The sequence below is a fragment of the Chamaea fasciata genome, unplaced genomic scaffold (genome assembly GCF_029207755.1).
Source record: "Chamaea fasciata isolate MVZ Bird 193981 ecotype frontalis unplaced genomic scaffold, bChaFas1.0.hap1 SCAF_9, whole genome shotgun sequence".
Taxonomy (NCBI): domain Eukaryota; kingdom Metazoa; phylum Chordata; class Aves; order Passeriformes; family Sylviidae; genus Chamaea; species Chamaea fasciata.
The window spans coordinates 26,441,170-26,502,117 of record NW_027094094.1 but is presented as its reverse complement, the minus strand read 5'-3'; the positions used below and the strand labels follow the sequence as shown (position 1 = coordinate 26,502,117).

The following is a 60,948-nucleotide window of genomic DNA, read 5'->3' as shown; positions in this document are numbered from 1 at the left end:
GAAAGGGCAGTCATTGCTTCCCTCCAGCTCCTGGCTGTGCTTCAGTTGGCACAGCCCAGCATGCTGTTGCCTTTCCCTGCTGCCTTACATTTAACCTGCCCAAAGCAAGGAGCTGTGTGAAACTGGGACTGACTTTTCTGTCCCTCAGACATCCAGCAGCACATCTCCTTTACCACGGCAAGTTTATTCACGGAAGTCAGGGATATTACAGAAGCTTATAGCACACAGAGCCAAGGTTTCAGAAAGCAAAGGGAACAGAAGTAACCCATGTGAAATTCCTCATGCAAACTTTTCTGCAGGAGGTGTCAGAAGTAATTAAAATACTTCTCTTATGTAGGACTGGGGAGTGAGAAAAGCTGGATAAATTATTTCTTGACAAAAAAGGGGATTAAAAAAGGGTTTTAGCAGGTATTTGAAATGTCTACCTAGGAACCCCCCCAAAGCCTCTCTCTTGAAAACTGACTGAATAGTTTGTTGCAGCTGTTTGGTCTGGACTCTAAAGCTTTTAGGTCTCAGATTTAAATGTTTGACAAACATAATGACCGGAGTCCAGTGTGACATCCATGTTAGGGTCAAAGTGAGAGCAGGTTTTACAGTTTCCAAATTGCCTTGCTTTGAGAAGAGATGATGCTTTAGATTTGAACCTCTATTAGTTTGTGTTCTGTGTGTGTAATAAACACATCGGGAAATAAAGGCAAATGGAATTTCTGGCTTGGCTTAAAGAGAACTTACGGTCAACATTGTCTCTAGTGGAATTACATTACCCACAACGAAGAGTTGCCAAAAATACATAAATGTATCTATCTCAGGAGGGGAAGCTATTAATGAGATTGTCCTTCTATGAGTAATCCTGTACTCAGACCACCTCCTATGAGATTACCCTTTGAAAAAACAAGCCACTGAGAAGTCGTGCTGTGTTGCAGAGAGTTGTGTGGAGCAGTTAACCACAGGAACTCACAGCTGATTGCAAGTGGCTGCTGATGTGCCAAGGAAAACCCTCATACCAAACCCAAGACCAGGGCAAGCATTAGAGGGGTGTGCAGCACCATACCCTGGAACAAACACATTGTGTCCTCAGTGGGCAGCACAGTGAGTTTCCAAAAGCAGCTGGGTTCTAGGTTTGCTAAAACATGCTTTGGGTTGTTTAAATAGGTTGGATCTAGTTTTGTTAACTCATGCCTGAGTTAAGACAGAAATGAGGCAGAAATAAGTAAGCAAACCTGTTAGATTCACACTGGTCTGCTACAGGACGTAAGGATAGATATAAAAATAAATAATGGTGAGGCAGTGTGTCTTTCAGCACAGCAGGCAATTTCACCTCTGACAGCACAGGGGTGCTGTTGTGACTATCCTGTGCTGTACATTTTATCCGGTACAAAACTTTCTAACACATAACACTTCCTCACTGTGGAGCTGGCACAAGAACCATGCAAAGCAAGCTGGCACACAGGACTCTATGTGTGCTAGGAATTGCAGTTTTTTCCAAAGTTTTCATTCGGCTGATGGATTTCCATTCCAGCCAATTTCAAAGTGTTGTGGTTTAGCAGGAAGCAAAGCCAGTGTGTGGATCTCTCTTTGGTTGGCCCGGAGGGAGAGGTAAGTACACACGTGAACACATAAATGGGCAGGTAAATGTGAATTGTAAATGGAAATTGTAAGAACCGAAACAGGAATTGTGAGCAAATTGTCCATCATGGACTCACTGCAGAGCAGATGGATGAGTGGCAGGCAGGTGCTGCTCAGGGGTGCAGACTGGTGACAAAGTGACACCAGAAGCCAGCTGCAGTAAGGCAATAGCTCAGTACACCAAAAGCTGCTGGGGCAGGCTGGTGGCACAATCAAGTCACAATAAATATTGGACAATTTGGGAGCTGCTCCAAATCCCAATAAACCAGAATCTTGCTGTTTCAAGCACAAAAATTCCCATTGTGTGAAGCATTAAAAACAAACAAACAAACAAACAAACAAAACCCCCTAACATAAATGTGAAACTGGGCAAAGGCTTTTGGGAACAACATAAGTACTTGAAACATACTGTAATATCTTAGTGTCTATCCAAGCAGATTTGATTTATCCTGTTGACTGCAATGGTATTCACAGTCAGATTTGGCATGTGGGTTTCCCTCTAAAGTGGAAGGGAGGTCTGCTTGTCCTCACTATAATTTTTAATTGAATTTATGTTCAATCAGCATAACATGATTGCACTAAAGATGGCTTCTGTCTGCCCATAATGAGGTTAAGACTCAATTAGTAGTTGCAGCATCTAACAATGTTTCACCACTTGCCAGAAGGCTCTCGCAGCATCTGGCCAGCTGCAGGTCCCAGTTCAGCACCCATTTCCCTTAGCAGGGCTGCTGGGCCGCCCTCCCCGGGAGCGCTGAGTGAGGGATGGGCCGTCCTGGGGCTCTCTGTGCCCCATCCCTGCTCCGTCTGTTCCCTGCACTAAACACTGTGGCACAAAAACATCAACACTTCATTCACACCCCCCTCTGCAGGCCCCTGAAGGTGCGCAGCTGCTAGGAAAACTGCTGAGATGATAATAAGGTTGTTGATGTATTTATGTGAGGATTAAGGGGTCTTTTCATCTTGAAGAAATTAATTTTGCTCTAATCAACAACTGTATCAACCAGTAAGCCTCAAGAAAATCTGAGTGACCGTTAGGTGACAAAACTCCAGATGAAGCCTGTTGTGTTCCTTCCTAAGGTTTTTCCATTTCCGCCCACTTGACTTTGATAAACTCATTTTTGCACTGTATCCTTAGCACAAAGCAAAATTTAGCTCTTTCTCTCTTCTTTCCTTTTAAGCTGTGTCCAGTTTCCCCATCAATCTTATTACTTACCCAGAAAGTTACCAAACATTGGAATGTATGTGATGGTGTCAATAGTTACCTGAAATACCAATTTTACCATATATATATATGTATATATAAATTTCTGATTTATGAGAGAAAATGGACAGACATGTAATTTGAAGGCAACCAGGAGAAAAGAGAACATGAAAGATGTAAATAAAAATTCTACCAGCAAAGGAACACTTGACATTGTATTGTCTTGCATTTTATATTTGGTCACATACGTCAGATACTACCTTTTTGTCAAGACCTACTACGTTCAGTCTGTGTAAAGATTTTGGAGAGCAAACGTTCGTGGGACACTTTGTATTCCCGTCTTCTTTCCGTCAAACTTCTCCTGCACAGGAGCCGTGCGAGCAACTTGTCCATCGGACGGGTTTCCGGAGGCGTTCCGTGTCACCGGCGCTCACCGGCGCCGTGCTCTCGCCTGTGCTTACACGTGTGGTGACAGCTGAGGCGCGGGAGCAGCAAAGCGCGCTCTGCGCTCTCCGACCCCGACCGCCGCCGGGGCCGGGGGGATGTCCCGGGCCGCGTCCCGAGGGGCGGGGACGTGTCCCGGGGTGTGTCCCGTGTCCCGGGGCGGTGATGCCGGGGTGTGTCCCGTGTCCCGGAGAGTGTCCCGTGTCCCGGGGTGTGTCCCGTGTCCCGGGGCGTGTCCCGTGTCCCGGGGTGTGTCCCGGGGCGGTGATGCCGGGGTGTGTCCCGTGTCCCGGGGCGTGTCCCGTGTCCCGGGGTGTGTCCCGGGGCGGTGATGCCGGGATGTGTCCCGTGTCCCGGGATGTGTCCCGTGTCCCGGGGCGTGTCCCGTGTCCCGGGGTGTGTCCCGGGGCGGTGATGCCGGGATGTGTCCCGTGTCCCGGGGCGTGTCCCGTGTCCCGGGGTGTGTCCCGGGGCGGTGATGCCGGGATGTGTCCCGTGTCCCGGGGCGTGTCCCGTGTCCCGGGGTGTGTCCCGGGGCGGTGATGCCGGGATGTGTCCCGTGTCCCGGGGCGTGTCCCGTGTCCCGGGGTGTGTCCCGGGGCGGTGATGCCGGGATGTGTCCCGTGTCCCGGGGCGTGTCCCGTGTCCCGGGGTGTGTCCCGGGGCGGTGATGCCGGTGCAGCGCCCGCGGCCCCGCCCCGCCGTGACCTCAGCGCGCTCGCCTCACGTGATGCAGGTGCGGCCCCCGCCCGGCGCTCCCTCCCTTCCCTCCCTTCCCTCCGCGCCCTCCCTGCCGCGCTCCGCGGATGCGCTGGAGCCTCCGCGCCCCCGCAGGTCTGTCCGCGCCGGTGAGGGGCGGGGGGCGGCGGGGCCAGGCCGGGCCCGGCCGCGGTGCAGGGCCCGTCCCCCGCGCAGGCCCCCGGCGCGGCCGGGCCTCTCGCCGTGCGGCCGAGGGGGTCGCGCCGCAGGCCGGGCCGGGCCCCGCGGCGCGGGGTGAGCGGGGCCGCCCGTCCTGGCCCGGGCTCCGGTGGTGCCTCAGCCCTGTGGCAGCCGGGAGCGCCTGGACGGCCCGGCGGGCTCCGGCTCCCGGTGGCCGGGGTGACCGGGACGCCGCGTCCTGGCGTTACGGGGAGGGGCCGGCCAACAAACCCGGCCCTCTCAGATCCTCCCCTCGGCTCTCTTGGTAGCCTGGAGTCAGTGGTGGTGTCGTCCCTTTGGTACTGTGGTGATGTGACCCCTCTGGTACCCGCTGAAGGCGTTTTTTCAGGGTAGGGTAATAAATCCGTTAAGTTTTATAGCACCGAGACGTTTTTATTGCCCAGCACTCGCGCCGTGCGCCTTGAGGCGAATGCGCCGCTGGAAAACGTCCTGCAGGTCAACTTTCTGTGTGGAGAATTAGCATTCTCCGTACAGCATGGCATCTCTGTGCTGGGGGAAAAGAAACAGTAAGGGCATGGAGGTACCCCTGAAGTACCCTTATTTAATAAGGAGATTCCCTGGATCTCTGATTTAAATTATCTATGATAATCTTTTGGAGAAATTTTATCCGTTTTTTTCACTGTCAGCCTTGTGTTATTTGAATTACTCAGTCATAAAAAGAACTTTAAGAGTAAGCTGTGTGGGGAATATTGGGGGAAATTACCATGATAGTGGATGAAGAACTATTTTTATGAAATATGGACCAGACTTTAACCACCGCTTCTGCAGAGCATAAAGAACATTTGTTAACATTGGCAGCAGGGCTTCACGTGTGTTAAGAACCTCAGTAAGGTCACTGGCAATACCAGGAGGATATTGATTCATGTGTGCAGTGTATTTATACTGAAAGTCATCTTGGAAAGAGCTGCATAAAGGCTTTGTTATCAGAAGTGTCTGCTGTCTGTTTTCCACATGCTTCTATGACCCTCTAGAAACTTGGTTAGAATAATTCCCAAGACTGTCTGTGACATTAGGGCACTTCTAGAGGTGGAAGTGGCAAGGTGAAAGCTAGGTTGTTGTTTGAGACAGAACAGCTGTAGGAATTTTCAGCTGCTTAGGGCTTTCATTTACTTCCACCATTTTGAGGGTGCTGTGGTGCATTAAATATCAGGTTTTTCTTGTGGTTCACTGCTTCTTTCTTATTTTTGACCTCCGGTAGAGATTTAATTAATACCATTCCTTAGGTTGCTCTTAGCTCAGCTTGATCCCTTTCCAATCACTGTTTTCATTTCAGGGTTGGTTTGGGAAACACAGTGAAGTGGAACAGTTCTAGCTCTTCCTGACTCCTGTGTGCTGTCCTGGGTGCCGATTTCTGACTGACAGTCTCAAGGCTGAGTGGGCTGGGATGGTCTATGATCACGCTGGTGGTCTCTGGTTTGTTTAGCTGCTGACAGCTGACATCTGTGCTGAAGAGCAATGTGTGCAGAAGGAAAAACTAGGAAGAAGTCAGGGGTTTTGAGTCTTATTAATCTGTAACTGGAATCTGGCCGGAATGACATAGCTCCTATATACTTTGATAGATTGCATATTCAGTAGTTACTGCTTGAAGTATGGCTCTGACCCCAGTTTGAAATTTAAATAGAACTGGAGGGAAGTGATTGGTACCACTTACAAGCTCTTTGTTTCTGTTATATATTATGTCATTTGCACCCATTTTCCAGTCTCCCTGGCAAATTTTTCTTATTCTGTTACGTGTTCTTTACTAACTTCTAGAAGAAAGAGCTACACATTCTTCAGGCAGACATATTATGAAGAAAAAATGTAAAATGACCTGTGCTTAAGAAGCTTGCTGCTGCAGTATGATAAACTGAGAAAAATGTTCCTCTCTTTCCCTTCTCTCTCAAGCCTTTACAAAGCACTTTAAGTGAGAGTAGGTAATCTGTTAGGAATGAGTGTATGTGTGCAAAGGTTTTGTGGCAGAGGGTGAGATTTGCATGCAGTAAGGTAGGTGCAATAATAATTTCTATGATAATGGGCACAGATACAAAGCTGTAAGTGCCGTGGTGACCTCTCTGTTCCTACCGTTACAACATGCTGAAGTCTCACCCAGTTTTGCAAAATGACATCATGCATACTTGCTGTTAAGTCTTACAGAGAATTATGTATGCAGACAGTATACAAGAGCTCTGACAGTGCTCTTGCAGGACTTAATCTGCCTCCAAAATGGTGCTGATGGTGTTGTGTTCCTCCAGTTGCCTGGGAGCCCTGGTAAGAGATGGCTGTTGACACAGGTGTTGTAATAAACTTTGAATCTGTGAAGTGGGAAATGCCAAGGGAATACATGCAGGGAGGAAATACACACGTGAGTAGGGAGTCTTCATACCAGTAGCCCAACTGTTGCCCGTTTGCTGCAAATGCCAGGTGGAGAGAGAAGAGTGTGTGGTTTTGAGGAGCTCATAGGTTTAAATGAGGACTGGGTGCAAGTTTCAGTGCTGCTGCCTTGGAAGAGCACTTTCCACGTGTCTGGGCACTTGGAGAAAGTGGACAGGTGCTGTTTAGAGCATCCAGTAAGTGGGTGATGGCTGCTGCTCTAAGGATGAGAGAGCAAAGGCTGCAGAAGTCTTGAAAGAGTAGACAAGGGAATGTGGGATGATCAACAGTTCACTGCTGGGATGATACAGTTAAAGGCAGTGACTAAGAAAAGGATCTAGTCATCAGCTTTTAAAATAGATGTTGAGCTGAAAATGTGATGCCAGAGAAGAACGAGCAGTAATACTGTTCTTTTTTTTTTTTTTTTTAAGGATCAGTATTAACTTTTAAATTGAATGATGAAAAATATAACTATTCCTACCCCTTAGAAAGTTAGGCATTTTATAACAATGTGTTTTGTTTTTGAAAGGATTCTGTAAGAGGAGAAATGGTGAGAAAATAATTTAATGGGATTTATATAGAGAAAGTGTTTATGAATTTTTTTATGGTATCTATTTTTGAATTAGAGATAAAGAAATCTTAAGGTGTAATAGGTAACATTAATTTTTTTTCTATGACTCATAATAACAGTGTTGTTTTTGAAAAAACTTTAAAATTCATTTGGTAGCTCAGTACTTCTGTTTTTAGCAATTGTTCAGCCGCACCAAGCAACAAAAGACTTTGGATTTTACCTTGGGCCAAATAAATTATTTCTCCAGATGGACAGCTAAAGAAATGCGAGGCACTTTGGAGTTAAATCTGAATTTTACTTCTTCTAAATTAATACTTTATCCTTCATGTAATGGTAGTTTTCTGAATACTTTTTAAATGAAAACAAAATGAATAATTTCTTTTCACATTTTTGCTCCTTTTTTGCAGTTTCAGCAAATTCAGCATTAAGATTATATTATTTTGGGACTAATTTTCAGGTGCACTTGTTCTTTTTTATTTTGAAGGTGAGCTCTGATTCCCTTTGCTAGCACTGGAGCTGATGGTGTTCAGCATTCAGAAGATTCAACCCTTATTGTGGGAAATTGATTTGGAAAATCGAATTTCTCAATTCTAAATTGCATGGAATTTGCTGTCCTTGTTACAAAGCTTATAAGAGATCATTGGAAGCACAAGATAAACGTTGCCAGTTAGGAAAACAAATTAAAGTGAGCCTTTTCTCAGTGTTTCACTGTCTGGTTGAAGGCTAATGTCAATATGAACACTTATCTAACACTTCCAGTTATTTAGTCAGCTCCATTAGTGGCAGAAATTTGAGGCAGCAGCTTTTTGTTTTCCACAGCACCTGTGGCTGACCCTGTTTGCTGACCCCAGCCCAGTGTGACTGGGTAAAAGGGCAGAGCTCTCCAAACACAGAGAGAACAGTTGGGGTTGCCAGGAGCTCCAGAGAGGTCGGTGATTAGCAGTCCCATTTGTTCCCGGCCCGGGGGCACAAATGGTGATTACTTCAGGGAGCAGAATGGTTACCAGGTACAGGAGCTGGCTGATGTGGGGATGGCCAGCAGCAGCCACGCCACTGCTCTGGCTGTAACTGAAGGGAGCTCCTTGCCTAGGCCTGAGCTTTGTACTAGAGCACTGTAGCCAGAAACCTCAGTTCTCGCTGTGAGGCTGAAATGTGTCTGCAATTCATTGGCACTTTTTCTGATTAAGTTTGGTTTTCTTTTATTAATAGACTTGGATTGTCTGGCTAATAAACAAACATGAGTCATCGGAAGTTGTTTGCAGCTATGCTGAAGACGCACGGCTTTAAACTTCTGGAAAAACAGGATCTAGCCAGAAGGACATTTTTACATGGCCAACGGTATGTTTCATCAGGAACCTCAGAGCCATTCCCTAGTGGGAGTAATTCCAATTACGTGGAGGAAATGTACTATGCGTGGCTTGAAAACCCGAAAAGCGTACATAAGGTAAGTCTAAAACTTGACTGTAATGCTGGGTTAGGATTGGGATAGGTTTCCTTTACTTTTTCACTTGCTTTTTTAATAAAAAGTTCAGGAAAAGGTCTTGTGTGAAATGAAAAACGTGAAATTAATTTCCCACCTATTGATTGGTGTAAGATGTGATATTGCAACTATAAAAGTTCAGAGGAGACACAGGCATGGTGAGCAGAGTGGAAAGAATGAGAAGTCCAGACCAGAAATAGAAAGCTGCTCTGAAACTTTATTCCTCCATGGAAATGCTGGTCAAGCAGTCAGTTCAGTAATTTGTTACATTCAGAGGAAGACCCAAGAATAAACTATGATTTTTTGGTTTATAGTAAGGCTATCAGAGGATATGTTATATTTAAATAATATGTGTTGATGTTGGTGCTTCTAAACTGTCTTAAGAAGATAAATGTTCAGTTGCCTTTGGATTAAACTGTGGAAGTTGTAACCTTAAAACTGAATCAGATATTGTCAGGATATTCTTCTGAAGTGTCTTGAAAAATGTTTTGGTTTGTGTCTCTCCTTCTCTCTCCAGGCAAAAGACATTTCTTTGCTTTTCTTTTAGAAAAACTCTATTACCCAAATCCTTTCTCATGGGCAAAATACATAGGCTTATTTTTTAACAAGCTTTCTGCTGACAAAGAGAGCTCTGTTATGGTGATACATGTACAGTAACTTAAGAAGCCGATGAGAAGTCTGATCAATTATAAGTCAGACAAGTCATTTTCCAGGAAGTAATGTGAATTGTGCCCAAAATGTTTACCAAATTGGTCCTGTTCCCTTGTTCTCGAGGCACGTATATCAAAATGTCACTTAGAAGTTGTTGTTCTGAGTTTGATAATCTGTCTAGTGTGTGAGGAAGTGACGCATGCTGAGGGCAGAAACAAAAAAGGAAACCAAAAAGGGTGGGTTTGTAGCTGGTTTTTTTCTTTGGATGTTGTGAATGAACTTAGTCTTGTTAAAAGGTGACATATGCAGTGCCTGCTCTGAAGACTGACTGTTATTCACATAGCAGATAGATCCTAGGTCTTTTATGTTACACCTGAACTTGGCACGGAAACCTTCTCCATGAGTGGCTCTTTCTCATCTGACTTGGAGCCCTTGTCCGGTAGCTGCCAGCTGAGCTCCACTGCTGTGGGGTGGGGTAGCACATTGTGTGGGTGCACTGAATTTCTGCAAAGCCCTCATGATGTGTCAAGGCTGTAGATCGATATCAACCCTTTTATACTGGGGATGCTGAAGGGATGAGCTCATGCGTAAGGAGCGTGTGGTGACATCAAGGTGACATCTTGTTTTTTATTGTATTTTCGTTATATTGGCTTCTGGCTAACTTCTTTCCTTTTAGCGGAATGAAGTTCCCGGTTCAGCCCCTTTGCAGTGGGGTGCATTTCGCTGCTGGGAAGGCCTGCAGGGGTGTCTGTGGGTGGGAGGTTCCCCTGGGGCGGGCAGGGCCGCGCAGAGCCCGCAGCCGGGAGCGGCAGCGCCGGAGCGCGGGGCCGTCGCCGCCCGGAGCTGGCCAGGGTGCTGAACCAAGGCGGCCGGGAGATGCGCGCTGCAAGTTACGGACTGCTGCTCGGGGTGGGCAGAAATGCTGAAAATCCTGCCGAAAGGCCATCCAACTCATCTGGCAGTTCAAGCGCAGTCTGATCGTGGATCCTGTTGAAGTGGTGCAGGTTGTGGGTTGAACAGCAAGCAATAGATCAGCACAAGTGAGTTGACAGAAGAATGTAGGGTGTGGCCTAGGGAGTGGATCCCAGGTGATTCAAGATGCATTTTTGTCATGGTTTAACCCCATCTGGCAACCACGCAGCCACTTGTGCTTTCTCTCTCACATATACATGAATGAGGGAAAGAATCAGCAGGGTTGAAGTGAGAAAACTTGTGGATGAAGACAACCACAGTTTAATAGGGAAAGCAAAAGCTGCATGCACAAGCAAAGCAAAACAAAACAAGGAGTTCATTCACCAATTCCCATGGGCAGGCAAGTGTTCAGCCATCCGCAGGACAGCAGGACTCCAACACATGTAATGGTGACTTGGGAAGACAAACACCATCACTCTGAATGTCCCCTCTTCCTTCTGCTTTCCCCATTCTGAGCATGATGTGGTTTGGAATATTTGGTCAGTTGGGGTCAGCTGTCCTGGCTCTGTCCTTGTGCACCCTCAGCCTCCTCACTGGTGGGGTGAGGAGCAGAAAAGCCTTAACACTGTGTAAGCTCTGCTCAGCAACAACAAAACCATCTCTGTATTGCCTACGCCCTTTTGAAATCCAAACCAGTTACTCTGCAATGAACTGCCCCAGCCCAAACCAGCAGGATTATAAAACTGTGTGAATTCTTTTCTAGGTTAACTGTGTTTAATAAACTTGCGACAGTGACAAACTGAAGTAAACTCACTGTGTCCCTGATTTATGTAGCTTGAAAAAAATATGATGGATGGAAATAATGGATTACGGCTATTCTTGCCTAAATTATTAGTTTTTTCACAGCCTCTGAAAAAAGGAGAGGTGAAGAAGCATGCCAATTAATTCTACTGTGTTTCATCAACAAAATTAATTTTTGGTTTTTTGAAAACTATCTCATTTCATTGGCTGAAAGCTGCAAATACCTTCCCAAGATTTTTGTTGACAGAAATTATTCAATTTGAGTTTTCATAAAACAAGTTTAAAATGTTAAGGGTTGAAATCACCCTGTTTTCTTTAAAATACAGAAAAAAATCATGCTGTGATTTTGACTGTAAAGTTGTGCATTTATCATTCGGGTTTGGAAAGGAGAGGAAGTGTTGGAAAGACACCATGTGGTGTTGATTATGGTTTTGTTAATGATTTGGCTCTTTGCAGGTCACTCGTTTTCATTGTTTTATTCAGTATGTCCAGCATGGTTTAGAGAACCAGCTTGTGCATGTAGACATTACCTTCTCTTTCTTAATTTTCCTTTTTATACCCTATTTCTTCTCATCTTTCCTCTTAGACAACCCTTTTTCAGAGGGGATATGCCCCCTCATTGATTAGATGGAAAAGCTTGATTTTTCCTGGGCTTTAAAAGTCACACTCTATTCACTTGTACTTAGAAACTCCAATTAACCAGGGCTCCTGAACTGATTTCCCTCTCAGAAGATTTGACTGGACATGTCTTCCCATGTATGCTTATTTACAGCTGTTTGAAATATGGCTGTCACATTCCAATGAGCACATGCAGTATTTCCAATGTTTCTAAGAATTTCTCCTTTCTATGTATATCATGGCTGTGTATCAAGGAATTTGCATATATATATATGAGCTTTTATTCTTTGTACAAACCCATTTCAGATGATGCTTTTCCCCTGCTTTTTCTTGCCTTTTGAATTTCCTATCATCAGAGTGGCCAAAACAACAATCAGAATAAAATGACGTGGGCTCTGAAAAAGGCATCATTATTTCTCCTTGAAGCTTGGTGTCAGGGCCATAGATCATAAGAGAGAAGCTTGACAAGGCTCAGTTATTACTATCACAAGATTAATTACAAAACTACATGGTTGGCGATGGAGTACATAATGCCTGCCATGTTATCCTGTGTGCAGCCTCTCTGCTGCAAGTGTGTAATCACCTCCTTGGTTTATGGACTAGGAAAAAATGTGGGGGTTTGTTTTGCTTTGACTTCATTTTATTTTCTTTTTTAAATGAGATAGTGATGCTCAATGTGTGTCTTTTAAGGCTTTACTGTCCTCGCTGTGGTTGATGAATATTGTGATGGCCCGAGTGAAAAATACCCCAAACCATCAAGATAAAGCATATGTTACTTGTTATTCTAATTGCAATACAGTTTATCATATGACAGTAACATGTTGCCACTGAATCACTTGAATTGTGTTATATTACTTGAGAAAATAATGGTTAACTACAATATAGATTTGCTGGCAGAAGGAAAGAAAATGTATCATCTATCACTATAGTAGTTTGGTTTTTTTTGGGTGAATGTATTTTTGTATTATATATCTCCTCTACCATTTTCTTGAAGAACTTTATACTAATTTAGTTGAGAAACTGCAGGTTTGCTGTGAGAGTAAGCTGGTCTTCTATCTGTTCAGTCACATGGTAAATGCTGTTCCAAAGACTGACATTGATACACAGAACTTGAAGACTATGATCTGGTATCAGTCTTGAAAGACACTATAGAAATTTGTAAAGGCTGTGATGGATGTGTATCTAGTGAAAACTAATTTTCTGTAGCCAAATGATGTATCTTCCCTCCCCTCTGATTAAATGTCAAGCCTGTCCAACAAATCAATAAGTTCAAAAATGTGATAGGAAAAAATAGTCTGGGTCCATTCTGTCTCAGCTGGCTGCATCTTCAGATGGGAACATTTTCCTCATATTTGTGATTCTGCATGAAGAAAGAGCCCTGTACTGATTCTCCTTAACCAGATCACTTGTTGGGCAAGTCTATTTGGAGTTTGTTAACAACACTCTCAGCAGAGCATTTGTCTAAAAACACATTCAGTTGTTTGTGGGACTGTGCTGTGATAACTTTTACATTTAAATGAAAGGTTTTACTCAACAAATAAATAGTTATGTTATTATCATCATTGTATGTGTATCATGGAGTTAGAAAAAGTAAGGAAGAAACCTGAACATAAGCAAAGCAAATTCTTTATTAAAACTTCGAATGTGAGAGGTGTCATGGATCCAAATGTGTGTTTGGAATTTTCTTATTTAATGTTCAGTGAAAATTTATATTGTGTATTGCCCAAATAATTTCTCCAGCCTAAGTAACTTCAGTAATTTAAGAAGGGATTGTGACTGTTTTTCACTGTCAGGGGTCTCCAGACTCTCAGACTGGGTGCTGTGCAGGTGTGGAATAACAGCACTCTTCTTAACACAGACCCAGAAGGTGTATAGAGAGAATTCCAGCTGAAATACAGTCACACTAATAGGCTCTTGTAGACCACTTATAGCATGTAAATTCAGACTTCTAATCTCAGTGTGGCTGCCAAGAAGTCAAGGTAAGAGGAATATAGGAAACAGGCATAAATAAGAGAAGGGAGGAGGAATGAATTCTTCATCAGTGTGTCTGGAACTGGCCACCACACATGATCTGTCTGCCTTAATTTGTCAGGACATCTAAAAGTCAGGCTATGTTTAGATAAGCCTGTGCAGGAGCAGGGTGATAAATTAAGTTTACTGTATTTCTATCAGTGCAGCTTTGTATGAATAAAGAAGTAAGAGGGGTGCATTAAAACAGTGTTTCTTGGGCAATGGCCTCATGCCAATGATGAGATTCCCACCCACAGGTTCAATGAATCCCCCCATTTCCACAACTTGAACTTGGAAGGTTGGGTGATATTTAGTTCCTTTATGCTGCCCCTCTCATGGTGTTTCTGAACACCTTAGAGCTTTTAGAAATTTCAGTGTGAAGACTTTGTTAATGAAAACAAAAAGGATTTTGTAAATATTTTTCTGTCCTGCCATGCTTGTATTACATGATTTTGATTCTTTTGTGGGTTCTGTAATGCATATATTAAGTAATCTTCTAAAAAGAATTGCTTTGGATTATTTTTTATTTTTTCCAGCACTTGTTTCTTTGAAATGTAATGGAAATCTGCAAGGCTCGCATCCTTGCAGAAATTTCTCTCTTGCAGTTCTTCTGTTCCAGTCACAAAGATGTGTCAGTTTTTAAATAGCTTCCTTTTTGTTTTCTGAAGTTAGCCAGCTGAGGGAAGTGTTTTACACAGACTTCCTTCTTTGCTGGGTATAAGTGTCTCACATGTTTTGTCCCATTCTGCTTTAGCATTCATATGTCCGATACCATTCTAACCTGGCACAGCGGCACACGTGACCACCTGTTTTCATCAGAATGAAAATAGTTCAGAAAAACAAGATTTGGGCATATGTGAGTGAAGTAGCTTGTGTAAAAGAACAGAAGGAAGTAAAAGGATCTTTTGTTTGTTGTGATTCAGTTTCTGAGATGAGTATTTTTCTAAAATTATGACTTGCACCTGAAACCAGGCTCATAATTTCTTTCATAGTAAGGTAACCTAAGCTGGTGAGGAAGGGATCTTAGAACAAAAATCTCACTAAAAAGCTTTAATTGCTTTTAAAGTTTCTTCAAGAAAAGCTCTTAAGGACTGATTTTGATTTGGCATTATCAGTGAGTGTCTCGAGGTACCATAAATTCTGTAAGTATCATTTAAGGAATGAATTAATTCAGTTTATTAAGATTCTTTGTTCTATAGGCTTGATAGCTCTTTACCAGCAGCATGATATTGTACCCGTTCTTGGCTGCCTGAATAAATAGCACAATTAAAGAGAGCTGTGTGAATGGATAATAAATGAAGGTGCGTTACAGTCCTGTGTGCTGGAGAGTTTTCTGCTGAGCAAGCTCATGTAACAAATGAGAGGAAAAGTGTTCTATGTAAATAAAGCACACAGGTGTAAGAAGCGAGAGGAGAAGTGTTCTGTGTAAGTAAAGCACACAGTTGCTACTGAGACTGGGACATACCGGGTGGTATTTTTGCTGTCTGTAGTGGTGTTTAACACTGTAATGCAGTGAGCTTCCATTTGCAGCTTAAAAGAGCTGCTTGGGTTAGAGTATTGTTTGAAGTGATAACTATTTCTCTCCTTTGTGCACTGTCCAGTCGTGGGATGTGTTCTTCCGAAGCGCTAACGCGGGCCCAGCAGCCCAGCTGCCAGCCCAGGTGGAGGGAAAGGCGTCATTCCTGCAGAGCCACGGCCTGGCCCCCACACCCGGGAAGGCTGAAAAGGTGGTGGAAGACCACCTTGCTGTGCAGTCCTTGATAAGAGCATACCAAGTAAGTGCATTTTGGGGTAGGTGTGGGAAGGCCTCTTCTATGCAAACAACTTTCTTCTTTTTTATGTTCTCATTTGTATTCTGGTCTTAACTGTAGTCTTGTTTCTGATCCAAAATGCCTTGAACTAGACAGCTCTTCTTTCCAGCACCGTGTCTAAACATGGAAGTGTTGGATTTGGACTGGGGTGATCCTCTGGTTTAGCAAAATCATAATTCAGATTACCCACTGACCCTGATGTTGGTCATCTGATTTAGCCTGGAAGGATTTTATGGAGATAGTGGTTTGTGAAAGTCTGCCTTCACCTCTGGGAATGTTTGTACTACAGTCCTAAATGTTACTGCCATTCTTTAGGAAAAGTTGGAATGTACTTGCCTTCTCATACATCTAAGGTGAATTTTGAGATTCCTGATTCGAGCAGGATTATCGGTAAAAAGAGAGAGAAGAAATGATGAATTAACCAGAAACTGAATTTTGGGAGGCTGGCAGTACTGAGTTTAGGTTAACTTTGATGGATCCTTTTAGAAAGCTGTTCATCAAAATTGATTTTGTTTCACACTCTGATTTTTAACCCTTTTATTAGATTAAGAAATTAAGTCTATTTTCATTATTTTTCCTCTAAAAGAAGAAGGATTTTGAAAATAGGACAGTGAATTTTGTTAGATGTTTTCCAAATGAAAAACAAGTTTAAATATTTTTGTCTAGACTTGTATTTAGTATCTTAGTTTCAATAAAAAGCTTAAAAATTATGTAAAAAATCCCCCAAAATAACCAACCCATAAAACTAGATCGGTTTTTAACAAAATATTCCACAAGTATTTTTGACTTAGTAACTTCCCAAGAAGTTTCCTACAATTTGGTTTGAGCAATCTGTTCCTCCCTGCCCTAAGTATTTTAAATCCTGTTTGGTGTCATGAGAAGGATAGAAGAGGAACTTCTTAAAAAACCTTCTTTTGTACACATTGCTTTGTTACCATTGAGTTGGAGAGTTGTTGTAAAAGAGTAGAAATGTTTGTGAATATAAAGAATATGTGAATTTTGCTTTGAAATAGATATAAAAGATAACCAATTTTGCAGTAAAAATTTGGTGAAGTATTAGAGAAAATTGGAGAATGTTAGGCTGCTTTGACACAATTTACTTGAAAATAGTTCAGGGATTGCCATTTTGCTCTCTGTATTTGTCAAGTGATGGAACAGAAATGTCTGTAGAAATGGCAGGCACCCATGTGTCTACGACAAACAGTCACAGAGGATTGCCTAAGGCAACTGTCTGCTTTTTAAAAGGTATTTAGTACCCTCTAAATTCAGTGTTGAAGGGGTATGATAATTTGTGACCTTCCTTTGCCTGATAATGAAATGAAATGGAGAAGGATACAGGATTTTCATTTCTCAAACCTGTCAGTGTTTTATGGTTTTTGTGGTAAACTGCTTTGTGGTCTGTTGAGCTGGACTTTGAGAAGGCAGTTAATCTACTGCTTGTTCTTACAGAGAGCACTGGGCACACTGAAAGAAGGATTTTCAGTGGGATGTGTGTACTTAACAAATGCAAGGCTAGAGAAATCAAGGTCTAGTTTCTGATAGTCTGTACTTGCATTTATTCATATGGCATGTCAATACATACATGAAAAATTTCTATGTATGTATTTTCACAAGGTTGATCTCTGGTTTTTGCAGGTGTTACTATTTCCTGTATTCAGTGAAAGTAGTAGGACTTACTAAAAAATACCTTAATATTGAGGAAAATACTGTCTTTAACTAAAAGACCAAACTGCTCCTGGAATAATAATATAGCACAGCGTTTACTGATCTGCCTTTCTGGGTTTTGGCATTCCTGCTGATCTTTTTCCTCTTCCCATTAATACTGAAGAGCAGATGTAACTTAGGGAGGTGAATTCTTTCCTGTTGATGATGTCTGAGACAGAATTGTTTGCTTTGTTCCAGTCAGATAAACTTAGTGCTGCTGTAAACAGTCAGATGGCACAGATGTTGCTGTGGGCATCATTTGGCCTGTCAGAGTTTCATTACTGGTGATTCATGAGATACAAAGAATCACAGAAGTCAGGCTGAGTTTACAGGGCTGGTAGTTCCAAAAAAGATGCTGTATTTCAGATTTCTTTTGACTGGAAACCATTTTGTTATAAACTCTCCTGCAAATATACAATAGTTGAACAGTGTTTTTACAGGTCCCTTCTTGATGAACCACACTGTAATCAAATTCTGTTATTGTGTGATGCACTTCACTGTTAATATTGCACTTCCTAATTTTGATTTTTTTTCATGGACAATTAGGATACTAGCAATGTGAATCAAATTCTACTCGAGGGATGCAATTTGTTGTTAAAAAGAAAAATTGTAAGGAGAAATTATTAATATATTCTTCTATACAAAGCTTTTAATGAGTTGATATTGTATATGAGAGTCACACATAAGAGGTATATTAAAAATTGTTTTATATTTGTGACTCTCTGGGATCAATTAGTTATTTCTTCTGTAGCAATGTTATATGATAATTCACTAGTTTATAGCAACTTGTGGCATGTATTAACACCAGTCACATTGATCGTTGAAAGCTGGGTAAATTCCTCACTCAGTTTGTGTTCTTCAGTGTCTTGAATATCAGTTCTATCAGATCAAATTTCTGAAATTTCATGAATGAAAATAGATGCTGTCAGATGCTATCTGATGTGGAGCAGAGCTCAGGAAGAGTGATCCCCTCACTGCCAGTATAAACTACTTCAGCACCAATCTGTTTTAAGTCAGCAATTCTGTATTTTCTGCAGGTGCAGAAAGCAGGATTCAGGCAAAAATAAAAAATGACTGAACTGGCAAATGGTAAGGTCTATAGGCTCATCATAGTTTCTTAATTTTACCCAGAGACTTAGGAGTGTGCTCTCTAGTAGCCTTCTTCACTAAAACTCCAGTGTAATCCCAGTTAAATTGAGTGTCAGACATAACGAAGATTATGTTGTAATGTGTAATTTTTGATAGAGGTATAGATGTAATCAGTGTTAGAATGCTTATTTTTTCTCCTTAGGGGAAAACTTGGGGAATATGTAAGCCTGTCATCACATTAGTGGTGTTTGCTTGTTCAGCTTAATGGCTGATAGACAAACTACGGAGAGAGACCACTGACTCTTTCCCTTTGTCTGACTTTCAGTGTGATTTCATTTTGCTGTTACTTTCCTCCTCTTTCAGATCCGTGGCCATCACGTGGCTCAGCTGGACCCCCTTGGAATTCTGGATGCAGATTTGGATTCCTTTATTCCATCTGACCTCATTACCACCATCGATAAACTTGGTGTGTAAGCTGAGTGCCTTCTTATTTGCAATGCTTATTTGTGTATCACTGGACTGAGGTGATTTAATAAGACATTGCACAGATTCATAGAAGGGCTTGGGTTGGAAGAGACCTTAAAGATCACCTAGTTCCAACTCCCCTCTATTGGCAGGGATGCCACATTTCAGGGGTGCTTCTACCTTTTCTGCTTGCTGATATCATGACATAGAGCTTTTGAGCATCTGTAAGGAGGCTAAAATTTCAGGACAATGGAATTTCTACACTGAGATCACAGGTGAGGTTCCTGTGAATTTATCTTCTGATGAATGATTGTTATAAACACTCTATAAACCCCCTAAATGTTTTAGTTTTGAACCACACCAGAAATTAATACTAATCAGTACAATCTGATAATCTAAATTACTCTCACAGCATTACAGTTCATACTTGTTTGAACTGGGGACATCTGAAGGCTAGTCAATAGGGAAACCAAGCAATAAAGAAAGCAGGACAGAGGAACTTAGGGTAAATTTCATACCAAATTTGGAATCTAATGTCTGATGCTTATTCCTTATGTGTATCTTGAAGAAGTCTCTTAGAAGTTATCAGAAGAAAACATGGAAAGCGTAGAATTCTTTACCTGTGGATATAAATCCAGTGGTGATTATATCTTCTATTATAAACTTCAGTTTACTGCTTGAAGAGTGTAGTGCACTAGGGTCTGCTTTTGCAAAGGTTGTTCTCATTGTTAGGAGGGCTTGTGTCTGAGGAATTGGCACTGATCAATTTCTTTGCCTCTCTCTACTTGAATAAAAAACACATCTGATTGATTTTTCTCTGCTCTTCAATCTACCTGGTTTGTTTAAAATGTGGTTTTCTACTTGATGAAGACACTGAATCAATTTTTCTTTGATGTGTAGGAAAGCTTTTTTGATCAGACGTAAAACATAATGCAGGAAGTAAATAAAACACTCTGCTTAATTTTACTGTGAGCATATCTACTGCCTCTGCTGCTCTGTTTTCTATTTCTGGTGTAGGGAAAGAAGTAGTTCTGATTGTATAAAGGAAGTGGATGCCTAAGACTAAACAGAGGGGTGCTTACACAAATTGGGTCTTCTCTCTGAAGTTTGTCAGCTTTAATTAAAGAAAAGTACCTACTAGATAACAGATGAGACATTTACTGATCAAATCTAATTAATTTGGAGCATGGGTGACTACTAGCACATCAGTACACATTTCTTTAAACTCTGCAGATAATGTAGTACAGGGTGTTGTGACTGGTCAGAAGGGATCCAGTGAAGCCCTCATGCCCTTAGGAAAAATATGCCAGACCTCTGAATGAGATGGGGTGATGTGTTTGAGAGTGTTACTGAGGAGATTTCAGTTTGTGAAGGGAAACAAAATTTCTAACCCAGTCTTGGCACAGCTGAAATAGAGGAAAATCTCAAATGGCTATTATTGAATGTTCCAGGCAGGAAATTTATAAAAAGTCTTTGGCAGGACAGAAAGTATTTTAATATTTGATTTTTCTTTGTCCCATCTTCTGGTTTCTTTTTGAGAAACCTTGTGGTAGGGAATTTCTTCTAAAAATGAGAGTTGCTTCTAAAAATGCAGGTAGTTACAGATGTGCCTACTGCATGAGTCACAGTACAGATTCAAATCCTGAATTGCTTTCAGGATTTCAGTAAGGTTGTATCTCTTTAAACACGAGGTGATGCTTCAGTAAATATGTGGTGCTGTGTTACAAAGCACAGATGTTCTGTGTGTGCCCAAATCACTCCTGTACGTGTTCTGGCTCATGCATGAGAGGACATCAAGAGCCTTTGAAGTCTGAGGGAAAGTCGGCAAAATTGAAGAAGTAAATGCTTTGTTTCAAACGACACTAAAGGCCCTGTCATTCCCTGTGTCCCTCTCCCCTCCTGCTGGGAGAAAACCTGTTAGGATATTGAAAAGGAGAAGTAGGGGTACCTGTGCTTTTTTTTGGCCATTCCAGGTTTGACATTTTAATATATTATTGAAATTTTTATTGGAACCAAAATTAACATTCTAAAATGTCTTATTTTTAAAGCCAAAACTGTGTTATTTACTGACAGTGCTGTATAGTGGAAGTGGTAGTAATGCAGTCCTATGGCCTGTCTTCAACTCTTAAGTGCTGTTATTATTTCATCCTTAATTTGCTGCTTTACTTTTATCTTCAGAAAATTCACTTAACATTTAAGCACCTTACTGATTTAAGAATTATGTGCATGCTGTTGTATCAGTGTTAAAGTGGGTGTCTACAGCTTATCTGGAACCATGATAAAGAATTCAAAATTAAAAATGGAGAAGCTATTTTTAATTTTCAAATATTTTTACATGTGTAGGAACATACGTAGTTTTAATGTGTGTATATATAAGGTTCTGTAACTGTGGGTAATATGTATTATAAGTGTTGTGCTTTTGCTTCTTACAGTTATAAGAAACTGTTTTTCCTTCCTTCATTTATCGGGTCAAAGTTAAACTTGTATCATGCAAGGCCTTTAACTTGCATTGATACCAGTCTTTCAGTCTTGTCTGTTGTGTATTTTGGCTTTTGATACTGCATAATAGTGAGCTTAAATGTTTTCTTAAATAATAATCTCGGCCAGAACTAGTTTAGATATGTCCAAATCCAGATGGGTCAATGTGGTTAAACAAGTTTTAAATTGGGGTGTGAAAATCTCTGTATTTTGTAAGGGGTCACTGCCTGGGAGCTGGAGCTGTACGGGTCATTTACACTATTTCAAACTAATTTCCCTAAAAGGAGAAAGAGGGTGAATAGAAATACCTTGAAAGTTGTCCAGAGTGCCTGTACAGCATTTTATTGAACTTGTGCATTCTCTTTGTCTATCTATTAATGCAAAATGCTTCCACTGACTGGTTCTGTTGGTGAGAAGGGATTCTTTTTTGTGTTTGTTGCTCATGATAGAGCTGGGTATAAACAGTGAGCTGCAAGAAATAGTGTGGGAAATTGATGACATGTATCTGAATATGGTAAAATATAAAAAAAAAGGCTTGTAGGGTTCCAATTTCATTTGCTTCATCTAAGCATTTAAGAAAGAATCAAATAATGACTATTTAATTCAAACACTCTTTTCAAAAGTCAGACCAAAGTCCATTTTACTTATGAATACCTTCAAAATATTCACGCTTTCAATTTTTAATCTAGTATCTTCTTTCTTGATACTGCTTTATTAAATATAATTGCCGTGGCTTGAAAAATAATGCTAGTTTTCTTTTTGTCTCCTGTTCTTTGCAAATCAATACCGTACCTGTTGTAGGGTTTTATGGTTTGCATGAATCAGATTTGGACAAAGTCTTTCAGCTGCCAACAACCACCTTCATAGGAGGAAATGAGAACAGTCTTTCTTTGCGAGAGATCATCAAACGCCTGGAGGTCAGTGGGACGTGTTTTCATTCAGACCAAAGTGAACTTTTTCCAGGTGTCAGTCACAAAACCCCCTTATCATTTGTCAGTTATTAATAGAGCATGTAAAGGATTCCAACAACATTAAAAATAACCTTTGTGCTATTTCTAGAGGTAGCAGCACCACTGGTGCAATTAGCATACATAGGAAATACGTAGATTAAGGATGAGTATGAAAGAGGTGAATAGAGTGGAATATTAATGCCAGCTCTTGTTCTGGAAAGAACTGATATTGGTTAAAAGGAGTAGAGCCTTTAGAAATTGTCTTTGAAATGTTGTACCACAGATGAAACACCTGTGCACACAGTGCTTAGGACATTCAAGGGTTGCTTTCAGATCCCCACCTCTAGTGAGACCTTTGCTTGAGGAAAAATATGAAGGCTGGTTACCAAATTCATGCGAGGCCAGCTGTAGCTTGTAGACTGTGATGGTTCTTGTTTTCCATCCCCAGTCTTTTTTCTAGATTCATTATCTGACAGGTGACATGGTTTATGGCACAGGAAGTCATCAAAGCTAAAATAATTCAAAGAAAAACTAATTTGAAGGAACAAATATCATTAGAGGTGAACTCCAAATAGCAAAGCAGCAAGTAGGAATGATAATGAATTTGTAGATTGCTGAGTGAGTCATTGTTGGATATTCCCAGTTGCTTGACTTTTACGTTGCCTTAGCTGAGGCATGGTAAATTGTTAAACCACATTATCTTTGTTGTGCATTTGAGCTCTATATTTGTTTGGGGGGTTTTTTGTTTGTTTTTGCACTTCTAGCTTATCTGTGTAGCAATAATCCTTAAAATTGTAATGTGCAAATAAAAGGACAAAATGAATTGCAAAATCTAAAAACCTTAAGGAACTGATTTTTGTTAAGGAGAGGGAACCCTCTGCTTTCCTCTTCTCTCTAGAGCTTTGGATTTTTTTTTCAATAGAGGTTAACATTCAACTCCTTAAAGGCAGTAGAGAGCACACACTATGTTGAGAGTTATTTTGTCTCAAACTCACAGTAGGTCTTACTTCTGTTGACTTGTATTTTGGACATATTTTTTCTAATGAAATACTCTTTTTAAGGTAAGAAAAAGAAAATTTTAAAAATTACCAAGGAGATAAAATTTCTGCTGTGTCTTTGCATTTCTCCCTGTCCTTTCTCTGTTCTCAGCTGCTTGGATTTTTTTTTTCACATTTCCAGGTTTCTGAAACTTGACAGTTACCAGATAATTTGCATTAGACTTCAAAGTTGTCTTCTCACTGTCTTTATTTCTTGGTTTAAGGTGACATTTAAAAAAGATGTGATAAAAGACACAAATTTTGGTACATTACTTGAAATCTTTGCTGGTGTGTCTAAAGAAGAGTGTACTATGCCTGTAGGAACAGCATGGAGTTAGGTGAAATGTGGCAGTCAGTGTAAGACAGGTTTGTTGCCTACTTTGAGTGTAGCACTGTTGCCCTGATCTTTTTCAGCCTTCTGATATTTGCATTTTTGTAGTGGAGTTTCTCACAGATTTTCATGTAAACAAGGTGATGTTATTGTAAACTGTCCTTTTTGTTTATCATTCTTCTCTTGAGGAGGGACAATTGATGGACTTCTAGTTTGACCAGTGCCATTGAAGAGGTGGCAACCTTATTGTCCAACCCCATGTCATTGTCCAAAATCTATAAAAATCGAAGTAAGAAAATAAACTTCCCCCTTTTTGCCCTGACAACTTGACTGCGTGCATGTCATTTATTTCGTGTCCTATAGCGACATAGCACCAGGTGAGAATCTTCCAGTTTAAAATTTTTGAGATGTTATTTTATAGAGAAGGCTTTGTGATACAAAACTAGATTCAGTAAACAATGTATTCATTTATAGAATTTCTTTGGAGGAGATACTGTGGAAGAAGAAGACAAGGTAGCTTTCAGGAGAGTAACAGAGAATACAATTTAAAAAATATTTTAATTTCTTTGTGGCCCACTAGCTCCTAAATCTTCTCTGTTGGTGTTTTCACTTGCTAGAATACCTACTGCCAACACATTGGCCTGGAGTTTATGTTTATCAACGATGTGGAGCAGTGCCAGTGGATCCGTCAGAAGTTTGAGACGCCGGGAATTATGAAGTTCACAAACGAGGATAAAAGGACTTTGCTGGCGAGGCTGGTGCGCTCAATGAGGTACGCTGGCCTGGGCTGGGCCACTGCTCTGTGCCTGCTGCCTGGCAGCTGTGGGGTCTGGGAGCTGCTGACGTAGGGGGGAACAGTGTCACTGAAATCTGGAGTGCAGGTGGGTGTAGTTAACCTGGCTGCCATATCAAAGGAAGGTGTGTGCTGTGAGGAATCTGTCAGGGTTTGTGTTCTGACTTAGTAGTCTGTTATCCTAAAAGGCCTTTAGTGGCATGCCTGGCAGTGGCTTGAGGAGGTGAACTAGGAAAAAGTTGTTTCAGCACACTAGTAATATACATTTGTGCTCAAGATTTGTAGCCTGTTTCAGAAAATAAGTGTCAGAACAATGTTGGTGTGTGATTTCAAGTACTGTTTTCTGCCCTTTTCATTTCGAGATGTGCCAAGATGTATTGTGCTGTTGCATGACCTGGCAGCAGCAGCTTTAGTATCTACAGTAAAAGAAAGCATATTTGGAAATAGCTTATTGACTGCTCCTATTGTGGCTATCTGTGTGGAAATACTGTGATCCCAGAGATCAAATTATCCTCTTGCCCCTGGAACAAGGCTTCTCAGACACAAGATTTATTTCAGTCCCTACAGTCTGAACTGTGTGTGTGTCCTTTGTTAAACACAAGAATCAGAGATTTGTAAAGGCACACTTTTTGGTTAAGATTGTGTGTTCAAAGACCTAAAAATGAAGTGCTCATTGGAGGTGTCAAAAGATATTTTTGCCATGTGTTTTGTTTGCCAGTGTTATAATGTCTCATTAAAAGTCTCATTTAAACAGAAACAAAAAATGACACTTAGTGATCAAGTGAATATTGCACTTGAGTACATTTGTTTAACGGGCCCTCAGTATGAACCATCTCCATTCATCCTAAGACAAGAATTTGTGCTTTGATTCCTGCCTAAGCTGTGGAAAGATCTGGAGTTTCTCGTGGCATGAAGGAGCCTAATGTTCATCTTTTGCCAAATTAATTGTCTGCTGAATGGGGAAGAAAAAGTTTTACAAAAATTTCTATCCAGCTATCTTTAGAGTGCTTGTTATTTTATTGTTTGAAAATTACCTAGGAAAAAAGTCTGGTTTTGTGGAAAACTGCTTGTCCTCTTGAGATTTGTGGCTTTGTAAAGCACGTTTTCATTGTTTTGCTCAAGACTTGTTTTTAAAATGTTAATTCCAAGAACCTACAGAGTTCAGTTACTTGAAACTGAATTTTAAAGTTGAATTTCTCATCCCTTGTGGTTTTCACTGATAGGTTATTGAACAAGAGGTTATTTTAAACCCTTCCTTCTGTAAAATACTCATTGTATACGTGAGGTACTTTGTAATGCATTAGTGAACATGTTAGGCCCTGATGTGGAGCCTGGGCAGGGTCAAGTATTTCCAGATCAATCCCTTCTGAGAGCAACCAGCTTTCACCAGATGTTTTCCTCTCTGGGTACTGAATGCATGCAATGACAGAGGCTGTGGGGCTCTGTGTCTCCCACTGGCATGTGGGGGGCTAGCAAGGTGTGACTGTGAAATACTGTAGCTCTGCACATTTAGTGGCAGATTGCCTCAAGTAATGAACTTGCTGCTTGTCCAGTACTGGCTTAATTTGCTGCTGCAAAGAGGAAGAAGTCAGTGTGTGCACTGCTTTCCTTCGCCCTGCGAGACCTGCTGTTCACATGGCACACTGTTTTCCCTTTATATAAAAACTGGCATAGCCCTGCAGACTTCCCTGAGGAATTCTGACAGAATACCTCAGTTGAGGGTCTGGCTTGTTGCTTAGATGGCTGAATTGTAAGGTATTGATGGGTGAGCTAGGAGAGACTTTTGGCAACGATTCATATCCCTGCCTTTAGGACTTCAGTCTAAAGAGGTGTCAGGATTCTAAATGAGGAATAAGCTGAGTATTAATGGATTATGGCAGTGTTATGGGGCAAGGCACTGCACACATGATGTAACCAATACAGTTACTTTCATGAAGATGTATTTTCTTTGCCTTTCCTATCTCCAAGCTGTACAATGTATAATCCTTTCAATGTTTGTTAAAAAGTACTTTTAAACCACTCACATTGCCTCTGGCCAAAATGCATTAAAGAATGAAAGAGCTTAGGGCTGTCAGGGATTGACATCATTCTGCTGCTGAAGCTGAGGCAGAGATACTAGTGTCCTGCTTCTTGGCCCATTCCTAAGTGTTACATCACACAGTCTGAGGAGCCTTGCTATTGAATGAGGCCTATGGAATAGGTGTGCTTTTTACTCTGTTTTTTTTTACAAGTGTTAGAAAATACAGGTTGTTATATTTTCTTCAATTCATAGAAAAGACTTCTTTGCTGTGATTCTGCCTTCCCAGTGCTCAGATTTGTGTACATGAGAACAGAGTGTAAATTGAGAAGTGAATTTTGTCTGGGGTGGGGACTCTCAATTGTTTCAAAGTCTTAGTAAATAGTTTTCAGATGGGGGAGAAAGAAGAATGAATTCTCTCCTGTGTTTCCCTCCCCATGTGTGACTTAATTCCAGAGGCATATAACTTGTATTCACAAATGTTTTAAAACAGTTTAATGTAACTTTCTTTTCTCTAAGATGATAAACAATAAGTATTTGCTACCTTACCTTAGTAAAAATAATTTCTCTTGGTGGTTTTTTTTTTTTTTTTTTTTTTTTTTTTTTGTTTGTTTGTTTGTTTGTTTGTTTCTTTTTGGCAAAGATTTGAAGACTTCCTTGCTCGCAAGTGGTCTTCTGAGAAGAGATTTGGTTTGGAAGGATGTGAAGTAATGATTCCTGCACTTAAGACCATCATTGATAAATCCAGTGAAATGGGAATCGAATATGTTATAATGGGAATGCCTCATAGGTAATGCCAATGGAAACACCCCAACAAATGGGCTTACTGTGTTGGGACAAGTTTTGGGTTTGAGAATTTTATTTAAAAAGTTGATACTTGAGACGCTGAGATAGGAAGAGTGAGTCATAACAAGTAATGGAAACACAGAACTGTAGCAAATACCTCTCAGTAAGAGGCTACAGGCTTCAAAAGTAAATGGTAGAGAAACTCTCCTCATTATACTTTGAAGCTGCAAACAAATGTGGCAGTAGCCATGGTTATCTCTGCCATTGCATAGAGTCTCTAGAACTGGGAAAGCTTGGTGAGGTAGTTCTGAACTTACTTTTGCAGTCTGCTTTAACTAATTTATAATGTGACTATTTAAAGACTGCTAGATAGTTACACAATTCACTTGGATAATGGGAAAAAGAGTTGAATCAAAGGTTTTGGGCTCAAAAGTTTGAAGAGAACATTTCCAAATTTCTGACAGCGTGGTTTGCAGATTTTTTAAGTTTTATGCTGTTGACTCTGTTAACACTGTTATTGAGACATAACTATGTTGGGAATTTTCATTCAGAGGTCGGCTGAATGTATTGGCTAATGTAATCCGAAAAGAGCTGGAGCAGATCTTCTGTCAGTTTGATCCCAAACTTGAAGCTGCTGATGAGGTAAGATGCTTTTTCATTAGATCTGTACAGAGAGGTCAACATTCAAGACAGTTCTCAGTTGTTTTGGTCATGGTTACTATGAAAACAGCATTATCAGCTGCAACGCCTTCTTTTCTAGTTTGAGGAACGTGATTTGGTGAAATTTCTTAATAAATTTAAAAATTATATTACACTTCTAACATGCAGAAGTTAGAAGAAGGTCTCTCAGGAGTGATTGTAGGTAAGTTCCACTTGACAGAGTTCATAACCTCTAAGCATCTCTTTTTGTTTTAGATGAATGAACAGAGTATTAATATTCTGTATTTATCCAACATTTGATGACAATAGTAAGATAATAGAATAGGAACAGAGTCCCAGTCTGAAATTATGGTGTCAAACCCATAGTGCACACTGATGTTCAGGTAACCAGATGCATTTTTCAGGCTGAATCATGAATTTTGGGCTTAGTGAATCAGATGGGGCAGATCTGAATGACATTTCTGAATTGTGATTGTGTCTTTTTTGTTAGGGATCTGGGGATGTAAAATATCACCTGGGAATGTACCATGAGAGGATCAACCGAAAAACAAACAAGAAAATCACTCTGTCTCTGATGGCTAACCCTTCTCACTTGGAAGCAGTTGATCCTGTTGTGCAAGGCAAAACAAAAGCTGAACAGTTTTATCGAGGGGATACAGCAGGGAAAAAGGTAAAGATTGTTTAATATAGTAACTTTTAATGGTAGTTTTTCATGGTATTTCCAATAAAAATAGTTTGCCAGTAGTTTCATATCACAGAATCTTCCTTTTTATTTCCTTCAAAAAAGGGATAATCACCTGTTGAACTAGGTAAGGTTTCTGACATGAGACCTCAAGGGTAACTTCAGGAAGTAGGTTTAAAGCTTTATTTCCTTTGCAAACTGGGAAAAGGCAGCAGAATTCTGAGAAATGTATGGTTTATTATAAAATTACTGTTTTGTTTTATTTTATAAGCACTACAGAAATATGGAGCCAAGAAATCCTGCTGAGAAGCTCAAACTGCAGTTTTCCTTTCTAATAGATGTGTGTACACTTCTCCCTCTTTAGGTTATGTCCATATTATTACATGGGGATGCCGCCTTTGCAGGACAGGGAGTGGTTTATGAGACATTTCATCTTAGTGACCTCCCATCCTACACCACAAATGGCACTATTCATGTTGTGGTCAACAACCAGGTAACAAGTACAGCCTTTTCCAATCAACTTCTCTGCTGAATATTTGCCCATCTGTCTCTTTCCATTTTTTGTTATTAACTGGGTTCCTTGCCCCCCCAGTTATTAGAATGGTTGAGATGTTTCTGAAGGTGATGCAACTCTTGAGTGGATAATATTTTATCACCTACATGTATGCCCTTCAATTTGCAATACTTAATTGGATTAGGCTTGCTTTGGTTTTTAAGGGAGCAAAAAGAAGCTTGCTAGCCAAAATGAAAAGATGATGCTGTTGCTGTGTGAATGGCTATTAAATGCAAACTTCAAAACAGAGTAGGGGGAGGTTCCCAAATTATTTTAATGGAAGTTTCTGGAATTTCTAGATTGGCTTCACCACAGACCCCCGTATGGCCCGTTCATCTCCTTATCCCACTGATGTTGCTCGTGTGGTCAATGCTCCCATTTTCCACGTGAATGCTGACGACCCTGAAGCAGTGATGTACGTGTGCAACGTAGCTGCAGAGTGGCGAAACACTTTCAATAAGGATGTGGTCGTTGACTTGGCAAGTCTTGGTTTTCTTAACTTTTCATTCTGTGCATTATGTACTACTCTTAATTTTTTTGTGGCTTGGTGCGGAAACCTAAGACCCTGGGAGGTGGGATGTTAGGAAGATGCTAATAGAGTTAGCCCTGTTGGTTCAAGACCTTAGACTTACAAGGTCATGCCCCTGCCCTTTAACCAAGATTGGACACCTGCCCATGTAAAACCCTATAAAATGCCACACCCCCTCATCTTTGGATGCAGCCTATGATCTGATGCATTAAATCATTTCTTTGGGCTATCCATCATACCCATCTCGTTTATTAACCACATGCAACACAGCCAAACTGGGATTGGGGTCGTGGGGACCCCCCTCCCCCATGGCACATGGTGACCGAACAGGGACCTGAGCTCTGGCCTCCCAGGGTCTCAGGTTTCCACAGCTTAGAAGATCCAATCAAGGAACAAATTTGATTTTAAAGGCCTTTAGTTTTCTCACTTTAAAAAACCAAGCAACTAACAGGCCCACAAGAAGCCATGAATGTTTTTTATACAATAAACCTCTCAAAATCTCTGTAAAACTCTGAAATGGAAATACTTCATTTTACATTTTTCCTTATCAACAGAAGCAATCTTTGCCTTTGTAGGTTTGTTACCGTAGGAGAGGGCACAATGAAATGGATGAGCCCATGTTCACCCAGCCTCTGATGTACAAGCAGATCCATAAGCAGGTGCCAGTGCTGAAGAAATACGCTGACAAACTGATTGCAGATGGGACTGTGACACTGCAGGAGTTTGAGGTACACACCAGCAGAGCTAGAGGGCATCTAAGGAGTTGTAAGGAGAAAGACCCAACTGTCACTCTATGCTGCCTGCTTGAAAACGCCCTAACTCTGATAAGTCTTTACTCTTTGCCAATTTGTGGTTCAGTTTGGCTTGGATTTTCATGTAAAATATTATTGTTGTAACAAAAGGACTGGAAGTACTCTGAAGTAATTAATATATATTGCACGTAAAAAATTGCTTCAGTTCTGAGGGAGATTATTAAATGAGAACACTGGAAAACAGAGGCATTTGTCAGCTGTTCTTCATCTCTAGAACCTTGATTCAGCAGCAAGACAGTATTTGAATACTCCTGTTGATAGCTTCATGTTGATAAATTTGGCAGGCTTGGGTCCAGCAATGATGAAATAGAAGCAAGTTAATATTTTACTTTTCTTGCAAGAATTCTACCAAGTTCGGAGATCATTTGAAGTATTCCAAAAAGATGAAGTGTACAGTCTGGTGTCTGTATTAAACTGGTTAGGTCTTTACCTTGATTATTTTTGAGAATGGGTGTTTAGAGTGCAGATGAAACCTTCTGAGGAGCCTTGAAACCTACAAGGACCTTCTGAAAAGGTGTAGTGACACGACACTGCAGATCAAGAAACAAGCAGTTTGGGGAGGTGCATTCTGTTGTCTGTAAGAAGGATCGTAAGTCAGGCAGAAGTAGCTTTTCTGAATCATTTATTGAAAGAGTGTGCCAGTAGAGGCAGCAGGGGATTTGGTGACTGGATCTAGGATCCTGGATGGATGTTTGGCTGTACAGACTGAGTTCAACATTGCTGTTAATTCCTTTAAAGATTAGCTAGCTCAATAGCTTGAATGTGGTTCTGGATTGAAACATAGATATTGCAGGGGCATTCTGCTGCCACAGACTATGGCATTCAATCTGTTGCCAATGAGATGTGTGGCAGATTCTTTGCTCGACTCTCCCAGACAGACTAATTTTTTGTAAACTTCTTTTCCAAACTTTAGTGGCTTTTTTAGCCAGGAGTATGAAAGCTGGATGATTTTGATCTTAGAAGTATGACTATAAATTATATTTGGTATTTTAGTTTTGTCTCATTCTAAAGGAATGCTTGCAGCTTCAGCTCTTGGTATGCTCCTCTGTAACACCTGTCCAATGAGCTAAATGATTTATTTAGAGTGATGTGTGTAAGCATGTTTCTAGAAGGCAGTTTGATCCTAGATAAAATTAATTTTATTTATTTGTGTTACTGTAACTAAACTTTTTCATGGAGTTAAACAGCTGGTTTTATTGTGCTGAATGAGAGGTGTCATCTGTAAGATTTGAGGGTGTTATGTTTATCCATTTTTAAACCTTTTTGTTCTACAGGAAGAAATTGCAAAGTATGACAGAATATGTGAAGAAGCATATACTAGATCTAAGGATAATAAGATTCTTCATATCAAGCACTGGCTGGATTCACCGTGGCCTGGTAAGGAGTATCCTTTCACTTATCCTAGTGTTACCCTAATGTGCTTTTTGAGTCCAAAATCTAGGATTTAAATAGATTTTATTAGACAGCGTTGCTTTAAAATGGAATATGGGACCTTTTATTTGCCCCTGTTAATAGTAAATATAGCATTCTGCCAGATCAACTTGAAATAAATGCTTTTGTTAAAAAAATGTGTAGAGTAAGCTGTGACTTTGAAAAAGCCATTTTCCAGTTTAGCAGAGAAGTGGTTTTCCTGGACTGTTAAGTGTCTGGGCTGTCAGAAGGAGTATCTCTCATGTTATTTATTCATTTATTTATTTTTATTTGAGGGATTGAGGTGCCATATGCCTTTTATTGGCTGCCTCTGCCCACATAGAGGATTTCACAGGGAGTGAAAGCAGAAACGAAATAGATCATTGTGTGCCTGTAAGATCAGCTTCTGTTGTCATGGAGACAATCAAAAGTATTGTTTCCCAGCAAAAGGGGAAGAACTAGGCTTAGTCTGCTGCTTAGAATGTCACTTGAGTTGTTGAATAAATTGTAGGTAATATACATATCTCCTAAGCAGTCCTTGAACGTGTCACCAAATCTTTTCCTCCCAGGCTTCTTTAACATGGATGGAGAACCCAAGAGCATGTCTTGTCCCTCAACGGGCATTTCGGAGGAGCTGCTGACTCACATTGGCAATGTCGCCAGCTCAGTGCCAGTCGAAGACTTCAAAATACACTCAGGTCAGCTGAAGGCTTTGTGTCTCCTGCTGGCTTCGTGTCTTGCTCCATTTCTGTATTTCTGCACAGAAGTTATTCTTGGGCCATTTCTCAAAGAGGAGAATGCCTGTGACTTTTACTTTGACTCTTCCACTCTATGGGTGAGGAGAATGTGACATTTAAGTTCCTGCTGCTTGTTCTCAGCATAATATTCTTTCAGTATCACAGCACTTCTGTTTCATACCTCATTAAAGTACATTTTCCTCTGAGGGAGGTAAAAGTCTCTTTGCAACCTTAAGTTAATAATTCCTTTCATTCTTACTTTTTTTTTTTTCCCCAAAAAAAGTCTTAGTTTTTGTTCTCTAAAGATTCAATCCTCACTTTGGCATCTATTACAGTAAGTGCCTGTCTCACTGGGGAGCCCCAACACTGTGTCAGAGATCTGAGATAGTTTTATTTCCTGGGCAGGTTGAAATCTAGCAACTATTGGGAGCAATATCTGCTCATTCTACAGGGAAATATGGAGACCCTTTGTTTAGGGGTCTTTTTTCTTTTACATACTAAGGGTACATACTAAGGATAAGGAAAGAAGAGCTTTCTTCTCTTTAAAATCTCTAAAGAGAGAAAGCTAATCCTCTCTAGAGTCATCCATCAAGGAATAAAGTTTGTCTTCTGTAAATATTCTATGTATTTATGTTCCTTTGGGAAATGAAGCACAAGTAATGATGGTAGGACATTCCCAGTTACTAATTGCAGGCTTGTTGAGCAGATACAATTAATGGATAAATTTAACTCTTCTACACATTTGTGCGCTTCATTGTGACACTGATAAATTAAAAGTTAGGGCTGCCCAATAAAATTTGGTATTAGACATTCTAATTAAAAAGGTAAATTGGTCTCTTGTTAGTAAGCTGATTAACCACTGACACTAGGGAACACTTGCCAGTATATAAGGTAGATTTATGGTTCAAAACAATTACGGTATGCTAGATTCTTTTATGCAGTTTAAAAGGCCATGAGAGAGAATTTGTGGAGAAATAGAAGGGGAGAGAAATAGAAATTTGAAGTACTTTGTCATTTCACTAGAATGAAATAGCTTAATATAATATAGTTTTTCAACAAACAATGGGAAGATTATTTTTTTAATCAAATGCTTAGTAGATGCTAAGCAGAAATTTTTCAAGATTTTTTTTTACTTAAAATGAGGCAATTTCAATGAGTTTTATGTGGAAAGAAAGTGGGGTATTTTTCTGTAAAATTGTGGAAAATAAGGAAGGGAAAAATGGGAAAATAACATATAGGACTTACGTTATTTTATGGGACTTAGCTTACCAAAATCATCAGTACAGATGTGAAAATGAGGTGCTGTCAATTGACAGTGAATACAGGAGACCTGTGGCCTCAAAGCTGGAAGCACCTGTGTGCAGGTGTGAAGTTTTGTTCCCTTTGAAAGTAACAGTGTTGTAACTTGTGTTTTGGCTCAGGAGGTTATAATATCTTCACTGAAAAGTCAGCTGTTGGTTACCAACTGAAAATCCATTGGCAGCTGCTACAGTTTTTCTGTTCATATGATATTCATAGTATTGATCAATCCAGCCTGTTTTCACTGTATAACATCTCCAGAAGTGCAGTAAGACAAATGCCAAGAAAAAAATGAGAAAAGGAAGGAAGACAAAAATTCAGAAACCAAATTGCTATTTTTGGTCTCTTTTAAAACAGTATTTGGTGTTAGAGATGTGAAAATAAATCTTGAGAAAGAAGAATTTTACCATGGGTTTTTTAAATTGTCCTCAGTAGTTTCTGACAGTCAGCCTTATTTTCTTCTTCAAAAACAAGGTATGAACATTACACAACTGTTTGGTTGGGAAGCAAGTTGTTTTATTTTGCCAGCAGTTCAGTTCCAGAAAAACGGTTTGTAGACCTGATTTGGTATCTGTTTTTAGCTTAGGTACTGGGGAAGGGGAATGGTGAATGTAATGTGCACAGAGAATTTCTCTGAAACAGATCCATTGATTTCTGATCTTTATTGCAATGTAGGACTCTCTCGGATTCTGAAAGCCCGCTCAGAAATGACCAAGAAAAGGCTTGTTGACTGGGCCTTAGCAGAATACATGGCCTTTGGCTCTGTTCTCAAAGAAGGGATCCATGTCCGACTAAGTGGGCAGGATGTGGAGAGAGGTACTTTCAGGTCAGTACTGAGATCACTGTTAAGTGTTGTTAAAATGTCTAAGTACCACACTTAAAGAAACAACTTGATATTTGTTTAAAAAATAGTCTTCCACAGGGAGGGGAAAGTTGGGGCTGTTTCTTCAGCATTAATCTGAATGTTATAAGTTCTAGCAGACAGTAATAAGCAAATTTCCTGTGTATCTGTAAGCAGGATTTTAAAGTATAATATTTAAGCCAGAACAAACACTTTCTACCTTCTCTTGCTGAAAAGCAGAAATGGTATCTTTCCCTCTAATTTCTAACAAAAAACGCAGTTGCATTCCATCTAATTGCTAAGAAGAGAGGATACTTGCTGCAGCAGATCCTGGATCTTTTAAATACCATTCCAGTGGTGGCTGCTTGGAACTTGTGTACTCTGTGAACAAACATGTTGCCAGTTGGTGAAGCTTTTAAAGTCAATACGGTCCTTTGTACTGAGACTTTTAATGCCTATGGGGCATGTATGAAGGCAGGATCTCATCACTTGGTAAAATATATACAGTTTGCTGCCTTACCTGATTCTCTGTAGAGTAAAATGTTAATGATGTATTTAATTAAAACCTTTGATGTGATGCCAGTTCCTGGGGTGAATGCTGCACTGTGCTCCATTGTGAATGCATGTAGAAGGGAGAAATAAATGTTGGTGCCTGTCTTCTCTGATACACAGTATTGGCTAGAATTTGGGAAGAACTGAATATACTGTGTTGCCATAATAAAACAACATGATGGGGTGCTTTCAGTATTTTGGAGCTTCTAAAGTGATGTCTAGAAAATAGTTTTTTCTTTCAATATTCCACGTGATGGCTTCTTTTCTTCCTGTTTCAGTCCTCAACACTATCAGTAGATAGAAGGTAGATAAAGCTGCAGAGAGAAGCGCCAGACCCCTTCTCCTCTTGGAGACAAACTCTTGAGGATGGAGGGTACCAGCAGCCTTGGTTCTGTACTGGTTTGATGTCAGTAAATCTGACAATTGCACACATGCAAATTGTATGTCTGTGTATTTCTGGCTGGCCATCTATGCTCATCTTAATCACCTTTTACCAGGGAAACACAAAAATTTGTACTCAAGAAGCTTAACACCTAGTTAGGTCTTCTGTCACTTGCTTAATGCCAAAATCAAAATTAGAGTGGCAAGAATGAGTTCTGCCAAACAGCTGCCTGGTATGTGAATTTCCCCCTTTCTCTCTACTTCCCACCCTTTGCTGCTCTTCGAAGGTTCAGTCTTTTTCTGGCTTTCCATTGTTGAGTTGTAGATAAATTTCAGAGCTTTTTTGCTAGCATTCATTATAGCAAAGGGAAGTGCAAAAAGATCCAGACTTCAGTGTTGGGAGCTCTACAACACGCAGCATTGTTACCAGTACAATAACTGGCCTTATGTTAGCAGTTGTAAAGCTGAACATATTGCTGTGATTCACTCAGTCTGCTCAGACAGTTAATGGATTGCAGTAATTACTTCAGTCATCTCTGTTTTGGTAGTATTCCTTGGTGCCCCATTCTAATGCTGATTAATGGTGTTCTAGAGATCTGTAAATGGTGCATGTGAGTGGAAATAGCAGGAAAGAGGATACAACTCCTTCAAGTTTCAGTGCTGAAATTAGATTAGATTACGTTTTTTTCCATTAAAGACGAACAATTGTTTCAAGGAAAATACTAGAATTTGTGAGGAAGGAAGAACAAAATGTTTTTAATAACAATTTTGTTCCTCTGAATTATTTTAATAATTCTATTTTATAGCAACAACTTCCCCATCCTTTTCTCTTTCTCCCCAGTTCTACTAGTGGTGAGGTATTTTCAGTTTCTGTCAGTGCTTGAGAAGCCTGGATAGTCTGTGAAAGTCATTACAGTGCAGCAATTGCATTTAGACGTGTGATTGTGTTTCCCATGATTTCAACCAGACCAGGGTGTTTGTGTAGCAGAGATAACCATGGTGCTTGCTTGCTTTCCAGAACACAACTTTGATACTTCAGCTTTGAAAATAGCTCTATTAAAGCCCAAAATGATTCTTGGCTAATAAATCTCTTTCAACAACTCTTTGCAGCCATCGTCACCATGTGCTCCATGATCAAGAAGTTGACAAGAGAACTTGTGTTCCCATGAATCACCTCTGGGAGCAGCAAGCCCCCTACACCGTGTGCAACAGCTCCCTGTCTGAGTACGGCGTCTTGGGTACGTCTCCATCTGCCTGGGGTTGGCTAGGGCTGCTAGACAAGCTGCAGAGCTCAGCAAGGAAATGAATGTGGGAAGAAATAAACCTGTAAAATGGTCATATATGAAACAGGTATCAAAGCTCTTCCTCTCACGTTCTGGCATCCCTTAAACAAGCATCCCCAAATTTTGCAATTTCGGGATTCAGTTAAAAGCATCCATCTGCTATTGTTGATCTTGACAGTGCTGGAATGTGTGCCTGATGCTTTCCTAAAAGAGGAGGAACTGACAAAGAAACCAGAGACAGTTTGTCATAGAGATGTAAAAAATCCATCCTGGCCTTATCTGAACTGCTATTCTGAATGTGCTATTTCAAGAAAACAAATTCTTTTTAGTGATAGCATTAATCATAATGAATTATTTTACCTTCAGCCACAGAGAATGGATAACCTTACTCTGACATGATGAGGGTGGCAAGAGGAATGTGGAGCATGAAACATATACATCTAATAATTTATCAAAAGCGTTACTGATTCTATGGATAATAAAATATCATGTGAAAGAAAAAACATTGTATTAGATAAAGGTGGTAGTTGATAGCTGCTTGCTTCAAGTTCCAGAAATATTTGGTTACTTAGTCAATTTTGCAATACTACATATTACCTAATGCTAATAATATTAAAGTGGTATAAAATTGTACAGTCAGAGCATGGGATGAAGACCAGATTTTTTAATGCATTTTTGTTAAGTCTGTGCCAGAATCACTGTGAACAGAATCACGTTTTTTCTATTGCTAACGTGTAAAGGTAAACTCTAAATAGGAGAGTGCAAGTAAGGATGTGTATAAATGGGAGAAAAATAATTGGCATAGCTAAAAATCAAGAATTTAATTTTATAGAATAATTGTTTCCAATTTCCTTTTGTTTCTCACGGTATGTTCTGGGGTTTCTTAATTTGAGCCTCTTTACAGTGTTGCTGCAAATTTTGTGTGTAAGTGGATCACAGGTTTCTGGCTCTGGGTTTTTTACATTCCAAAAGAAGTGCCAAGTGTCTGGGTATGGTTGTAGTCTGATTTTGTTTCAAAAATAACGTGTCAATAGGAGGCCTAGTGTTGATATGATGTGAAGGCTATTCCAACAGTCACAATTCCATTCTTTAAGAAACTAACCAAGTGGGGTCTCTCTCTTTCTTGATCTCATTCTGCTCACTATTGCCCTTCCACCTTACCCAGCAAAAGATAGGTGAAAGTTGATTTAACAGAAGTCATTGAATACAAGCAATCGGGTAAAATAGGGTTTTGTTTGCATGCTGAAAACAAGAATACCATTTCTGTGTACTTCTGCTTCAGTAGATGGGATGACAGGTTCTTCTTCAAAACTAGTAATATTGATACTTCTAATTTTCAAGAACTTTAAATCCCTTATGTCCAAGGTGTTTTCTATCAGTAAAGGAGATTAAATAGATACAAATAGTTGATAAGTGATGTGGCTTTTTGTGTGTTTGTTGGGTTGGGTTTTTTAAACTGAAAATGCCATGTTCTGTGTTGAAGTGATTTTATAATGAAGTTATCTCTCTCTTGCTGGCTTTTATATACTGACCTTTTCCAATGTGTTTACTCTTGTGTATTGCCTCCATAGAGACAGTTTTGGGATAAGCAGCACTGTGTGAACACGTCTCTTTTAGTTAAGGCTCTGAGTCAAAGATGAGCTATAAGAATTGATATTTATTTGGCTGGTAGCATTACTGGGTCTCCTTTTTAATACATGGAAGAATAATGAAGGCTTGCAGTTCATGGAGTTGTTTCTTCAGGAGAACCAAAACCCTTGAACACTTTGTTTTCTCTAACTGCTGTTTCTGCTATCTAATTCTGTTTAAAAAAAAAACAGTTTAGAATTAGCACACTGAAGTGTTTGGTGGCTGTAGTGAGAGTTGTGAGATAATGTTAAGGGGAAAAAATGGTGAAAAAGTGTTAGGAATTTATTTTGTGACCGTATTAACATGCAGCATCTCAGAAGCATTTTGGGAATTCCCTTAGTTTCTGTGAGAGAGAGCCAAGTAAAAATGGATTAAACAGTCTAGCATGATATAACTACAGGTTATTTCCTTGGCAGGTACATAAACTAAGAGCTGGTATCTGTTCAGAACTGTGAGCTTTGCACCAAGTTATAGTCCAGCTAGTTAGGAACGCCTGAAGAGCCATTGCTCCATTAAAATGATTCTCTGGCAAGATAAATTTCAGGTGGAAAGAAAGCAAAGGAAGTCTTGTTCAATTGTAGTTCAGACAACTGCTTATGTTTTGTCTACAGGAAGCTCTGGAGCGGGTGTAACCTGGGCATTAAATCAGAGTACTGTACAATCTCTGATAATTTATAGAGTATTTGACAACCTCTGATAATTTTGTTTAACATCCTATGTCTACTATTTTTAGTTATACCCAGATTATCATAATTTAGTTGTGCACCCACTTGCCTTGCTATCATTTCCATATAATGAAACTGAATATCTGGAAGTTTCAGTGATGGCCGTGAGAAGTTGTTTAAGCAAAAGATGTTTGTCTGAACTTACTTGCTGATTAGGATAGAGGAGAAAAACAAAAGTAACTTACAGATGCTCCATTCTACCTCTTCAGCGTTTTTTTAATACTTTGAAAGGATTTCCTGTCTTCCTTTACAGCCTTCAGAATGACTTGTGTAGTGTTGAGTCTCTATCCAAGAGGTGAGGTTCTTTGTCAGATTCAATACTGCCTTTGAGAGATCTTGGGCTGGGGCGTCCCATACTGGGAGCTTTCAAGAAATATCAGGCAAGATAGACTTGGAACTAGTGTGTAGTTCAGGAAGTTCATGAGCCATGAGACTTGGAGTATAGTTTTTTCAAGGGAAAAGTCAAGTTTAAAGCAAAAGATGAGAGGAAGAAGATGGGTATTGATGTAAAATTATTTTTTTTGTGATACACACCTGGAACGAAATATGTAGTATTACTGCTCAGTCAGAACAATGTATTTTTAATGTTGGGGGTAGCAAATACAAATACCTGTCAGAAATTGTGTTAGAAACTAGGACAGACTGTAGTAGTTAATCACATCTGCATGGAGTTCTGAAAAGGCATCAGTCAGCCACCAGATGGGTATTAACTTCACTTTGTCCTGAGCTGTGTTTGGGTTTGTGAAATGATGCATATCCCTCTGTAGTCCCTGAGCTTAGAATTTCTGTTAAAGATAGCAAAAATATGTCTTTGAACCTTTCTTCCTTCTGACATAAAATCCTTGTGCTGATAATCCCTTTCAACCATTAGTTAACATTCATGCCCTAAGTCACTTCAAAATCATATTGAATTAAGTTATGGCTGTAGCCTCACTTACATTAATTGAAAAACAGCTATTCTTATGACAATCATGAAAATGCTGTGGGGAAAACACAGCACAGTTTGCTGTGTAAGCTGCCACTTTGCTTGACAACACTTCTTTCTGTGCCAGAGTGATGGAAGAACAGTGAGGGAGCACAGCAGGCACTGGACTAATAGAAACAAGCATTTCTGCTAGGTCTGTCATCTAGGGACCATAATGAACTCCAGCAATTGAAACATTAGTTTTGCAGCCTTAATCAAGTGCTGTGGGTTTTTCTTCCCTCTGTCTCCTCAGTGTAGAAGTTTACCAAACTGCTGTGCTGGTTCCTGGTTCCCTGTGCCCTGGTGTGCTCTGAGCCTTGAGCAGCTGCCTGCTGTTTGGAGTTGGCTGGTTGCTCTCCAACACCCTTTGGGTGTGCAGATTCTTTACCTGACTTTCTTTGAAAGTTGTGTTGCTGCCTGGTTGCCTTGGAATTCCTCACAGCTTAACCTGTTCTCTGTTTCTACCTGTGTAAGAGTTAATCCTTTAAACCCACAAAATTTGCACAGGATTTAAAAAAAAATGTTCAGTTCTTGTTTCTGCAGATGCAAACAATAAAGTTTGCAAGGTCTCTGCTGTAGTTTTTTTTTTAATTCCTTTTTTCTGGTCTGAGGTTGAGCCCTCATGAGGAACCTGGGTAGGAACTTGCTCCCCTGCAGTTCATGTCCCATCCCTAGAACAGTGGAGACTTTCTAGTTCTGGTCACCTTCCCTGACTTTGACTCTGGTGCCCCAACAATTCCTTTTTTCAAGAGAACACCCCATGCTCTCCTGGGCTGTTTACCTTGCATCTGTCTATATCTCTCTCCACGAGCATTTTAGTTTTTATTTGGCAGTTCAGATCCTGCTCTTTAAGCAGTTTTCTCCCCATGAAGGTAGTAGTAGTAGCAGTAATTCTTCACAGACTCCTTAGTCTGTCAAGAGTTAAAGCTATTCCACTGCTATAATCACGACTGGAATAGTTTTAATTTAGTAACTCTCACTGCCATTCCCCTGGTGGAAAATTGAGTTCTGGTATACCAAAGATGTGTACACCACAGACACATGTGCCATGAAATAGTCGTCTCAGCAGCGTCATTCTCAAAATACTAATCAGAATATATAGATTACATTTGGATATATTTTCCTAGACATTTTTATAACTGTCGGAAAGCTTGCAAATGGTATTTGTGTTAAGATCACACTTTTTCATGCAGCTTCACCTAGAACATTGTTACCCTCTAGAGATTAGTGTGAAGTTGTCAACAAGATAGGAAATGAGAAATTATACTCTTTTTTCCACGTGAATTTTAAGGGTGATTTTTCATATATGAAGTAGAATTATGTGTGTGCCGTGACCAAATTCAAAGTATGCACTGAGCTCCATGCTCTCTGAAAAGCACTGTGTGATTATTAATATCTCTGAGTGGTCAAGACCTCAGTTTGTGCTTCTCTAAAAGCTAGATTACTCCACCCTTACAGAGAGCAGCATATGCACAAACAAGTCTTGAACATATTGCATATCTTCTCAACCATGTCACCCAATCAGCAGAAATGGTCTCTTAATGCTTGTGTAAAATTAGAATGGGATTCAAGCCTATCTAGGGAAATCTGTTTTTCAGATACCTTTGGGAATATGATTGAAGGTGTTGTGTAAATTTTTCCACTGTTTTCATTGTGTTAAGAACAATGGAATTACATGAACGAGGAGGCCAGAGATGGAGGAAAGGCTGAAGGAAAGGCTGTTCAGGCAGTCAGGCCAAAGGCAAGGCCCGCAGAAGTCATTCTCTTTGGTAATGACTTGTCATGGGGACTCACAGAGGAAGGGCTGTCTGACTTTACAGTCTTCTTTTGGCCTCTAATGTATCAGTTGCCTTTTGGTGGGACCATGAGCATCTGCTGGAGTCACGGATGATGGACTGTTCAGAGATCAGTAGTCCAAAAGCCAAGTGACTCAAAGATTTCTTGCCATGGGGATGGTAAGCGAAAAACTGGGTTGGAATTACCAAGGAGTAGACTATGAAGACCCAGAAGTTAGTTGATCTGCTGGGGTAAGCTTCAATGAGAGTATTTATAAACTGAAGTTCTGTATTTGAAACCAGATCATTATATTCTGTGTAGAGCTTCAAGATGAAATGTATCTATCAATTAGATATTTATTCTCTGTGTGTATTGCATCAGTTTTGCCTCAGCCAGAACCTCTTCACCCAGAGCATGGCTATATAGCTCTGCTTTTTACTGAGAGTTTTAACCTTTTTGGGTATAATCACTCCCAAACTAGAGGTGGAGAATCTGCGTACAGGTATCAGCACTCCAGGCTCTGCTATATCAAAGGAAAATATGAACAGAGATCAAATACTTATCACACTGAAGCAGAAACCCAAAGGGTCCTTAGCCCTGCCCAAGAAAGGATTGTTTATCCAAGTCCCAGATGTGTTTGCCATGCAGCTGTTATATTCATATTTTTTGGAAGACCTGAAGACTAGGATCATGTCTGTAGACTGAAAACTGATGTCACTGGTAATTTTCTTCATCATCTCTGTATGAGAGGGGAAAAGAAAGATGATGTTGTGTAGGGCTGTGGAAATATTAAAATTAATAAATAACTCTTTAACTGGGCTGTAAGTGCATTTTTACAGGAGAAGATAGTAGTGAGTTCTTAGGGAAATATTATACTAAAGTTGAAGTGGAGGGAGGGAGTTTAGTTTGTTTAAAAACTCCTATGATATTGAAGTGTGTGAGGGAAGTTTGAAGGCTTAAAGTCGGGCTTGGAAACAGTACTATTGAAAACTGCGTGATTTGTAACGAAAACCCAGCTCTAATTTTGGGTTTGTTTTTTTTTTTTAGTTTTTAACAAGGAATGAACAGAATTTTCATGAAATCTGTTTGTTTTCTAATTCTCCTTCTTGTTTGCTTGTCAGGTTTTGAACTTGGCTTTGCCATGGCGAGTCCCAATGCCCTGGTTTGCTGGGAAGCTCAGTTTGGGGACTTCCACAACACGGCTCAGTGTATCATAGACCAGTTCATCAGCTCCGGCCAGACCAAGTGGGTTCGGCACAACGGGATCGTCCTGCTCCTGCCGCACGGCATGGAAGGAATGGTGAGCGCTGCTGCCTGCCACGTGCAGGAGGGGAGTGCTGGCTGCAGTGCCTTCTCTGCAGCTGGAAAAGCCAAAGGTCTTTTGGGGATCCAGTGCTGATAGGAACCCAGGGGAGGAAGGCACTCTTAAGCATGTGGGGCTGCCTCAGTATTAGAGAGAAGAATGTAGATTGATTGACTGGTGAAAACCAAAAAACCCTGAGAAACATTTCTCAGCTCTTAGCTGTGTGTCCTTCTTAGTGGCATGTACCACTTCCCCCCATTTTTTCCTTTTCTTTCCTCTCTTTTTTTGGTATCTTTCCTGAAGACACTGCCTTCTTTCCCTAGAAAGCTGCATTCACAGTGTACAATAAGAAAGAAATCAGGTCTAAGAGCGCTTGCTTGGTTTTATTTTGCATAAAGTATGTCTGTGTAAATGCTGCACTAAATTTTCTTCCCATGAAATGATATAAAACAACTTTAAAACTTCTTCAAAAATCATTGACCTTGGTTAATTTTTATATAATAAGAAATCTCCCTCTTTCTGGAAAGGAAGATGTTTCTACTAGCTGTTGACCACTTTCTTTGGTGGCCAGTAGGAGGAACTAGACAATGTGTTTGAGGGAAAGGGCATGGGCACACCCTATGTATAAAGTTACATGAAGTTCATTTCAGCAGTGGAATTGTTCTTCAAATATTTTAAATTATTTTTAAGATTACATGAACATCATGTCAGGCAAGGTTATTTTTTTCCTTTTCAAACACATTAGCCTTCATTAATTGTTGCATGTATGTTAAATAGTTTTCTATTTAAAAAAGCATAGTAAGTGCCACAGTGGCAATCTCCATCTGTATAAATGCTTTAGACCATTTCACTGCAAACTGTGTCATTTCTATTCTCACAAACAATTTAGTTTATTTCCATTCAATTATGATCCTGTCCTGATACACTGGGGTGCATTCATATCTTATGAATGGCTTTCCATATCCATTGTGCTTAAATAAAGAGTCTGGTGCTGTTCACAAGGGTTTTGATAAATTAATTTTTTTAACTGTATCTTGAGGGGACAGCCTGAATGAGCCCTCAGCAGGAGGTGTGGTCCTCTGCAGGGAAGCACTCGGCTTAAGGGGCTGGTTCTCTGCTACTTACAATACTTGAAATCATTCTTTTCTCATAGCCACTTGGCAGCAAAGATTTGCACAGGTCTTCTGAAACATGCTTATTTTGCTACTAATGTCAGCTGCTTTTGGAATATTTCAGAATCCCACCAGGCTGTTGAAATCTTTTATCTTCCCAGAGGACCTTTTCATTACAGGAGAACTAGTCTTTCTATAACTACAGTGTTGGGGACAAGATGATTTGGGGAAGGATTCTTAATGGGATATGGATCCCTTCACCTCTAGGTCATGCATTCACAGGCAAGTTGGCTGTGATTGAAAGACTCTGCAGCCTAATGGCTCCTTGGGGACTCATCTGAAAGTAGCAAATGGATTCAGTATAGGTCTCACTGGATAGGTGGTCACAGTAGAAATAAACCCTAACCCATCCCACGCAGCAGTTGCTGGCAGTCTGATTGGTGGTGTCAGCACAGAAACCAAAGATGGATGTGAACATTGAGGCTCTGGACTGAGGTTGTTGCTGGGGCAGTGTGTGAGTGATGGGGAAGCCTCACCTGCCTGTCCTGTAATTGTTTGCTGGTAACATCTCTGTTCCCAGTGTACTGACTGCAGTGTGCTTGTGAAGCACTGGGTTTGTGCTGTGTGTGCCACACTTAGTGTGGGATTTGATTTACAGCAAACAGATGTGAACAGCAGAGGTGCTACAATAAACTGGGCTGCTACTGTGCACCATAGTTTTGTGCAGCTTTGCTCCTTGCTCTCAAGTCCTTACCTGTCTGTGATCAGATTATTTGGGACCTCAAAAGTGGAGGCAGAATTCAAAGGAGCAGTGATACAAGGCACAGTTCTAGGCTGTTTTGTTACCCATTTGTTGCCACCAGAATGGTTTTTTCATTTGAATTTCCTTAGTCCAGGAAGCAGATTGAATCATGGATTCATAGAATGGTTTTTGTTGGAAAGGACTGTAAAGACCATCTAGTTCAAACACATTCACCATGGCAGGGAGCCTTTCACTAGAGCAGGGGCTGCTCAAAGCCCCATCCAGGTTGGCCTTGAACACTCCCAGGGACATGGAATCTACAACTGCTCTGAGCAACCTGTGCCAGTGCCTCACCACCCTCACAGCAAAGATTTTCTTCCTTATGTCAAACCTATACTTGCTCTCTTGCAGCTTAAAGCCATTTCCCCTTGTCCTATTGCTACTTGACCTTGTAAAAAGACACTCTGGAGCTTTCTTGCAGTCCCCTTTAGGTGCTAGAAGGTGCTGTGAAATATTTCCTTGGAACCATCCCAACTGTCTCAGCCTGTCTTCAGAGGAAAGGTGCTCCAGTCCTCTGATCATCTTTGTGTCCCTCCTATGGATCTGGAATCCTGCACTTGGAATTAGGAAGGATGATGTATTCAATCAAGGTGGACTACTAATTGTCAGAATAATGAGTGACTTTGGAGATTGTGTATTAAGATTTCGACAGAGGAAGTTATGATGAGAGATAGCCATATAAAGAAAAAATCTCTTTATGAACATTATTAGATTTAGATACATGGAGAGAGTTGAGAGGTGTTATAGTTTGTCTTTGGGTTAAAATACTTTACAACTGTTTCCGAAATGAAAGTTCTTCCTAAGGGTATCTGTCACTTGAACAAGCCAAGGCTGTCAGCAATAGCAATACATAGAAAAGCACATTGCATTCTCACATTCCTCACAGCTTTCTCTGATCCTTTATAAACAGGGACATGAAAAGGAAAAATAACAGATTCTGCAACATTCGTTATTCCCGATAATTTCTGTGGCCAGCATGCATGTTTTGCTAATGTAAAATGGCGCTAACAGCGCCATTCAAATAATTCAATTGCCATTGTGCAATTCAAATAATTGCCATAGGTACTGGTAGTGAGACAGTGGATGGGAGTGTTCAGTAATGACAGAACATTAAATATCTCCTGAGGAGGCAGAAATTAATCATAGGTTAGTTTGGCAGATAATAAGTGTGTATTTTGATCCATTTTAGCTAAAGCGTTCATCTTGGTATTTGGTCCTGTACTGAACAGTAAACAATAGAAGGAGAGATCCTGTGCCTGCTTTTGTTGTTAATAAAGCAAAAGTAGTCAGCAGTTAACTTTGTGTTTGTTTCTGTTCAGCATGCACAAACTGTGAGTCACTGCAGTACTCTGAGGCACCCAGTGTTTCTCTTCCTAATGTTTCTTTTGCTGTGCATTAGCAATGTCATCATTGTGCTCACATGGACCCACTGCCTTTCCACTGGTCTTCATTGTGCAGCTAGACTGAGGGTAGAAACATTGGAAATACAAGTGAAACCAAATCTCCTGTGAAAACAGAAGATGAGGAATTCCTGTCCTGTAGTGTGTCCTCAGTGTCACTGCTGCTGTTGATGCCTTTGGCTGGGGAACAGGTGTGCAGCTGGTGCAGAGGGGACAGGAGGTACTCATGCAGTGCGTGATCTAGACTGGTGTTGAATTGCTCATTTGGCTCTTTAACATTGTCTTAAATGATACCTTTACCAGGGTCCAGAGCATTCCTCAGCCAGGCCCGAGAGGTTTCTGCAGATGAGCAATGATGATTCTGATGCCTATCCAGTAAGTAGTTTTGTCCTTTTCTTGCTTTTCACATCCCAGAGATTTTTTGCTAGTAGTATCCTTTTAGCTAGGTATAGTGGGTTGGGATTTAACTTCAAGTCTTGGTGTAACATTAACATGATCCCAGTAAAAGTAATGGAAGTATGCAGCATTGCTGTTCATTACAAAGCTGAGGTGACGTACAATTAATCTCTGGCAGCATGATCTTTTTATGGCTGTTCCTCAGGGCCAGTGATCCTGCTTGTTTATATTGCTGTGTATACTGCAAATCGGTGTCTCTAGCCAATTTCTAAAGGAGGTCAAGTGAGACTACCCTGGCTCTTTGCAGTGGAGCTGAATTGTACTGCTAGGAGCATGAAAATAAGCGTCTTCTAATTTTAATTGGGCTAACACTTTCATAGATTTGTAATTCACTTCTACAGATAAAGTACATACCTCTACAGGACAGGAGGGAGACTGAAAGCTAACTCTACACTCAAAAATTGAATTATAGTTTAATGTTCTTTCAAAGTGGGTCTATTTTGTTTCTTCCATCTGCTGATGTCCTAATCCTCCTCAGTCTTCCTAGACTTCCCATGTTTTCTGAATTAATGGAAACTTTTTGTGTATATTTGCATAAATTTTTAGGAAGAAGTAGAAACAGAAAGGAATAATTTGTAGGGATGCTTCCCTAGCTAATAAAATCTCAGCTGAGAGCTACTAAATAAATTTTTTGAGGAAGGGAGCTGCTGAGAGTCAGAAATAAAAGGATGGCCTTCAAACTTTTTTTCTGATCTTTTAGACATTTTCCTAATGCCTTTAATGTTTCTCTCAGGAATTCACTGAGCAATTTGAAGTTTCCCAGCTATATGAATGCAACTGGATTGTGGTGAATTGTTCAACTCCAGCCAATTATTTTCATGTCCTCCGAAGGCAGATCTTGCTGCCATTCAGAAAGCCGGTAAGGTTACCTTAATGGACTTGATTATTCCAGGTAAATTAGCCCTCAAACAAGGAGTGGCCTTTCCATATGACACACTGCTGAAAAGAATAAAGATTGAGGTGAAAAACCTCAGCTGAACACAGGTTGAAGTTGCCAGTTTGATGGAAAGAAGCTAAGCTCTGATTTACTATGGCTCTAAAACTTGATTTTCAGCTTTGCTTCCATCTGGCAGTGCAGATCTTCAGATAAGCTTGTCAAGATATTAGTGATTTAGCTAGCAGGTTGCAGAACTATCATCTGCATGTCTAATTGCTGGAACTTCAAAGACCCCAGATACAACTGTTGAATGTTTTACTGGTTCATAGCCTGTGATTTGATTTTGTTGTCAAAAAGAAGCATAAGCAGTTGTTTTGAGAACCTGTAAAAGGAGTAGGCTACCTAAATCTTCTGACCAATTTTGAAACTTTCATGGCTTTCAAAACAGGAAAAAAATAACTTACTGTGTTTGCTATTCATATTAATTGATTCTATATCATATTCAGTTTGTGGTTTTTGTGTGCACGGTGTTACAAATGTTGCATTTGTAATGGAGATAAAGCAGCTCCTGAGTGTTGGAAAAATTTCTGTCTTGCAGCTGATTGTTTTGACACCCAAGTCACTGCTGAGGCATCCAGAAGCTAAATCCAGTTTTGATGAAATGGTGTCTGGTAGGTCACCTCAAAGTATTGTGGACAAATAATTAGCTATACCAAGTTGCATATCAGACTGGGAAGAACAGAATTTGCTCTGCAGAATTTATCTTTTCTTTCTGCATAATTTCTGTGGAACCATCATAGTGAGATCTAGCAGGGACTTTGGCTGAAAAATTTGCCTTCATGTATAGATTCTTAATTTTAACAGATTTGTCTTGTAACCAGCCATTAATCTTAATGGAAAGTGTATTCCCATCTCTGCAGGGAGTTTCCCCTCAAGAGGTTACTGTGTCCCTCTGTTCTTTTTCTCTTCATATAAAAATTCAGTTGTTCTTTGTACTGCCCATGCCTCCCGACCCCAAGACTGTGGAGTAGGTTGTAATTACACTGGGCCCATTTTGAAGAATAACCTGCCCAATTCTTGTTACACTGCTTGGTTTGGGGCTGCTGTGTCCCACCAGAGATCTAAAGTGAGATCAGTGAGTTCAGAGCTGTTGTTGGCATGTCATCAGCACCAAGAGATAAACAGTGACTGCAGGGGGAATACCAAACACTGCAGTGGTTTTGTCCTGCCTTGCACTAGTTAGACCGTGTTGGAGTGGCATCAGGAAATGCAGTGACATGTAATGAGTGAGGGATTAAAGTGACTGTTCAGAGTGAGAATGTGGGCATAGGTGTGCTGGTCTATCTCCAGTTCCAGTGAGGGTCTTGACTGCTGTCAGAAGAGAGTAACTGCTCAGTTTTTAAAAAGCAACTTACACTGTATAAGTGTGCCTAAATATTGTATTACCTTATTTCTGTAAGTGTGTAAAATCTGCTGCTCAAGCAGAGGTGTCTGCTGGTTTTATTACTGTTTAAAAGCTTTGTTGAATGGGTCAGATTAGAAATTCTGTTGGCTTTGTGATGTCACGTTGTCTTGCGAGTCCCCTCTACTTCAGGCTAACCTCAATAGCGGCCAAACTGCAAATTAACCCTACCCCCTGCTCCTCCCCAAACCCTGCCCCCCCCTCCCAATCTGCACCCCCTGCTCCTCCCCAAACCCCACCCACTCCTCCTCCCCAAACCCTGCCCCTGGCCGCTCCCCCATCCCCAAACATTACCCCCTGCCCCTCCCCAAACCCTGCCCCCAGCTCCTAACCCCACCCCTGGCCCCTCCTCCAAAACCAACCTCCCGCCCCAAACCCCAACCCCAGCCACCCCCAACCGCACGCCAAGGTTTCAGCGTCAGGGTTACACCATCAGGGTGGGGGTTTTGCCGTTAGGGTTACGCCGTTAGGGTTATGCCATTAAGGGTTATGTGGTCAGGGTTCGTGTTACAGTTGGGGTTGAATTTTGGCATACCTTCATGTTTCTGCTGAAGAGTACAGCAGGGAATAAAGTGTTTCTGACTCTCAGCTAACCCTTTTTGCTCTGCATTTAATAGAAAGCTGAGAGAGAAAAACTGGCTCCAGCTGACCCAAGGAAGCACAGATTCAGTCTTTTTTAATGATGAATTCTGCTGTTCAGTGGGACGAGATAATTCTTACATAAATCAGTTCTTCTTTGATATGTTTGTGCTGTTGCTTTTCTTCCCCAAGATAAATGGTTCAAATAGGAGCTTTTCTCCTGGTAAGTGGGTGTGCTGATTCAGAATAGGAGGTCGAGCTGCTATCTGCTACCCTGCAGTTGTTTAATGTGGAAATAGTACCACTCAATCATATATGAGAGCAAGGAAAAGGATCTTTTAGACCATCAAGTCCCTCCTCCAGTTTCACGTACCCCAAGCAAATTGTACTCCTGGGAGGTGGTAGCAGTGAAGATATGTATCTGAAATTGTACTTGTACATTAGCGTTTATATATATGGCTCAGCTTTGTGCTAATTCTTGCTTTGGCTATTGCTGTTTTAGCTCTCAAACAGAAGTTTAAATCAAATATACAGCAGTAATGTGTGTGTTTGGGTAAGTATTTCTGCAGTTGCCAGATTTAGTTGCATTACAGATATGTGTTTTGTTTGTATAGAATATTCTGAAATTTGTAAAGCTGTATTAATGTTACATGGTTGAGATTATCTTGGAAAGAAGAATGAGTATTTTGTATTTCAGGTGATTTTCTTAAAAAAAAACCCAAACTGGAAGCAAAGTTGAGCTGTCCAATCAATTTAAAAGTAAAGATGTAATACACAACACAAAGCTGAAAAACAGTCTACTGTTGATATGATTCTGTCTATTAAGTATGGTGAAAGACTGGATTATTGACAGTCTTCTAACTTCCTGAAACGGAACTGCTGAAAGTCACTTTGCCCAAGTTACCAGTCTGAAAAGTAGGACCAGAGAGGCAGGAGAACCCTTTGATCACTGCAACCTGCTGCTTGCTCAGTAAAGGACTAAGGGACTGTTTCTTGGGCTGCTTTATTGAAATGTCAGCTCCACTGAGAGCACTTTTTCTAATTTGTGCTCCAACTAGGTACCACTTTCCAACGTGTGATTCCTGAGAATGGGCTGGCAGCTCAGGCACCGCATGAGGTCAAGCGAGTGATTTTCTGCACAGGAAAAGTCTACTATGACCTTGTGAAAGAGAGAAAGAACCAAGACCTGGAGAAACAAGTAGCTATAACCAGACTTGAACAGGTGAGTTCCCTGATCTTCAGAAGACAGGGTCACGGGAGTTCCTGTGCTTTTCAATAGATGTCCCTCCTAGAATGGATGGTGATAGGATTTTTCTAGCACTTGGCATCTTACAAGACATATTCTAATCCTTGTGGCCATGTGGAGAAGGAACACATCAGTAGCATACTGGACAATGAGATCCAGAAAGCTTGATGACTTTTCCAGAGCAACATAACAAAGTGAAGATGACGGTATGATAGCACCTTAATTTTGTATATGCAGTCTGCTAGGTTTAAATGTTGTGAATAGCACACTTTGAAGCTATATTGTCATTCACTGATTAAGGACATACTACAGCTACTTCCCTAAAAAAGCTGTAGGAGTGCAGGTGATCTGGACTATGACCTACTTCTGTTCATGCTAATACAACTATAAAATACTGGTGTATTCATTTCTGAGCATTAAATCAATTAGAGAAACATGACTCACTCTCCATGGAAAAGTAATGACTCACCATGGGCTAATAGCACAAAAGAGAAAGCCTTGACAATTATTACCCTCTTTTTCCAGATCTCACCATTCCCCTTTGACTTGCTTAAAGAAGAGCTTGATAAGTATCCAACTGCTGATCTAGTCTGGTGTCAGGAGGAGCACAAAAACAGTGGATATTATGATTATGTCAGACCTCGTTTCCGTACTATTGTGAACCGCACTCGACCCATCTGGTATGAGACTTTAAACAATTGCTCTGTCTCCTGGGATGATTTGTTTGCTTTTAAATTTGGTTGGGGTTGTTTTCAGGGATTCATGGGTAAGTCAGGTTCTTCACAAATCAAAACCTCTGAGTCTGGGTTCTTGGGTGAAGGAGGGAAAAATCTAGACTACTGTTTCTCAGATACAAGATGCACATATTGCTCCTCCTTGTAGATCTGAAAGAAAATCAGTAGCAACTAGGTCTGTATTTATTGCTACTTAGCACAGCACTTATCTCTCTTTTGTCTAAGATTCTGTCATTTTAAGAATTTCCTCCCAGATGTTAGGTTTGTGCAGGAAACAGCTGTTGGAAGAGCTCAGTCCATGCACCTCTGCATTTATTTTAGATGACTGACTCTCAGATCTGCCCATGCAGTTATCAAAGGAATGAGAGTCTTCATTGCCAAAAGCAAGTTATCTAATTCTGTGACAGTGTACCTGGCTGCCCCGAGAGGGATGGTGAGAACACACAGCTTAACAGTGATGGGAGGGGGGAAAGAGAGGGAAGCTGACCAGAAGGTATAACTTGGGACAACTTAAGATTGATTTTTATTTAAGGAAGATTGATGACTAAATATCCAAATCTGCCAAGCTGACTTGAGTGCATTAAACAGCATGTTCTCGTGCTTGTCATTGTCAAAATAGTGACTTTTCTCACCTCATTTGTCTGCTCAATTCTTTTGTCATGAAGGTATGTTGGTCGAGAGCCTGCTGCTGCACCTGCCACAGGCAACAAGAACATGCATCTGGTGTCACTCAGAAGGTTTTTGGATACAGCTTTCAACCTGGAGGCCTTTGAAGGAAAGACATTCTAACTGCAGGGCCCTGACCTGTCTCTGACTGGTAGTCTCTCAAAACACTGCATCCAAAAAGAAAGTGAGGAGAATACTGGAAATGATGTATTTTTGCTTTACTAAATAAAAGGATCCAGCAGCTGACTTCATTACTCTGTAGCTTTCTCCCCAGTTTATAAGCAAAAAATAATTCCAGTTTACCTGCCAGCATTTTTTGTCACTTATCTATTTAAATTGGGACCTCTTTGACACAAGAAGCTTCTCCTGTCCTAGGATGCAATGTGTGGCTCAGTGAGGCTCATATCTCAGTCTGTGGGCACTGTCTAATTACTGTAAGTAAGTAGAGCAGGCATGGACAGCACCATAGTTATGCACACAAGAGGCATTACCCCAAGGAAAAGAAATTACTTTTTTCTGTGTATATATCAGGGAAGAGTTATGAAACTGAAAAGCAGAGTTGGTAGATGACTGGTGGAGAAATGTACCAGCTGTGTTTGTTGGAAGGAGATGGTGAGGTCACCTGGAGATGTGAGGAGGAGGCTGGAAATAGGGAAACACATAACAAAGTTGTTCAACTGGGAGATAACAGTAAGCAATGTGAACCATTTAGATATTAAGTCAAGGAGGGCAGAAGTAAGAGAGACCAAGAAAAGATTGTTTGGGGATACTTGAAGAGGGAAAAAGTGTACATGAGACCACAGCTGACAGAGCAGTGGGTGATCACCAGGAGAATTCAGCATCAAATGACTTCAAAAGTAAGAGGTGCTCCCACTCCCTGGGCTGCCTGCTTTGATGCTGTGTGGTATTAGGGAACTGTGGGGTCCTGTAAACGTCCTTGTTTTGGATGAACAGTCTTTCCCTCACCACACTACTATGATCTGCTTTTCTTTGACCATTCATTACAAGATTGTGTTTGGATGAGAAATCTCTTTTTACAACAAGCAGCAGGTTTTCTGCTTTGTCCAGTGCTATTCCCTACCTCCCATCACCTTGCTGATACTAATTCAGCTCTGAAGTGGCTATTCCTGATTTACTCACCGTTTTTTTTTAGAGGAAGGTGGGCAAGCAACAGCTGCTGATTTACCAAAGGCACATGCTGTGATTTTGCAGAAGTAGTAATTGATTTTTTTGGTCCCTTACATTTATCTGTCAATTAGGATCTCAACTGCTATGCACTTTCAGTATGGACATAAAATTGAACCACCTCAAGAGCTGCTCTGTGTCAGGGGGCTGATGTACAGGAAGAACTGGAGGGGAGAGCAGGGGCTGTTTCTCTTGCTGGGAAATATGGCTTCTCGGGAGGCACTGCACGGCTGGGTGGTCTGAGAACCATTGCTTGTGCTTCCTCCACTGTGCTAGAAGGCGGGTGAGCCCAGCTTTCCTCTCCTCTCTTGACACAGGAACTAGTATTGTTCTCCTCTGCCCCAGGAGAACTTGGCTCTGAGTGGACCTTGTGACTGCAGGTTTCTGCAGCATTTATCTATGCAGTGGCAGGAGATTTTTGCCCTCTTTGTAGTGGCTGGCAGAGGGAAGGGTGAGGTGAGCAGTGTCAGTGGGGTGCAGAGGGATGGCCACGCCTGTGCCTGGGCAGGGAGCTGGAAGCAGCTGTAAAAAGGCCCTGTGCCCCAGCAGTGCCCATGGGGTCAGGCTGCTTGTCCTGAGCAGCCACCTGGAAACAGCGGGTCACTGGAAAACACAGAGATGAGGCTTCACCCCATCTCCCCTGTCCTGAGCAAGCTCCTTGGATGTGCTTTTGCTCTGGGAGTATGTTTTGCCCTGCTGCTGCTGCTGTATGGACTGTGACATAACGAAGCATGGCAGTGTATGTCTGATTCAAAGAGTTGGGTGATGCTGGAAAGCTTCTTGTCTCATCAAAATAAAGAGCTGCAATTAAAAACTTTAGCTATGACCAGGTACTACATACCCAGGGAGGTTTCCAAAAAGGCTTGTGTGCCTTGTATTGTCCTTTTATTTGGCTTGGATACACCGTGATGGTGAAGAAACAATCCTTCTGTCAGAGCATAGAATCGATGTGGTAAGGTACTTATCATGGAACTGAACTTAGTCTAATGTTTGTGAAACTCTGTAGCATCCTTTTAAATCGCACTCGTTGCCCTGGGCTTTTTCTCTCACTGAAGCATTTAAGCTAATTCAGTCTTTGAAAACCTAATGAACTTGGAAAGTACTGCAGCTGACAGCCACAAATATTGTCTCCTATCCCTTTCTATAGCTCAAAGCATTAAGGTGACAGGCAGTAACCATCACCCAAAGTATTTTAATGCTTTTATGAATGCTTGTTTCTGTGGCAAGAATTGAGTGCAGCTAAATATTGCTGGCTCTGTTTATTGTATTCTCAGTTTGCATAAGGCAGTCAATGCGGCATGAAATATGATAAATGCACTTTTACCACAATATATGCAGAGGTAGAAAACAAAATTAACATAGAAATATAAATGGTAAATGACAGATTTTCATTCTCATTGTGTATCATAGATTGCGGCATAATAGTTGAATAAAAATTCCATCAAAGATGTAAAAAAACCCCAATAAAATAAAAGTACATAAGAAGAAAATTCTCTGTTATGGCTGTTCTTTTTGACAGTTTCTCCTTTGAGTGGGGACATTAACATCCCATTTGTAAGAGTGCTAGGACAGCTCATTTTTGTTTTCTGTTTGTTTCCTCAGTGGTGGCTTATTTAAATATAGAAGCAGTGAGGTAGACAGCATTTTGACTAGCAAAAGATAATTATTCAAAACCTTTGCATCAAAACTGACAGTAATATAGAGGTTATATTAGAACATTTTGTTTATTATTTGCTAATTTTTTGAAATAACACAATGAATTTTTATTTCAAGGAGAGTTTTTATCTGGAACTAGACTGGAATTAACATCTCTAATTTCTAAACACTGTAAATTATTTTTCTAAACATGTGTCTTCAGCTTTGAGATGGTAAATGATTAAATGATTAATCTTTGTTTGACAAGGACTGAAGTATTATGTAGACCTCTTGTGAAAAAAGTTGGCATTGAAATTCAAATGACAGCTTTGCAATTTGGAAGAAACAGCAAATGTGAGAGTGAGTTGACTTCATCTACTTGGGGACACACCATGCTCTGCATGCCTGCAGCAGCAAGACTTGCTAAGACAATCAGCTTCTGTCACTGTTCTTCATTCCTGACAGAAGGAGTGTGCTTGATGGAAACTTTTGCTTTGCCCATGGTACAGTCAGAGTCTGTGCTAGAGCACAGGAATAATCCGTTCTCCAGAAAAGAAACCATTCTTCTTGTTCCAGGAGGTAAAAAATTAATGTATGAGACTAGACAAAAACTAGGAATATGAGTGCATTGTTTGAACTGAGTAGATGAAAGTGTGTGCCTTGGGGGGTGTCGACTGTTTCTTTTCTTTGTTTTCCTTTAAGTATCCTTGCTAGACTCTCTGGCTGCTGTTCCAAGAGCTCTGGGTAGCTCTTACCTGGGTGTACAACCAGCAGATGTGCTGCCTCTGATGCAGAGCAGGGAAATACCCACTGCTGCTGAGAATAACAACAAAATGAAAGCTTGGGAGCTGCTACTCTATGCTTTCACACATGCATATATATATATATATGTGTGTGTGTGTGTGTGTGTGTATCTTTTAATTGCTGTTGGCATAAATGACATCGGGCATTGTTTAAAACATGAAACAGAGCCACACTCAATACTCACATAAAGCCAGAACGGCCATGCAAGCAGGCAGAACAGATTTGTAACGTTAACAAGCCTGGTGCAAGATGGAAGAAAGAAGCCCAGTGTTGTGTTTTCTATTGGTTCAGTGAATTCAGAGTGGTTTGATTTCCCGGGCAGCTCCTCAGGTCGGTGCTGGGCTAACGCAGCCCAGCACAGGTGCGGATCATTAGCTATGGCTGACGGGGCTGGCCTGTGTGCTGTGGGGGTTAAAGCCCAGGTTGCCGTGGCAGCTGGCCTATCCCTGTCTAATTTGCCGCCCTCCCCTAAATACCTCAAGCATTTCACCTTGCTTTCCCAGAATGGAGGGCTGTGGCTGCGAGGGCCCTGTGAGGTATGGCCGCCGTGGGCGCAGTAGGAAGGAGTTACAGCGAGGGGAACGAGGCCGAGGATGGCTGCTGGGAAAGGCTCAGGAGAGAAAAGAGGCCTCGGGCTCCCAGATACCTGGACTTTGTGTGGGCAGGTAAGAGACTGGGAACCGGGTGGGGACATCTTGTCCTGTTCCCGGGGTGAAGGGGACGCTGTTCTTCAAATTATTGTCCGAGCTGCTGAGGACTGCCAGGCCTAGAGGGAAGCCCACGGCGTGGCTGCGCATTGCAGAGGCGAGCTGGTGGCCAAAGGTGCTCACGCTGTAAGGGGCCTGTTCGTGGTAAAGAAATGCATTTTGTTCTTTTTGGAAAAAAAAAAAAACAAATAAACAAAACCCAACAAAGTGAACCCTTAAAAAATTAATTCTCCTTTCCTGGGGAGAAGTATAGAATGACTTGGATTTTTCCAGGTGGCAGCCATCATCCCCAGGTGAGACCTGCTGGGATGGACAGATACTGAACCTCTACTCCCTCTTTCTGTGTCCTGTGGACAAAATTGCAGGTCTTGGAGGTTTTATCAGTACCTGTCTTACAACCTTCCTGTGCTGGTTAAAATACATCATTTTAGGCACAAAAAAATTATTGCAGATATGGGTAATTTTGCGTATATCTTTCTGCCCTTGTTCTTCAGTAGTAAAGGTTACTGAGTAGAATAACTACAATATGGCATTCAAGATTCCTGTTAGGTCTGATAAAAAAGTTTTGTGGGTGTTTTTTTCTTTTTTCTTTGTTATTTTGGCTGTTGAGTAGTTCTGCAAAGTCCAATTGTGTAGCAATAGGAGTCTTGATTTCATGGACTGTACTGATTAAAAAGATAATTGAAAGTTTTTCTTCATGTTTGTATAGAATGAGGACCGAGATTAAGTGAGTGCATTTTCTTAATCATTGGTGTAAGATATCAGGGAACAGCATGCAGTCTAAAATAGAAATTCAACGTACTTGCTGGAAGGAAACAGATGAATTTTTTTTTTCTTTTCTAATTAGTTTTTTTAAAACATTTTTAACATTGAAACCACTTCTGGTCTTAGATACCTCTTAACAGTTACTTCAGGATTTTTTAATGCCGTTACTTAAAATGTTGCCTATTATCCAAAAGGAATAAAAGACCAAAAGGAGTAATTATTCAGGAGAAATAATATTTTAGAGGATTATTAGCTTTGATTGAAAATGTTTCATGGATTTCCTCAAAGTTTTCAATTATTAATAAGCACACCAGGCAGTTCCTTTGTAATACTTAAGTGATTCAGTCATTAATGGCAAATGGAAATCTAATTTGTTTAGAGAGGAAAACAGTTGTAGTCATCACTGAAGATGCTGTGTGAAAAGCTGAATTATAATTTCAGAAATCTTTACTTCCTGTTCAGTAGCTCATAAATTCACTGATACTCATATAAAACGAGCACATAGACACTTTCTGCCCATGTCATCCACAGCCAATGTGAAATTCTCCCCCACTTCAGGAGAGGATGGATTCAGCCTGCCACAAGGGGAGGGGGTCGGTGTGAGATCTCAGCTTGGCTCTCGATTGTTTTCCTGGGGTGGGTATTAGATTATCCCTATAATGGGTTTGTTTAATACTGGTTTAAGGGACTGCATTGCACTTGGAATTCTACCTGCAGTGGAATAACAGCTGCCTGCACACAGACGTGCTTGAAGGGCAGTGACGTTTAGTGCTCTCACAGAATTCCCCGTGCAGCTGTGACGCTGCCTGGGCTGAAGGGAAAAGTGCAGATCAGTGCTAGAAGCTGCCTGAACACGCACCCCTGGCACCCTGTGCCTGGGGCTTGGCTGTGCCATAGAGGAGACATGGTCCTTCCCTCTGCTGGCCCAAGGTGACCCTGCCCAGGCTGTGAGGTCAGTGCTGCAGTGATGCCCTGGGCAGTTTTGCTGGGCTTCCCACTAAAGCTCCCCTACCTGGAGGGAGTCAGTTCCACAGGAGAGGCTGGGAAGTTGATGTGAGCAGCCACTGTGTGCTGGCCAAGACTTTGCAAGGGTAAAGTTAATTAGGAAAAGCCAAAAGACAGAGGAAGGAAGAGTATGTTTCATACACATTAGAGGAAAGATTCTATTTCCCCAAATTAGTGTACCCACTGCTGGGGGTAAAATAAAAGAGGATAAAATAAAATTGTCTAACACAGAACATGACAAAATGACTGTATATAATTTCCCATGACTAGAAATGAATGTTTAACAAACTGCTCCCAGTAGGCTTGTTAAAGATGAAATATTTATTACTATATGTTAATTACAGGGTTTAAGCAGTACTTCAGTAATTTAAGAGGATTGGCTTCATCTTGCTTTCAATAATTTTATGTGATTAAATCCTCCTTCATCAGTTGTTCTTTGTGCTACAGCAGTTTGCCCAAACATATCCTTAATTAGTCCATGTTTGCAATGGTGGTTATTTTGTATAGGATGAATAGTGGACAGTTTTCTTTGTGAGTTTTACGACCCAAGCAAAACCAAATTCCATCAACGCTGATGTTTTTGTGTGTGGACTGAAACACAATAACTTGTCAAGTCTAGAAAAATCTTATTACTATGGTAAAGTTGTATGTTACTCTCAGGATACTAGTGTCTGACACTACAAATCAGTTTTGTCCTTATATACTTTTTTAGGCTGCAGTATGAGACAAATATGTATTTAGCATTCAAGTTTTCCTCTTTCCCCTGAGCAGCATAAGGTATCTGTAAATGTTTTGCACTTTTACATCTTAAAATACTGTTCTGTGCCAACCCATTTTGCACAAAATTACACTGAGTAAAATTTTTGGCTTATCCTGACTTCAGACTGGTGTTGACAAAACTGTCATCTTAGAGTTGATGAAGAGCTGAAGCTCTGCGTTGCTCAGGGACTCTTCATTGCAACAACCTACTGCCTATTCAGAAGGAAAGATAAACAGAAATAAAGCAACTTAATCTCCAGTGAATCTAAACGGTTCCTAGTTACACTCTTAGATAATTAACTTCTCCTGTGATGTGCTCATTTAATAGATACCTGGTCATATGTGACCATGTTTATTTAATGTGCTCTGCAATATTTATACCACAATACACCCTTCTCATTATAAACCAGACAGTCTTTAATTTATTTACACACACATATTCTGAGGCTTTTGCTTAGACAAAACTCTGCAGGCTTCAGGAAAATATATCTGAGTGTGCACGTCAGTTTATGACTGCTCATAAATAGCTTCTGAAGGGACTGCCAGGAAAAAAAAAAACACTAGTATTTTTCTTTCTTTTCAGCATTACTATTCTGATATTTATGCACATTAAAAAATTAGGGATGTGCTACATGAAGTGTAATTATTTTTGTTACTTCCATTTTTATTTCATTAGGCCTTTATCACAACCCTGAAGTCCCTCATTAGACTCATCAATAAAATAACATTTGTCATAGTGAGCATAATATTGCACAGCTCAGGAGCTCAATAGATTTATGCAGATTTCAACTTGGTGGTAACTGTCTCTGTAACAAAGCCCACAGGGAAGGAGATCTCTGTAGCCACATTCTGTTCCCCAGAATTAATTCCAAAGCCTACAACAAAGACCACTTGTTTGTGATGTTTCTGGCTATACTTCATACAACCTCAGTGGGTCATTCCTGGGCACATTTGCATATACACCTACATGTGAGAAAATATTTATGTGCCTGAAAAGTGCCTCTGTACCGGTGCAGAACAACTCTGGCTTTTCTTAAAACTGCCTTGCTAAACTGATCAAAACTGAAACCTGTAGCAAGCAATGGCTGCATTTCAAATCAATTTTAAGTTAAATTAAAATTAATTTCAAATTAGTGATGCATCTTGTCTCTCACTCGAAACAGCCTATGATGATGATTACTGTTGTACTTTCCTTCCCATGAACCACTTCCATCTCCACAGAAGAGCTCCCAGACCTTTGCAGGTCTTTTTTTCTGGTTGGTCAACTGGTAACCATGAAAGTCTGCATGTCTTGCAGCAGTCACTGTGCCACTTTTGCATTAGGCTTCTGAAAATTAGCTGCTTGGAAATTGAATGCCTGCTGTCTTTAATATGATAATGCATGGGATAAACACCTACAAGCCTCCCCTGATAAGGGGAACTGTCTTGTTGCAGTGTATGGCTTGTGCAGCCACTGGGAGTGACGGCCAAGAGCAAAGTCCTCCTGTTTGCTGAGAATGAAGACAGCCCATCGCTGGTGTCTTGGATAATGCCAGTTTGCTCTTTTTTAAATTTA

The 60,948-nt window shown here is 40.7% G+C and overlaps 1 protein-coding gene across 4 annotated transcripts; it reads left to right on the top strand.

The window, feature by feature from the left end:
- Positions 1-3,992: 3,992 nt before the first annotated feature.
- On the top strand, positions 3,993-55,208 carry OGDHL (oxoglutarate dehydrogenase L). Of its 4 annotated transcripts, none has more exons than XM_066191567.1 (23): positions 3,993-4,007; positions 8,340-8,574; positions 15,204-15,377; positions 18,570-18,672; positions 21,951-22,066; positions 24,085-24,239; positions 26,921-27,067; positions 27,615-27,705; positions 28,214-28,393; positions 28,770-28,898; positions 29,258-29,437; positions 30,063-30,215; positions 31,574-31,676; positions 32,279-32,407; positions 34,421-34,571; positions 36,630-36,757; positions 43,018-43,196; positions 46,817-46,888; positions 47,703-47,828; positions 48,445-48,517; positions 50,946-51,109; positions 51,659-51,813; positions 52,533-55,208. In XM_066191567.1, the coding sequence occupies exons 2-23, from the start codon at positions 8,368-8,370 to the stop codon at positions 52,654-52,656; spliced, it is 3,039 nt and encodes a 1,012-aa protein (XP_066047664.1). In that variant the 5' UTR covers positions 3,993-4,007; positions 8,340-8,367; the 3' UTR covers positions 52,657-55,208. The 4 variants fall into 4 exon arrangements, with proteins under 4 accessions (XP_066047664.1, XP_066047662.1, XP_066047663.1 ...); XM_066191565.1 differs by lacking the exon at positions 3,993-4,007 and adding an exon at positions 4,029-4,105; XM_066191566.1 differs by lacking the exon at positions 3,993-4,007 and adding an exon at positions 4,525-4,539.
- Positions 55,209-60,948: the final 5,740 nt, after the last annotated feature.

Bases quoted from the DNA above. Each gene is read 5' to 3' on its own strand.
- OGDHL (XM_066191567.1), top strand. From the start codon at position 8,368: ATGAGTCATCGGAAGTTGTTTGCAGCTATGCTGAAGACGCACGGCTTT. The intron at 29,438-30,062 runs GCAAGTCTTGGT...TTGCCTTTGTAG, and splicing joins AGGATGTGGTCGTTGACTTG to GTTTGTTACCGTAGGAGAGG. The intron at 30,216-31,573 runs GTACACACCAGC...TTTGTTCTACAG, and splicing joins TGACACTGCAGGAGTTTGAG to GAAGAAATTGCAAAGTATGA.